The sequence below is a fragment of the Styela clava genome, chromosome 1, assembly GCF_964204865.1.
Source record: "Styela clava chromosome 1, kaStyClav1.hap1.2, whole genome shotgun sequence".
NCBI classification, from domain to species: domain Eukaryota; kingdom Metazoa; phylum Chordata; class Ascidiacea; order Stolidobranchia; family Styelidae; genus Styela; species Styela clava.
In genome coordinates, this window is record NC_135250.1 from 17,602,711 (window position 1) to 17,674,799 (window position 72,089).

Below are 72,089 nucleotides of genomic sequence, written 5' to 3' on the forward strand. Positions count from 1 at the left end.
GAATTCCCTAGTTATTAGGGATTGAATATTACGCTACAAAAAACGTCATTATAGACCCTAACCTGGTACACATACCACGTACCGGTGTCCGCCATCTTGGTCCACATACTTCTGGAGCGCCAAACATTCATACCGGTACCTTTTTTATATTTTCCCAAACCAAATCACCAAAATCAATTTTTGCTTAAGATGAATTTTAGAGCAAATAACGTTAGCGTGGCCCAGTCATGTATTTTTAACTTAGTCAGATTTTTTTTGTAAAGATGTATTTTATATTATCTTGTGGAATAAATTAAATTTTTGTTTTCCTAATCGCAGATGTGGGGAATTACGATGCTGACAGGATATCATTGAACGTATAAGTCTTTTTGAAAATCATGGAACGGGAAATTCTGCAAGCAAACCTGTGAACATTAAAAAACAGACACAAAACAAAGCGCCTTGCTTTCATTTTGAGGGTTTAATAAATGAAAGACGTTAAGAGGTTCAATATATGATTAAAGAAATATGTGCTTCCTTGTACATTATATAAGATATTTCGGAGTCTTTCAATACCATGTGGAAGGAAAGATGGTATTCGGAGAATGAAGAATTCGGTTAGGATAAGATTATAGTAAATATTGCCAGAAAAATCATATGGTTAATCAGGCCGTTGGTATGATTGGAAAGTTATTTATCAGCCAGAATTCTTGTGTAGTATAAAAGTTTATCTATTATCATTCATGAATATAAAACATTGTAAGCTGGCCTCTAAGTGAGTGTTGATTCTGAGTATGTCAACAAAACTACAATCGAAATCGGTGCGAGCCTGGTAAAATATGTTGGTGATCGACAAGAAATGTCTTTTTTCAACATCTGTATCTAATTCTCGAACTCAATACTTATCTAATCTTTTTAATGCTTTATGAGGAAGTGAATAAGCGATTGGTGTGAAACTAAAAGTAAATGAGAAACAGATTTACTCTCACATTCTCTCTTGAAGATACTCAAAATTTGGTACTCCTGAGGTATGCGCACCAAGACGTCGCACAACCTGAGTTCAGGTTGTGCGCCATCTTGGTGCGCATACTTCAGGAGGTCCCAAATTTTCTATTCTGTAAGATCGCCCATCTTTTCTAAATTTCTGATAATGCATCTTTCAATTGGTTTTTAAATTCTTCAAAATTTCGGCACGAAACACGCGCACCAATAGAATTTTTGATCCACCTATTGATTTTCCGGTATCTTAAAATGAAACTGGATTCTGAAACCCATGCCCATTTTGGCAAACGAATATAGGTTATTTTTATTCATTTTGTAAAAATTTGAATCGCTGACAACGAAATACTAGAAAAATTTTGGTGCGTGATATATTGCGGTCATAATATTAATTACATTAACTGGCGTAACTAATTTCCGACTATCAAATAAGCAAATGAGTTATAATGGCCTATACACTGTGAGCTAATTTGGACGCATCCCACTCAGATAAATATATTGCCTGAAATCGAAAATTGAACGCACAGTTGAAATTCAGATTGAAAAGATCTAATTAGCTTTGAAATCTATTAACGAACTGGAACTGTGGCATATTTAAAAGCTCATGTTATTCTTTTAGCGACAGCATTCCTAATTAAACAAATGGGGTACAACTTGTTGCTGAGACTTTGAAACACAGAAACAGTTGGAATTCAGATTAAAAAGATCTAATTAGCTCTGAAATCTATTTTAACGAACTGGAACTGTGGCATATTTAAAAGCTCATGTTATTCTTTTAGCGACAGCATCAAATGGGGTATAACTTGTTGCTGAGACTTGTGGCCACGTAGGAATTAGGACACGTTTATGTACGGCAAGTCTGAGTCGCTCCTGACGATGCCGAGTTATCTCGTTTTCCACCCCCATTCCCTTTGTTCTCCAGTTTTAATTATATAATTATGCAACTTACGGTCATCAGAACACGAAATATTGCATTTATTGGGAAAAGTTTCTGGTAATGGTAAAAGTTTTCTAGAAATGGTAGCTATATTTGAAAGACTATATTTTATTTTAAAGAACGATTAAATATTCAGGTGATGGTTCGATTTAATGGTGGGAAGTACCAAAATACTACGTGTAGTTTTAACTTGCTCATATAAATACTTTCAATTGCTATAATACAAGAAATTATCGCAAGACAACCTAATAATTATGGCGATTTCGAGACCCTCACCATCATGAATCGATATTTTCTAGTTTTTGTTTGCCTAAAAGTAATGTAAAGCACGTGTAATAAATACACTTATTATAGTCAAATATATTTGAATACAACAAAAAAACGACATCGAACGCACAAAATTGAGATAATCGATGAAACCCTATAGTAACTTCGATATGCGATAATTAGTTTTTTAGCCCCATTTATTTGCAAACTTCAAAATTCTCAATTCCTTTTCTAAGAATCTAATCTCATCAAGTATCGTTGTATGCGTCTCTAAAATACCAATTTATTGGTATTAACATCATTGGTTTTCATTAAATATATCAAAAGTGATGGCCAAAAAAACGATAAAAAAATCCATTTTTTTCGAATTTTATCGATAATAACATTTTTAGCTTTCTTATGCTGAAATCTATCCGAATATACTAAAATTGCAATCCAAATGCAATAGAACAAATTTTCCATTTTGGGGTCAAAGGTCAAATAGTTAATTGAAACCACTCCCCTAAGATATGAATACAAAATTCCCACATCGACTGATGCAAAAAAATTTTAGGTTTGACTGAAAATTCGTTGATTTATATGTGTTTAAAGTTTAACTCACGACTTCGTAACTTTCAGCAATAAGTCATTTAACAGATAATCCAATTTATGAAATTATGGAAATTTTTTCATGTGGTATTCAAAACTCCACTATAAACAACTCTCAAAATATCGCTATTAAATCTCTTTTCAGGTTCAGTCCTCAATAAAATAGCCTATTCTATTTTTTAAATTGCAATTACTTCGCAAAATATAATTTTGTAGACGATGAGAATTTAGTTCGGAACAATTCAGATTCACTGCAATACTAATAAATACTTTTCAGTATGTATACTGTCATTTTGTTATTTTTTTAATGTGTGTCATCTATTACGAGTATAACAATAATTAAATGAATAGTCTCATATTTTCATGTGCATGGTCTAATATTGTCTGTTAGACCTAGACGTGAAACTCATTTAGGATTAGGCAACCGAGAGCACTTTAGTTCGAAAGCGCAGTCGGAGTCAGACATCGTTGCGCGTCAAGAAACTTGATACAAAAGTATATTCAGGGTTTCGGGAACAAACGAACATTTTACAGGAAACTAATCCGTGCTAAACTTGGCAAGGCGATCAGGCCAAAGGAAGATGTTTTTTTTTACAAATCGGGGTTTTGCGTCTCGGATGCGAGTACCCATCAATCTAGTCACACTCGAGTGATTTCAATGTTTACTGGTCATTTAGCTCTGTTTCCGGGACAGTAAAGCGTTTTGCAGTCTATTTGGAATTTTCACAAATATATTCAACGAGATGGGCAGTGGCCCCGTGCCTTCTGTGATAAGAAAAACCATGGCAAAGTCACGCCCATTTACGTTTTCTAGGTACTTCGGGTACATTTATTGAAACACGCCCTAAACATTCCAAAACAACTGATCTTGGCTCTTTTAGGGTACAAATTGTAACCTGTGTTTAATTTACCGTACAAGCAAAGCATTTAGGGAAAGCGCGAACGTTTTTAATGATGAACAATGATTAAATAGCCAGTCTCTCTCTCTCTATATATATATATATATATTATTCCTTGTGCGATGTCGACCATATCCAATGATGTTCCTCATTCCCGCAAATAGGATAAAAAAAGTAGTCTCTCGGAATTGGGCGACGACGATTGGGCACCATCTCGACTATATTTTAAACGAACTGTATTACCTGCGTGAAATTTTGTCATACTATTTTTATTGAAAACCGCTAAAAATAACGCTGTGAGTAGCTCCCTATATGCCACAGAAAACGAGTAGTCCAACTGCAGCAAAAAATAGCATGTGACCGCAATGCAGCAAAGAGATGTATATATATATATATTTATCGGTAAAGAATTTTTAGATATTATTGCATGGACAATCTGAATGTTCCTAATAATACTGTCAATTGCTATGTATCTTCATCTACAGATTTGAAATAACCAGATAATTTGAGATGTATTGATAATCATAAGCTTTTCTAACGATTTCTGAGGCTGCTTTACATCGAAATAGTGCAACATGCATTACTAATGCATTGGCTATGAGATTCATGTTGCACAAAGACAAGATTATTAGATTAATGAAATTTCCCGTTGATAACAAAAGTGTGTAATGTCAAATCTGGAACTAGCCTGTTCCCAGATACTGTATGTATACCTGTCATATATATTTGATAATTACACTAAAATTACTTGTTCAAATTATGGGCTGCAGCCCGTGAATGCCTCCATTATCCGGATTCTCTATTATCCGGAAGTAGTGCTATCGTGAAGGGTACTCCTGAAGTATGCGTGCCATGATCGCGGACACCGAAACGTAGTATGTGTGCCATGTTAGGGTTAGGTCATAATTTTATTCCATTTTTTCTTATTTGAGTTCTATTACGAGTTCGGAGACTAGCCAAGTGACTCCCGTATTTGTACCTAAAATTATGGCCTAACCCTAACCTGGTACACATACTACGTTCCGATGTCCGCTATCTTGGTACGCATACTCCAGGAGCGCCTCGTGAAGACTATTTTTCAAAATTATAAACACTATCGAGAAAATTTCTGTCTGTCTGAATTGTTCGGGGAGTTCCAACAGATGTACGTGGTCGGTGTACGTATGTGATCTGTGATGTGTTTGTATGAATTATTTTGAAATTGCCCTACACGATGAAATTATATTATAAATTATATATATATGCCAGGCCCACCAAGCGCCCATTACATCAATAATCGTTAAAAGTGATTAATATTACAATAGTTTTGCCATAGTCTAGATTTTTCAAACATTCTCCAAAATTTGGCATTATTAGTTAAAGAAAAACGACGAGAAGTTGGATTACCTGAAATTGTCGAATTGTGTCGTCTTAATTAGACGCTCTACCCGTGCACATAGTTTTTTGTGGATCCGCGAAGAATTTTCTTATTTAGTTTGTTATTTCTTTATCAAGGTAACGGCATTGCTTGTAGGTTATTTGGATGAACATCGAAAAGGCATATATATATTAGCGTGTGAAATGTAGGCTTCGGATAACCAGAACATTCATAAATGTAACTTTCGGAATAATACAGTAACGCTGAAGCATAGTTCTGCGGATCCGATTACCGATAGTTCCGCCACGTCGATAATATGCTAACCGACAATGAACAGTTTTTTATTTTTATTTTTTCAAATAGAGGAACGCTTCACGAGTGTACGTAATGAACAGACTTATCGGATTAGATTTTATTTCGATTCATTTGCAAAAACAAAATAAATATATATACACAAAAGATTAGGGCGAAGAATCAGGAAAATGAACAAAACCTAATAAATAAAGTTTAAAACGTATTAAACGCGTTCACTTACCAAAGAAGAAAGAAAACAGGTCAAAAACACAAACAAATAAACATAAATATTGACGGCGGTCATTACTCAGGCGTTGCACTTAGTAATCAGGTTGCGTGCAATTTTTTCAAAAACAAAACAGTGAATTAAATATCCGCTGTGCGTGTGATGCGGCATGTAAACAAACAATCCAAAAAAAAATCCTAGAATAAGGTGCGAATGCATGTTTCCGTTCCAAGCTCAAACATATTTCCAGTAAAATCTACTAAAACGCTAGCGCACCAATGTAAAAGTCGATTGTGAATTTTCAAATATCAGTTCGTGCAGTTTAACTTTTGTATATCCGGTCACATATTTGAGCAGAGCATAATTTTGTCCGAACTTATCTTCACAATATCTTTAAAAATCTTCAATTTTGCACCCATGTTGCATATTTTCAGTCATTTCAAAACAATCATCATTATACATAATAGGCTAGGTAGGTAGAGAACCATTTTTTGGTCAGAAGAGAAACGTACAAAAAAGTGAAAATACAATGAGTATTTTTCTTAATACAACATTATTGTCGTCAATCAATCACTTACTTGGGCAAATCGATTTTCTTTAACGCCCTACATCCGTTAAAATCATCAATTTTTATATCAAATGCGTACAGATCATAACCTTTATTTTCTTTATTTATATAATTGAATATTTAGGAGAACTAAGTTGCTCATAATAGATGCATTCGAAAAAAATCTGGCTGGGCCAGATTAGAAACAACGGTTTTGAGTCGCATTTGTGGCACATTCAATCTTTATTTCTTATGGTTATATTTTAATTGCCTATATGTTGTTTAGCCGGAATATGCAACTAGGATTTATTACTGTATGGTCACGAAACCAACCTTAGAAGCGGAACTTCGCATAGGCTGCCTCAGTTTCTATTTCTCAATTTGCAATTGTCGATGTTAAATTTTACGACTATCGTATCAGTTGGTATATAATTACTCGGATATTCGCTGCAAAATCTATTTATCAAAACAAAGTAGCTGTTTCATTCATTTCAAAATTTTGTTTCCAGTTCCCAGAAAAGGTTGGCAACCACTGCTCAAATGATGATCTCTGACATGTGTTAAAACCGTATGGGTAAACTCCGTATTTGGGATAATTTGGATCTCAAGTCTTTACAAGACAGGTTTCGAAAATCTCTTCTTAATGTTATAATACTCATACAACGGACGTTGCTCTTAGTGCCGAAACCTATGCGTATATATATATATATATATAGGTTGTTAACACTAATCAGTTGAAATCACATACAACAGTTTAAATAGCCTCAACGTCCGTTCAAAATGTAAAAAATGTATGGTACCATACTTCAGTGATCTCTGTTTGTATTCTCATTTCTGTATTGCATGCTGTCTACCGCTATGATTATTGTGTCTCTGTATACCCATAATATACTCAAGCATCCTGTGGACAGTAATTGTGTTCATCAACAAATAAACACTAGGGTCGGATAGGGGAATCGTCAAATGAACTTTTTATACGTCCATCACGTCCGTTCGATTCATTACCATGAGGAAAATAAATTTCTGCGAAAATGCTCTTGGAACATAAAAGTGTAATTGTATATGGGTCTGTTTGTACACGTTTCGACTTTTTAATACAAAATTCAGGGATTTTCAACCAAGAGCGTTGACAGCCCAAATATTTAGGGGGGGGGGCAATTTTTTTCACGCCTATGTTTTCGACTCGAGTTTAAATCCTCGCTGCCCAACGTTCTGAGATCGTGGAGGTATTACTTTTTGCAGTACCACGTTATACACCACATCACTGGCATCTGAGTTATGCCACGCTTTTTCAAAATGATGATGGGGAAGGCGTATGAATTTATGTCTTACTGCAATTGCCGCAAAATTGCAATTAGGGATAGGATAGGATTTACATATTTATCCCGGGGGGGAGGAAAGCCGATAAGACGGCTTAATCATATGGCGAATCACGGCCTTCCGTCCGGTTACCAGTCCAGGTCGGGTACCGTATGGGATTGGTCAGCCAGTTATTTGTTTTCGGAAGCATGGACTTGATGGTAGAGGAAGCCGTAACCGACCAGCGGTTACGTAAACCTCCCTACGGCGGCGAGGAGTCCAGCAATCCTTTTCCACATGGTCATCCCCGCATGGGATTCGAACCTGCGATCGCACGTAGGGTAATCAGAGATGCGGTGGTGAGCGTATATCTAACGCTTAGCACCATGCGACCAATGACATTAAACAACATGATGCGCAACTCCGGCATTTTTGTCCGAAGATCGTATTCGATAGCACGCTCCAATGCACATACTTGACGAGACGAAAACGAGCGGATGTGTGCTGCTTTCAAGGCGTAGCACGAATGGTGTTCGTGCCTGCTTTGACAGTTGTTGTCGATTTTAATGATATTTTTGAAAGTTGGGGTAAAAAGAAATCGGTAAAAGGTAAGGTGAATACTATTGTTGTATATTACACCCGGGCATCGCACTGTTAAGTACATGTGGGAAAGCCAGCCTTTGTCAAATACTACGAAGTTATTAATTCAGTACGGTACGTAGTTGCCCATTTGCCGAAATTACATATTTACTTACTCCTTATGGTTTCAAATAGTTCATGCACCTCCAGTTAGATTTTTTTAATCAGTGAGGATATATACTCATTGTTGATTGCTGCTCATTGTAACATACTATTACGCATTCACTTTTATTTGCGTATTGAATCAAAGTGTTAACAAGTTCACCTAACATTTCACTCATACCGGTCTATATTGTATAGTCTGATTTCTCAAGTATTTGGAGCCACGAATGCTTGTAATTTTCTGACTAAACCCTTTTATTAGTTGGTTTATTTTCCAAAATTCAGTAAAATATTTTTTAAATAAAACATGAGATATTGGATTTATTAGCTTTTCCATTCTGAATCATATAGACTGCTTTATTTATTCTTAACGAAAATTAATAAATCTCCTCTCTTTCTTCAGATGTGAAAGTTGTGGACAAACCTGTCTAAGCATTGTGAGACTCTTGCAGCACAAGAGGCAATAGCAGAAATAGTAAGTATATCAATCAAGAAATTAAGCCGACATAAAGCAAAACTTCCAACTATTCGTCTAATCTCAATTTCCCATTATTTATTCACAGGACAACTATAGCAGACGGGGAGATATCAGAAGTCTGGCGACATATCAGTGACAGTGTGATTCCAAGAAATATAATGCAATTGAAAATAGAAAATTGCAATAGAAAAACAACCTATGGAGGCATGCAAAGACATTTGACCCTCCGGTAGAGTTGTGTATGGCCCCCACATCCTGCAGGGCTTGAGGAAAATAACTAAAAATTCCAAAGCGTAAGATTGCATAAGCGGTCTTATTTGTAAAAAGGCACAAAACACGCCAGACATACTTAAAACAGCTTTGGAAATGAGGATTACGGGTACCTCACTGCACCTGTGTTATATTTGGTTCATCAACTTTTGGTAGTACTATAGAAGAAATTCCGGAAGGGGTATAATCATCATTCATGATAAAATACTATCACATATTTTTTGAACAACTTCAATCTAGACCAGGGATCTCAAACTCGCGGCCCCAGAGAACTTCCAGTGCGGCCCTCAAACGCTTAACAATAATTGTAATAGTATTTTGGAAGTTTTTTTTTTATCTAAATGTAATAGATTTTTCAAACCTTCTAAAGTGAAATTGATTATTCACACAGAAAACAATTTACTGAAAGTATTTTGGAATATTAATTTTTTTTGTCCACATTTTGACCCAATTAAGAATACACATCAAGCTAGCAAAAGAATACTTGAATAAAACACTTGAGTAATTAAATTAAACGCAAAGTACACGAAGAAGGTGGCATTTTCGAAGAAAATGGGAGTTGTAACATTTCTGCTCTTCACAAAATTCTGAAGCACATTGTTTAATTTGTCATATTTCCATCAATACAATCAAAAAACACAATAAGCTCAGCAGTCAATATGACAAATTCGAAGACCAACTTCGAACAGAAAATTTCCATGTGTTTGTATATTAATATAATTATACAACGACTTAGTTACTAAAAATCAATATAATTCAAGCAATCCTATGCCACGCAATGTAGTGCGAAATGTCTTGTCGAAAAAATCTGTCATTTGTTTTTTTACTGATCTATACATGAAATGATAAAAGCAACTTTTTTGCATTACTGGAATTAATTAAACATTCGTAAAGATCCAGATAAACCCATGATCATGTGGCCTCGTTAGTTAGAGTTGGCACTATAAAATCATTTCAGACTGGCCTTAGTATGCTGGTGACACAAAAAAGATGACAAACGCCAGGACGAATGTAATTATTAAAACATTGAGTTTATACTGTAGTATTTTTGTTAATTTTAGGTTCATATATTTAGATTAAGTTATTTTTAGTGTATGTATTATTCTTTCCTTATTCAAAGCTTGTTCAAAAATGATTTTGATGGTTGTACATAGAATTTTACGATTTTTTATAATAAATACTGTAACTTGCAAATGTTGCAATAATAGTGGAATGCAAATATTAATATGTAATTGCATTTGAAATTGAAGAAAATAATAAAACTTAATCCAACTGTTTAGTTGCATCACAATATATGTCACAAACTAAAACTATCTTAAAAATATCTTTTAAGTATACATTATCAAAAACTGTTTGCGGCTCTTTTTTCCAATTTTCAAAATGCAATGCAGCTCTCGAAAACCCATGAGTTTGACACCACTGATCTATTCTAGACGATTCAAGCATTGCTTTGGGAAATTATATCACTTCAATTAAATTGAAATAATCTCGCTATAATAAATACAAAATCGTTGCTATCATAAAGGTAAACCAATTCAGCCACTCGAAATATATTGGCCTTCACAAAGCAATGGAGGCAAAATTGAGAGTTCATGAGCTATGAACATTTGTTCTTTTCTTTGTCTTGAACTTTCCATACTCCACAGCCCCTATTAATTTTTTTTAATTTTAATTACCATGTGATGGTCATACATATCTTTAACTTGTATTTTCTGTCATGATGTATTATCTCAATGTGCCAAACTATTAATTTGTGTGCATATTTTGCTTCCAGATGACATAAATGTATTGTCATGTTTATTACCTCAGCTTGGAGTATTGACAAGAAAAAGGTGCCAGTAAATTAGGTAAAAAAATTTTCAACTCATTGTTATAATCAGAATTCACAATCAATAGGAATTATAAACAGCCAACAATCAGTGAGAATTATATGCGAAATCCCTCAGAATAAATTTGTCTAAAATCGGAGGAAGGCAAAAAATATAGGTAGTTTCCATTCACACAAGCATTTCAAGAAGACTTGCTCGAGCCAAACTAAATGAGCATCGTCAGGTGATCGGTAAGGCTGCAAGTTGAATTCAGCCCTGCAACCTCCTGCATAGAAGATAATATTAATTAGTGGGCTATGAGCTAAATTCCTAAATTTAAACAAACCTATCTACGATGCATTATGTACCAGCAATGTTACCTACGATTAACTGAATATGTAATATGTCTAATAAATTCACCTACAAAAGCAAGTTCGATAGGTGCAAACTTTGTGTTATGGAATTGCATCGCAGCACAGTTTTGTATGACACCCTCTTTAAATGAAATTTCAATGATTAAGCGCAAACATTAAAGTTACTAACTTTGAACTTTGTCATTATCTGCAAAATGTTCCACACAAATCTTTCCGCTATCGCGTTTGTAATCTTCTCTGATAAAAAAAAAACGTCTATGATGTCCAGAATTGCTCTTTACAGCTTGCCTGTTATTCCAGCTTTCCAAGTAAGCAAAACTTCTTAGATATAGAGATTATTTTGTTTCGTTACAGGCGCAAAAAGGCAGGTACTACACGTAAAAAAGACGCCGAGTAGCAAAAGCGAGCGGAAAACGGACGCGAAAGGCGACGAGAAATATGTGCATTGGAGCGTATCATGAAATACAATGTTTTGCCTGTAGTCTTATGGAGTGACGTCAGAGTTGCCTATCATGTTGTTTAATGTCATTGATGCGACACACCGCCGAGCCAAAATAAAAAAAAAGTTGAATTATTCCCCTTCCCCTGATTACGTTTATGTTTTCGACTCGAGTTTAAATCCTCGTTGTGCTCTGTCCTGAGATCGTGAAAGTATTACTTTGGGCAGTGCCACGTTATGCACCACAGCATTGGCATCTGAGTTATGCCACGCCTTTTCACTCAATATGTTTTTTTATATCTCGTATCCCAGTATTCAGTTTAGTTTGCTGCCTGTTCGACCGACCGGTGTCTGATTTCCCTTTGTAATGTCATCGTCTTGTATTTTTTCTCGTGGTCTAGCATTAATCAGGCCGGTTAGGTTATATCATTATCGACTGAAATTGATCGCAAATTCCACGAGAATGTACAGCTCAGCTGGACACAGAACAGAATCTGATAGCTTTGGTGATCTCAATGTGCCGAACGATAAATATTATGGAGCCAATACCGCAAGATCAATGATGAATTTCAAAATTGGCGGACCCTCTGAACGAATGCCAATAGAGGTTATTAGAGCATTCGGTGTTCTAAAGCGAGCGGCAGCTGAAGTCAACAAGGAATATGGTTTGGATGAAAAGATCTCTGATACTATTGTTGAAGCTGCCAATGAGATTATTGATGGGAAATTAGATGATCATTTTCCGTTAGTAATATGGCAGACTGGCAGTGGTACTCAATCTAACATGAATGTTAATGAAGTGATTGCCAACAGAGCAATTGAAATAATGGGAGGAAAGCTTGGAACTAAAGACCCAGTTCATCCAAATGATCATGTAAACAAAAGTCAAAGTTCAAATGATACATATCCAACAGCTATGCATATTGCTGTAGCAAAGTCCTTGCACGAAATTTTGATTCCAGGTGTAAAACATCTTAGAGATATCTTGCAAGCAAAAGCCGGTGATTTCAAAGACATTGTCAAGATAGGAAGAACTCACACACAAGATGCAACCCCACTAACACTTGGACAAGAGTTCTCTGGTTATGTCAAGCAGCTTGATAATGCCATACATCGAGCCAATGCATGTTTACCACGAATATATGAACTTGCAGCAGGTGGGACAGCCGTAGGAACAGGACTCAACACAAGAATTGGTTTTGCAGAGAAAGTTGCTTCTAAAGTAGCTCAAATCACAGGACTACCATTCATAACAGCTGAAAATAAATTTGAGGCACTTGCAGCACATGATGCACTCGTTGAAGTCAGTGGCCAATTAAACACAATAGCCTGTTCCCTAATGAAAATTGCAAATGATATCAGATTTTTAGGATCAGGACCGAGGTGTGGACTTGGTGAGCTGTCACTTCCTGAAAATGAACCAGGAAGCAGTATCATGCCTGGGAAGGTTAATCCAACCCAGTGTGAAGCTCTAACCATGGTTTGTGCACAAGTTATGGGTAATCATGTTGCCACCACTGTTGGAGGAAGTAACGGTCATTTTGAATTAAATGTATTTAAACCCCTAATGGTATCAAATGTTCTACGATCTTCTCGGTTGATTGGTGATGCTTGTGTATCATTTGCAGACAACTGCGCCGTGGGAATTGAAGCAAATGAAAAAAGAATATCTGAATTACTCCACGAATCTTTGATGCTTGTAACAGCATTAAATCCTCATATCGGATATGACAAAGCCGCGAAAATAGCTAAACATGCTCATGCCCAAGGTTCAACTTTAAAGAAAGCTGCAATAGATTTAGGATTTTTAACCGAGCAGGAATTTGATAAATGGGTGAAACCTGAAGACATGCTGGGACCAAAGTAAAAGTACATGACGGTGATATTTCTTTATGCCAGGTTTCAAAGTTTGTTTAATTTATGTACTGTAGTGCACTGTCATCTGCAAGTTCAAACAAGAAATTTATGTTTTTGAAATGCAATTTGTTGTGTCGCTTAATTACTCCTGTGTATTTACTGACTGGAGTTTTGCTGAAGTACGTTGGAAGTACTCGCCTGGAAATTTCGTTTAGTTGTAAAAATGCCAACACAACAGTGTGTGCCATTCGCTAGTCACATATTTAAATATTAAAAACATCTACATGTGAAAACAACTCCGATTTTATCAGGATTCACAATTTATCTATAAGTAAACTTTAGATAATAAGAGTAACTGGTGATAGACATGACAAATAATGATTGCCATATAGAGGGTACAATGTTGGGGCTGGGTATAGATCAGTGCTCGTCAACCTTTTTCTCCGGATTCGTTGTAGTTACAAATTTTGAATTCTGCCTTTTGTATCTAATCTGATCGAAAGTTTACCAAAAATAATTTTCACAATCCTTACATAAATTATTCACCACACGCATATTATGCTAGGGAAATTCAAAATGACTCGAGTTACTCCAAACCATTTCGGTTAATGATGATGAATCGATGTCATGGCGAGTAGGTAACAAAAACTTGAAAAATGCTAGATATAGGTTGTGCATAAGTTCAAACACATATGTTGCTTTACTTGCGACAGGTTGCCAATTCTCAACAAATACATTTAGATAAATTTGAGTTGGGTTGCGCGAGACTAACTTCCTATCTTTTCTCTATGCCTTTATGCTAGTGGATCCGTATGCGTATACTGCAAGGATACTGTAGCTGGAATAAACATGACTATTCTATCCCATTGAAGAGTCCAGCTGCACACTAACACAAATTTGTGTTAGCGTTTGATACTGCACACTTATATAAGCTTTTCAGCTGGGCTACTCAACTGGCGGACCGCGGTCTGAATCCGAATCTTTCGACCATTTAATTTGGACCGCCTCTGCTTGTTTATTTTGGCAGCATAAGCATCGTTTGGTAGTTTTAGATGATTTTGATACAATTTAAATACACATCTATACAGTTTGTCGCACTGGTACCAATATGCGACATTTGTGAGCCATCATTTGACGTTTCGTTCATTTAATGAAAAAAATATTCTGTATCCGGACCCCAGTAATTTTAAAGTTTTCTAAACAGACTTTTGGTCAAAATAGTTGAGTAGCCCTATTCTACAGCATGTCACCAACAATGGCTATTTCTTTCTGTATCAAAATATTGCAAAACAACTCAGTCCTTCTTACATAGGGGTAGCATAAAACGACAGTCAAAATCATTGCTGCTATGCATAACAATCGAATCGCACATATTTTACAATTCGGGAGTTAATTGACAGACACCCTGGAAGTCTAACAACGATGAATTGATCTTGCTTGCTTCGTCATACAAATGAAATCATGTTTGCGAGTTGGAAGCTTTATCGCTAATTTACAGTGATCTGGCCTCACTAATCAAGTTAAATAAACAATTAGCGATCACCTGAAGAGTCATATATTACCTAATTTAAGTATTGCAACAAAATTCGGCAAATAATCACACTACATTGTCTGACGGATGAAATGGGAACTTTGATAATCTCATACCATACAAAATTATTCAACAACAAAAGCAGAGATCTTAAAACCTACTAGATACAAAATCCCAACATAATTCAACAATGACAATGGGTTCTAAAAATGTATTTATAGATTAAATTCCAAATCCGCAGGACAAATTCTATAAAGTTAGTTAGTCCATGTGAAGCTGAATTGAAATACTATTTTCTGTTCATTGGTTTCAAATTGGATTTTAACCTCTCATTGTGAAAACTTGGATTATACACCATCCAAGAATTTCCTCATCCATATTAGCATTTCAACAACAAATATATAAACTTCCTCTGCTTATTATTGTTTTATTTTGTGATTAATGTGTCATCAATATCTTCTATGATTTCTTTGGCAGCAATCAGTTTTTTGAATTTTGTTTTTTGTAGTTCTGCTAACGATGACACATCCCTGGATGGCAACGATGCTGAAACCTCCTGCAAAAATACAACATGGCATAAATATATTGATGAAACACACGACTTGTTATCTGAGCTGGCCATCATGTGTGTTCGAACTACGAACCTTCTCAAATACAGTAATGCTGAGTAACTTGTAACATGGCAGACTAGTTCTTTATGCAAAAATATTTCGCCCAGTTACGTATTAGGCAAGATGACTGGTCAAACAAAACCATATAACATCAACTACCAAATTAAAAGTGTGCGTTTCCAATGTAGGTTATGAGAAAACTCGTAATGTTTGGTCAAGAAATAGCACTATAACAAGTAACAACACATACCTTCAAAATTTCTTCCGATTGTCGAAGTGATAAGACCGTAATTATCGCATATTCAGCAGATGATCGAACGGTCGTATTTTTTTCTTTGGTTATCACGATAAGTTGACTTACGAAAAATATCAGATTTTGTATAGGAACAATAGAACCTAAATAAAATGAAAAAATTATAATGATGGTCACTGATCAACTCCATCACTGGTATAGCAATGCATACTTCCAAGATACTTGGTAATAATACACAAAGTTAAATAAAATATTAATCATTGGGAGTCTTGAGTCACCTTTTTAAACACTCTCAGTGAAGCAATTCATCCTGACCAACGATTTCTGAAGTTGAGTAAAAACGTACCTTGAGGGTGTTTATGAAAACGGTAGGCACAAATCGGGGACACGGATTACAAATCGGGCAGTTACGAGAAGCGTTATCATATTTGTGATGTTTATTACTATGACTTGTGACTCAAAAGTGCTGTGGCTCGACTCAGGGACTTTCAAAATTTGAAAGGACTACACCTACGGTCTCTGATGAAACTTGCATGTACCCAACACTGATTTTATCAGTTGTATTAACTGAACTACAGAATCCAGTCAAACAGAGTTTATATTAGGAATGAAATATAATAACACTATTATATGGAACCAATTATGTTCCAGAATGCACATAAGAGTCAGTTGAATATAACTAACTGAAAATATTTATTTCTTGCTCATAACCATACATGAAGTACTTGTTTACCACCGAAATAAAAGATATTGCCACACACTCGAATTTGCACAAGTAAACTGAGAGATTCATGGAGAAAATAAATAATAGCTAACAAAATGATTCAATAAAGTAAAAGTCGTGAAGCCTTACCACCGTGTCCATTTGTCGTGCCATCTGTTTTTCCTGATGTAATAATTTGATTGACAGCCCATGCAGCGGAAGTACAAGCCACAACTTTAACATCATTTGAGTTGTGTTGGAAAGCCTAAAAATATGTAAAATATTTCATAAAAAATTGTATAAAGAGAGGATAAGAATTTCGGCGACATGCTAATTTCAACAAAAGAGCCATGATCCTTCTGTTAACAAATAAATGGCAATCTAGTTGTGTTGCACCACTTACTAGCTTACTTACATATAGTTACCAGCGCTGTTGCACCATGGAAAATTTACAACAGACTTTGGATCCTTACTGAAAAATATTAGACTCAGGATTTCAAGTCTTCAACTAAAAAAATTTCGAACCCTACTCTAGTTGTACCAAATTTTGACCTTGACTCCTGCTCCAAACTCAGAGAAATTCAAATTTCGATATCAAAAACTAAAGCAAGCCTTCTTTAATAGATCGTTTTAGTTCAGCAGTGTGTACCCAATTTATTCCGCCCCGGGTGGGGGGATGGCATTTAACCAGAGATTTTTTGACCCCACATTGACATAGAAGACAAGGAAGTTATTAAGCTGCAAACATCTTAATGAAACTTAGTAGTAGAATACGCACCATGGAAAAAGTGAGCCATTCCTACCACTCCCCATTGCAACAATGTTGAAACAGCAATCATTCAATAATTCATTGAGATAAATGAGAATTTTTAAATTCGTACCTTCTTAAATGTTTCGTTTATTTGACTCGGAACTTTTCTGGATGACTGGACACAGTAAACGAGTGCATAAGCAGCAGCATGAACTCCGTGCGTCACAATTTGCACCTGCATAAAAAGTGATTATTTCACAATTGCTTTACAGCATTGTTTACCAAACTGCATCGAGTGTGCCATGTAATATCGATTCATTTTAAAAAAAACTCATCTGCCCTTGTTTAAAACTTAAAAACCATCAAATGATAAAATATGTCAAAAATAACGATTGGATAGAAATATAACTGGCGATATCAGACACTAAGCAGTTGTATATTAAATAGTTCAACTATCGCATTGATTAAATGTATATATGCAATAACTTCTTTCCTTGTAATAATTTGATATTAATAAGTTGACATAACGCTCCATAAATTGTATGACAGAAAATAATGGGTCAAGAACATGTCTACTTTACATGGTATATGGGGAAATAGAAGCGCATTGATAAGAGCAACCATTGAAACAGGGAATATTAAAATCTCAAACTAATGACAGAGGAAGACAGAAAATACTTAAATTAACATCTACGAAACAAGAAACACCAACCAACATTTATTATCTGGGAGTTATTTACAACGTGCAAAGTTTTGTTCGTGAGGCTACATTAATAAATAGACATCCCTAGGTAAGAGAAACGAATACACACATGACAGAAGTCAGTTTTGACAAGAGCACATATTGACCCATGATTGGTTAGCAAAATAAACAAGGTGTATACAATTTATCCACGCATATCAACAGTATCTTCACTAACAAATGGTGATAACATTCATATTAAATTTCCTACTCTGTCGAGACTAGCACAATCGAGCATCGTTGAAAGTGTTGCATCTTCCCTATCTTCTGTGAAAAATTTTTCGGGAGATTCCTTTAAAGCGACAGCGAGAAGTGCACTTCGACCTTGTCGCAGAGGCCACGATGCATCGTGAGATTTAACTAAACAAAAAAACAACTGGGTTTACTAATTTTGTTTCAATTTCCGTTTGGTGTCAGTGAAAAAAAGTCAACTGAAAATAATCAAAAATTTTGTGAACAGTGCAGTATGTCAAATAGGCTGTATGATTGACTATGGGAACAAAAATTTCGCTTCAAATGATGCAAGTCATATGGTAAATCATCAATATTTCGAGTCATTTTGCTGTTTAAAAATTTATCAGTTCTGTGCGAAGAATCACCTGTGTGTCAGCCGCACCAATTTTCACACTAATCTCGCCCCAATGACCGATAGAACTGTATGAGGCATGGGAATAAAGGTGAAAACAACATGTTAAAAAAGCAAATAGTAAATAGAGTTTCACACAATGCTATTTTATGAATACTTGAATTATTTTTACCTAAGACTTGATTCTTCAAAAGATCGTCAAGTAGATTGTCAGGAAGAGATGCACACAATGTTCCTAAGCATCCTGCTGAACATTTACTGATCATCTCTTCCTCTGAACCAAGTAATGAAGTTAATGTTGATAAAATCTGAAAAAAAAACAGATGGAAATTGAGAATTAACTGTGTAGAATCACTATGTTGTCAATTGTTACCAGAAAATTGAAACCTAGTAGACCATGTACATGAGGATTTCCCACAATGTACAGTATATATAAAAGCCTATTGTATAATGAAGCCATAAATATTTCAACTATGAATTTTTAAAGCAGTGACTGAGTAATCAAAGAATTGAAATAACATACATAGAGTAACACACACATGTACATCGTTGCAACAGAGACTTGACACAGTTCAAATTCATATTGTCATGAAACCAACTTGGCAAATCTGGGTATTCCCGAAGTATGTGAACAAAGATGGCGGACACCAGAACGTAGTATGTGTACCAGGATAGGGTTAGGCCATAATTTCAGATACAAATACGACGGGAGTATCTTGGCTAGTCACCCAACTCTTAACAGAACTAAAATAAGGAAAATTGGAAAAAGATTATGACCTAACCCGGTACACATACGACGTTCCGGTGTCCGCCATCTTGGTTCACATACTTCCGGAGAACCCAAATCTGAACTCTGCTACTGACCTATCTAACTTCTAATATGATAATTTCTCTCACATGAATATCCACCACTGACATGATGAAATCTAAACTTTAAAAAAGTCTTTAATCCTGAATAACCTTGTCTCTAGAACTCAAAGGGATTTGTATTATTTGCTTTATTGATCAGTTTAGAAAATTCAAGTTTCTTCAAATGAAAATGGACGATTTTTATTCAGACATATCTTACTTCATTCTGTATTTTGGGATTGATTTTCGCTCCAGCACCTTGAATACAACCTCTTAATGCTTGAAGCATTGTTTCTCTAAAAATAAAAAGTTGATTCGAAATTTTAACCAAAAACATGAGTGGGATAAATATAAACTTCTAAAATTGGAAAGAAATAGAGAAAAGAAGTAGAAGTTTTGTTAAAATCGCAAACTAGGAATCTTCAAATCTAGTGAAAAGGTATCAACATTCACTTACTTGATCAGAGGATCATCCTCTGTTTTTACGTTATTGTTCAAATCTGTGAACAATGGATCGAGTCTTGTATGAATCAAAACAAGATGTTTGAGTGCTTTCGACGATTGAAGTCTGACAGGTCGATTTGCATCATGAAGTGCTTTTCCAAATGTGGTTTGAAGTTGAGGCAAAAATGGCTTCAAAAACGCACCGGCCTACAATGAATCCAACGCGTTAAGTATACTATGTGTTTGGTGTAAACATTCATAAAATTGGAAAGCATTTAGTAAATAAAAAAAAATTGGGTGCTCCCGAAGTATGCGAACCAAGATGGCGGACATCGGAACGTTACATGGGTAACAGGTTAGGGTTAGGCGATAATTTTTTAAAAATATGGCCTAACCCTAACCTAGTACACATATTACATTCCGATGTCCGCCATCTTGGTTCGCATACTTCGGGAGCCCAAAAAATTGAATTGAATAATGTACATGAAAATTATAGTTGCACATAAGCAATGCTTTGGTTGCATAGTAACATGATTTGAAATAGACAATAGGACATAAAAACAGCAAATATACCATTAAGGGGACGGTCACTACTTCATCAATTACCTCCTCGGATAATGGTGTAATTTAGTATACATGGTTCAATCAGACATTGAGGATGAAAGGCAATCAAATTTTTAAAACAAAAAATAAGGTAATAGAGACCTTTTCCAGGAGAAGTGTTAAAGTTTCCAAAACAGCGACTCGTACATTTGCGTTGAATCTGTCTCCGAGAATTCGGATCAAAGGACCTGGAGTTGAAATAATGAAATTTGAAACCTCCATACACATCAAAAGCATGACAATTCAAGCAATACTATCTATGTTATGGCGTAAATATTACGTTGCATCAAAGTGAGAAAATAATAATTTTTAAATAAAAATTGAACAAAGGCTAAACGCATTTAAATATTTTGCAACTTCATGCGAAAAAAACAGTCGATGAAGTTTTTCGCTAAACAAGTTTCTCTAAAATCCATTTTAATTTGGAACATACTAAATTAAGTGGCATCTTACTTCATAAACTTTGATAGTTCCTACAAATGCCCAAAACAATTTTATAGTTGAAAATAATTTCAATAAATACATTTGTGCAAAGGAGAATGCATATACCTGTGATTGTCACCACAGACGGCTTCAATGCGATTGGAGTTAAAATTTGAATGCACTCTGTCAATGCTTTTGCTGACTGTTCCTTCATATCTGGAGCTCCATTGAGTATTCCTTCTCGAAGTATTGGAAGCACAGATGTCATTCCCTAAAGAAAAATGATTAAAAATTAAGTGTCCAAAAATGAAGCAAAAATCACTTCATTTTGATACAAATATATATTTTATTAAACAAATACAGATAGTAAGTACATGATGCTAGATTTAAATAGAAGTTATATGCATTTATCATTTCATTTGATTTCATTTTTCCCATATGGTACAAGTTTCCATAAAATAAGATAGAATTGAGACAAACAACAGCTTTGATTAAGACCACCACTACATTGTTACAAATGGAGTAATTATTCCAACACATAAGTACATACCGTTGTAGTATGCTTAACTGTCAAAAATGAGTCAATAGAAAAAAGCATACTTGTTGACCAAATTCATACTAGCCATACTGTGTGATTAATAGTTTCTGTAAGATATGATCATTCATGTATGCTAACATAATTTAATAATATATATATATATAAATTCAATAATCACCTTTTTAGGAAGACAAAATCCTGGTAGAATTCCTCCATTGGCTCGTATTTCATCAGAAATATATCGAATAGCCTGTCGGACTGAACTGACATGTTGCAATTGTTCTGCGGCATCGAGGCATTTTACAACAGCAGATAATGCAGACCAGGCTTCTTCTTGAACAGACTGATCTTCGTCTGCCATTAATTTGAAGAAAACACGAATAAAAATGGCAACATAGCTGCTGTAATCTGAATCTGTGTCCTGAAAAAATTGATAATACTTGTACCTGATAAATATTCAACAAAGATTATTCAACAACCAACTTTGGGGAACATTGAAATTTTGGAAAATTCGCCTACAGAATGATTCCTATATATCAGGTCTACTAAACTGGCGAACCGCGGTCCGAATCCAGACCATTCGAGTATTCAAATTGGTCCGCACCTAATTCTTTATTTTGGATCATTAGCCCCACTTTTAAAGTTACATTTTATAAAATGACTCTTCTTGTTTTGAATATATATGAAAAGAACTATAACATATTAATCATTCTTTATCAGCTGATAATCATTAGTCGGTCGAGCAATTAGTCGGGACACGGTAATTTTGAAGTTTTGTATGCGGATCTTCGGTAGAAATAGTTGAGTAGCCCTGCTACGGCTGCTATATATTATGATTTTACTGCAGAATTCCAAATAGATCATTCACAACTTGCTTGAGAAATTCTAAAGTCTAAAAATCTGTGAATATGGAGTTATATCCTTGAATTACATGATTAATATTTTTTAACAGATATATTAAATTACTATTACTATTAAATTACTATTTCATTACTATTAAATGATTAATAGTAGTGAAATTATTGAGACATTTTATTCCTATGATTTTTTTTATTATATTTACATGGCAAAATTAAGTTTTCTCCAGCACACAAAACAAACCTCCCAACTAACATTATACATACCTTGCAGAAAGCATGCAACATTGTGACAGCAGCTCGTCTAATTTTTTTATCATCGCTTTTTGTTGCTTCAAGAAGGTCATCCATAATAATACGAGTACCGTGTTCCCCTTCAACACTTAAAATAACACCCTCACAATCAGACAATGTTGTGGCGTACGTTTCCTCGCTGTCAGAAACTGCAACAAGTGCTGACAAAAGTGCCTATAAATATAGTTATAATTTTCATAAAAATGTATATTTTCATTACATGGAAGTTAAAGAATAATTAGTTGTTATATTGAAAAAGTATATATTCGATTTTAGGTTTCTGCAAAACTAATGCAATATAATGAGAGAAAATTTATATATTTATTTCAGAGGAGAGGAAAGTTGATAGGATCTAATATCCTAATATATCAAGTCACAGACTCTCACATGCAGGTTAGGCATGATAATTAGATAAGTAGTGCATAAGCATGGGCATAAGTAAATCCCTAACAACAGCTAAATAAACCACCCCCCTAGCACAGCAGCATTCTTTCACTTGACCAAACAACTCAAATCTGTAGCCTCATGCGATCATTGCTTCAGCGGTGAGCGGGTTACGAACAATAGGCAGAATGAGACTAATATTTTACTCCAGAAACTTGGCATAAATCATAGCGAATTTTTTTTTTAAAAATAACCAAGGTACAATTCTCAATTCCAGTAATTCATTCTCATTAAAACATACAAAACAATGATTTCAATTTAATATCAAACAACTATTTAAAAAACCTTATTAATACTAGTGAAGGAAATGATTTAATATCCCACGAACCTTTAAAATTTTAGCCAGATGTCTTGTTAAAGATTCTCCAGCTACAGCAGACAAGAAAGATAATACACGAGTGTTGATTGGTGGTTCTATCAACTGTAAAAACAAACCATTATTTAGTTGGGATGAAATATTATAATATCATTTGAGTATCGAAAGCATTTGAGCATTTGAGTAACGAAATAATTGTCATACCTCAAAAAATTTACATTGAAATTGCTTCAAATTCTATCTCTATTGCATTATCCTATCTGGGTTATTGGGCAATGTTGTCCGGCATTACTACACTTGGAGAATCAACAACGATTTTTTATATATGTTATCTTTATCAATTTATTCAGTTGATAAAGTGTATTACTATATTGGCACAATTATAAATTCAATAGAGTTCTCTCACTTTTTGCTGTGTTTTTACAACAGGGGTGTGCAACATTGTTTTGTTGGTGGGCTATATAACTAACTTCGTATAAGGAGGAGTAACTAACAGCATCCAGCTGGGCCACACAAAAGAGTTCGTAGTAAATGTTCATGAGTTAACTGACTTATACACCCCTTTTGGTAAGCTTCATTTTGGAGAAAAATTGTTCACAGCAGTAAGTTACCAAAGGGAGGTCATTCTTTTTGCATGACGGGACAAATTAGAATATTTCTCACGCACAGAGTTTGTGAAAATCTACCAAACTGTTTACAGAATATTTTCTCTTGGTTTCCATATCAGTCTGCAGTTTAATGAGTTCCATTCGGAAGTTTTGACTCAGCGACAAAAAGGAAAAAACATTAATGTGAGCGCCTTTTCAAACAAAATAAACCGGATTGGGATTTAATGGTTAATTGGAAAAAATCTGAGAGTTGACAAGGGCCACACTGAATGGCTTAATGGGCCGAGTTGTGGCTCGCGAGCCCCCTGTTGCACACCCCTGATTTACAACAACTCATTGCATTACCATGTATCTTTAATTTCAAAGGTATGATCGACATACAAGCTGAGTTTTGTTAATACAGAGTCATTCTAAATTTGCTCACCTTCGGCACAATAAAAGGCAACACAACTTTTCCTTTAACAGCAATAACTTGACGTAATCCATCCACAATATATTCTGATATTTCAGGATCACCTAAATTTTAAAAATACAGTCAAAACTCATGAAACACCAAAGTCACGAATTTATTAAAAAAAGAGCAGCAGAGCAAAACTTCAATTTTGTTTCAAGTACGACAGTACAGGCCAATTATTTGACATTTGAGATGATTTAAATCATTGGTGAGCTTTTATCAAGCCTTTTGTAAAATAACTATTAACCACATCCGGAAAACACACAATTTAACATGTATTGTAGCTTTTGAAACTTGAGGTAAAATGGCAAGTAACTAATATTTTCATGACAGTTCTGATATTAACATCTGTATCCATTAAATGTATAATGTAGAGTAAATTGAAACCTAGACCCATTACAAGTAATAGAAATAATAGATTTGAAGAAACTGATTCTAGTCAATTCTAAAATCAAATTAAAAAAAATTGTGGCGAAATAGTAATTTGGAATATCAGAAATTCTAAAGAAGTTTTTGTATGAGTCTTTCAAATTGGTTTTGGCCCAAATTTACTTCTTTTGACTGCGAAATTCAAAATACGACATTACAATAAAATAATCTGGCATTGTCTTGAAACTTCAGTTAACATACATGTAACAAAAGAATTAGATATATTACCAATTTTCTCCAGCAGATCTGGTAGAATTTCCTCAAGAGCTTGTTGTCCGATCGCTGCATGTAGATTTTCAAAAGTTGTTGCAGCAGCTGTTCGTACATCTGGATGTGAATCGCATAAACCTTTGCGAACGGTTGGTAGAAGACTATCAGAAAATGTCAAAATCTAGAAAAAAAACAATTTTAAATATTGATATCTTCATCACTGAAGAAGCATAAACAACTTCCCCAAGGGGCTGCTAAAGATTTTGAAATATTGTTCTCGCAGACAACAACCTAACTAAGCCAGGATTGGCATATTTATCCATGAACTATTCAAGTTATTATTATATGATATTGATTTTGCAAATAAGTGGAATGAACAAAGGTTGCAGGATACCCGAAACTTTCAAAAAATGATTACAAGAGTCAGAATGTTGAACAACTCTTACTGATTCATTATCTTCAAGTAACGGCAAGCATCTCATTATTCAATTAATAGACAATTCCCAAGTTTGTATCTCAAAAAAAAAAATTTATTGAAAACAAAATAATCTCCATACCGCGTCTTTGCTGCATGATTTAATAATTTCAGAAAGGCCGATGCAAACTCCTTGTCTCTGATCTTCGTCCTCAGATTCCAGTTCACTTTCAAGTATTGGAATAATTTCAGGCAACATTCTCTCACCCAGTTTTCTCACTATATCACCAAGTGTTCTTGCTGCAACCTTAACAGAGAATTCAAAATATCTAATAACTTGTAATACTTTCAAGTCTAATTTAAAGCAGATTGGCTACTCTGCCGTAAATTAGACACAAAATTATAACTAATCACAACATGAATTGCATAGAAAATATGTTTCATCTAGGGGTAGTTCGGCAGACTGTGAGCAATACAACTCAACAAGATCAGAAAAGCAACCTACTAATAGTAAATTTCACTTCTTGATTAGAACAAATTGTACTGGTTAACTATTACTGATTCTGACCTGAACAAGACATAGAATAGGATTTACATATTTATCCCGGGGGAGCGGAGAGTCAACAAGACAGCATATGGCAAACCACGGCCTCTCGTTTGGTTACCATTCCATGTCGGGTATGGGATTATGGTAGTTAGGTACTTATTTTTGGAAGCATGGACTTCATGGTCCAGAGAACCCACACACAAAGTAATCAGAGGCTTGATGGTGAGCGTATTCCTAACGCTTAGCAGTAGCACGATGGAGTCCTGTCAGGTTTGCTGTTCAAAACTAAAAGAATTAGTATTTGCTCCAAAATTCCACATATATCCTACCTGTCTTTTATCGTAACTCGAAGAAGCCAAACATCCGAGCAAAAGTTCAAACAAGACTGGTAGAATTTCACGAAGCACTCTTGGTGTATTTGGCACAACAATCTTCCAAACATGTAATGCCGATTGTCGTACTTGCAGCATAACATCTGATCTTCCAATATAAAGTCCAGAAAACACTCGTTGGCATCTTTCATCACCAAGAACCTCTCTAATAGCCTGAAATGAAACGATTAGTTTTATTATATTCGGTGGCATTTGAATGCCACTATAATTTTGCTAACTATAGTAGACATGCTGACAACACACAAGGTAATGAATGTTTAGTGATCACCCCACATAACCCAGTAGTAATGGATTGGGTATCCAAGCTCCGCCTAACCATAATAGTTCTGTACAAATGAGTCATTATTTTCTCAGACATAACATAACAAAATGTACAAATTATTTGTAATTAAATTACTATAATATTCAAAAATATCTAATTTGGAAAAGCACCGGTAAATTTTATCCAACTTAATTCTTCAGACATATCCAACACCAACAAAACCTACCTTCTGTCCCTCCATTGTACCAAAATTATCGTCCTCTTCACCATGAGTACTCATTTTACCGGTGACTCCCGATACTTGATATAAGAGTTCTCCAAGCAACTGAATTGAACTCAACCTGCAAAAACATTCATATGCTAAGTATCAAACGGTTGTCATTTTAAAACATAACAAGTAAATAAAAATCAAGGAATACCATATTTGTATACTGTTTTGGACATATCCACATTAACTATATAAGATGGAAATACGATCCCTATTAACTTACCTAAAATCAATATTTTTGATTAGATAGTCGGAAAATAACTACCGGTAGTGGATATTCAGAAAAATATTGCATGATAAAATAAGATGATTTCCGTAATCTCAAATTAGTTAAATTTTTCTCCGCCATACATAAATTTTCAGAGGTGAACTGACTAGTTAGTTATCTCCATACCCTTATCACAATGATGGCTGAAATAGGGATTTGGTTCACTACAATATTATTAAAATTTACTATATTTCGATTTTCCATGAAACAATCCACAACCATTTACCTAATCCTCCAATTATCATCCAACAGCCCACTTTCAAGTTGGGGCAGAAGTAACGCTACGGCCTGTTGAGCGTACATTCCAATAATTCTTTGTCCTGCCAACAAAGCTGTGTCTCGCAAAAACTCACATTCGTCGGCTAAAGACTTGAAAAAATAGGTAACGTGATATTAGTTATTCAAAAACATAAGTTAATTCTCCAAATCTGGAAATAATATGTTTGAAAGTCAGTCTAACTGCTCTTGATTTGCATTGGCACATCTAAATGCTTGTAGTCATGGCCTTTAGAATATGTAACTGGTTAGTTAACTATTCGTGAATCGAATCTATGAGTGAGGAATCAGACGAGAGCTAAGGTTTGTCCCAAAAATCTGAAATAACACAGGGTGTCCATAAAGTCTATTTACAGTTTCAATTTTGTTATGAAGTCAGTTCTCAATATATCTTAACTTAACCAGGTTTGTTATTTTTTAAACAGTAATTCAATCAATCAGCCAAAACAATATATGATAGCAATAAATTCCCTTTGCAATTTAAAAAATTTTTAAGATTTTATGGACACCCTATATAATATTTAAATAACTAACCAAAATTTCTCTTTAATTGGTAAAATTTAACCATGGCTAGTTTCTTTTCCAGTTAAATTGAAAAGATAAACTCGATTTCAGATATTACCAAAATGCCGAATATGGAATATTGATTTCTTTTACATTTCAATTTGACATCTTTTCCCTCTTCTCAAATAATTTGCTTTTTCATAATTTTACCTACTCATTGCTTTGAGAAATTTCTCACCACATGAGTAAATAACAATCTGTTTACCTGAAGTAATGCGGGAATAATGGCATCAATAAAAGGTGTGAAATCATCTCCAAATGTTGATGGTAAATAAATGTACAACATAATGTAGCCATCTCGAACATGAGGCAAAACATCAGCAGATCCTGCCATTCTGATTATATCAGGCATTAACTTTTCTAACTTAGAAACACCCAGTGCTCCGAGAACTTCAGACAATCCTTGTGCAGAACCAGATCTGAAATAACAGAATATTCAAATCAATCATTCCTATTCTGAGTTGATTTTTTTTTATTATTTTTGACTGTCCCCATGCATGTAGAAATTAAACTGTACCTCGGTCCTCAGAGGATTGTCAAAAACTGTATTATTATTTAAGATCCATTGAAACATGAAAAATTTGGAAAAGTTTGTTCAAAAAATTTGACAAAAATTAGCGTTTATGAAGAAAAATACCAAACAAATCCCCTCCCAACTACTACTCGCTTAATGATGTCCAAATTTTGACTTATATTAAATTCCTACCATATGTATAAAATTTCATGATTTACCTGTCCACAGAACTTTGCTCTGAAGTCAGGGTTTCCATCAACCAAGGTAATAAATCTTCAAATAAAGATTCACCAGTCCCCTTCACCATTGCTCCCAGTGCTTTTGCAGCAACCGTCCTCACTTCTGGAACTGGATCTAACAACGTATTCTTCAGTCCTGGTACCACAGCAGCAAGGTAAGGGTTGAGATCCTGAGAGAGTGGGGAAAGAATTACTAATTTAGCTCAATGGTTAGTGCATGCTTGAGTACATTGTGAGAGATTGTAGCTTTAAATCCAATGGAAGATAATTATATGCAAGTTGCCTGTGGCTGGTCAGTTAGGCCTTCCTCAACCATCAAGTACATGCATCTAAAATGGTGAACTATTTCTATACCAGACGTGGGCTATTGAGTAGACAAAAGGCTGTAGTTCGACATATGATTACAAATTGTAAGCTACCAACATGCTTATGATGAGTAAGGCTTCATGGCTCTTTACAAACAGCCAGGTAATGGGCTACTAACTATACATTGGATAGAATGAAATATTCCCGGATTGGCATTGTCCACCCAATTCAGTACACCTTGGGTGAATTAGGGCCGAGGGATTGAAACAAATTTTTTTTATCAGCGATTCCAATATACTTCCAAGTCTTTTAGAGGCTTTTGGGCACTCATGGCCCCCTGTTAGTCATTTCAGTGGTATTTATAGTGTTATTTTGATTGATAGATACCAAATCCCATCATGTTCAAACAATTAATGCTCAACAAAGTGAAATACCCTTTGAAATTACCACACCACACAACCTTATAAATATCCTTATCACAGTTAGGAATCGCAGCACTAGACCATCATGCATATCCACATATTCCAACAAGTGTATTGTAAACAAAGAAATATAAAGGTAGAAATAATAAAAGCCAAGGAAGATCTATTGTACAATTTTTTACTCACTATTATTTAATCCAGCACACAGATTCAGCTAAAAATGTATAAACATATCGCAATACAAAAGGAGGATCAACACAAACCTTTTGATCGGTTAAAGAATACATGTTTCCAATAATTTGAGCAGCCATCTTCCTGGTATCGGTTGATCTATCTTCAAAAGCTCGGTGAACAACGGGCATAATAAGAGCTAATGATGGTGCATCAATGAAGTGAACAAATCTTTAAAAATACATAGGAATATATAACAAGAGCTTATAAGTGAAAATTCCATTAAATTTATGTTCAACTTTAGGTTAATGACAAGCCTCTCATTCTTGTATATCAGTGTAGAGGCCAGTGTTCGCTATTAGCTCACTTTTTGGCCCTCCAGAAGTGTATGTACCAAGTTGGAGGAGGTAACTAATTTTGTTTGCCTTTTTTTACATCAAGTTGTATAAAGCGACTGAAACCTATGGGCAGGGGGTATATTATAAAAAATTCAAGTTGACAAGTAGTACTTGCCAATACTTTTGCTATACCAAACAAGTTTACTTTACTATACTTGTTACAGCCATTGTTTCAATGGGCAGAACACTTTTTCGAGTACATATGGCATTTAGAAGAGTTAAAACAAAAGCTTGGGAACCTAATTTGTTAAAATCTGCCAGGGCACTTTCACACTTTTTTTATCAACTGCGAGGCACCTTCGCACTCATAATTTCCTTAAAGTGAGCACTGATAGAGGCTCTAATTTCAACCACAACTTGATTGGGAAATTATTCTAAACAATTGTGGCTGCAAAACAAAAAAATAATTTAAGCAACAAGCTTACTTTGTGTCCAGTAGGGTTTGTAGGCATTTTGAAGTTTTCCTGAAGGGATCGCTCAGTGCACCTAGCAATACTGGTGCAATAGATAAAATTTCAGGATTTCGAATAACTGATCCAATTTGTTTCAAAGCTTGCTGACCTGAAATTTAAAAAGAAAATCGGTTTTATCTAATTAATATAATTCTGCAAATGGCTATCTATAGAATAATAAAAAGTGGTTGCAGACGAAACACTAACATTCCATATTTGAATTCTATATTGCATAAAGAAAAATCCATCCACTCCAGATGTATGTGTACCAATATGGAGGTAACTAATTTTGTTCGCCTACGTTACATCAAATTGTGTAAAGGAACGGAAGTCTATTGGCAGGGCAGGAGTATATCCACTTGGCTAACACAAACAGTCCCCGAACTGGGAAATAGAACTAAAATAAGGAAAATCGGGAAAAATTATGGCCTAATCCTAACCTGGTACACATACTACGGGAGTACCGTTTTATGTAACTCATGCACCTCATATATCGTTTTTATGATACAATGTGTCAAAAAATAGCAGAATTCCATTTTGTCCATTAATGAAGATAATTTGAAAGGGTTCAATTATAATAATTTTCTAAACATATTCCAGTGAAAGATAAGAATCCAATGGAATAAATAGCAATCCGATTCAATTTAAAAAAAGCAAATTGCCTACCTGCTTTCTGAACTTTGGGATGTGAGTCGGTAATGATGTCACATAATCTTGGTACAACACTTGGTAAACAAGATGAGAGTTGCTTAGGAGCACAATATGCCATGGCACCGAGCAGTTCAACTGATCCAGTTTTAGTTCTCCATGAATCTTCTTCGAGTGCACTTAGGAGCGAAGGAAGTACAAGTTTGACTCCGTGAGCACTTAAATTTTTCATTACAGCCCGCGCAGTGTCATCCGCAGCCTATAGAAATTTATAAGAATTAGAGTATTGGAACCTCAATTCAAAAATTTCCTCACTTTTGGCCCCAACCTTAGTGTGAGTCAGCTTACCAAAACAGTAATACAACAAAATAGCATATTGGTAGATATCAGTGGATGCTCTGAAAGAGCCTAATTTAAAGTGAAAAGCGTCAAAACGCTTTTCCTCGAATCATTCCTTATTACTTTATAAGAAATTTAATACCTCTCTAACGTACTGATTCCCATCACCAAAACAAAGCAGTAAATATGGAAGTACATGAACAACATAAGGTTCAAATAATCGTCCCAACATTGTACAAAACATTTCAAATGCAAACAATGCACCTTCTCTGTGCCTGAAATAAGAATAAACCAAATTAAATTTAATCCTGTAAAAATCCGGCAATATGCATAGTGAGGTCATCTAATTGGTGAATACTAATCTGTCATTTTCTTTTGAAGTAATAACCAAGACCTGATATGGAGATAAGTTATGGAGATAGTTATTCAAAGATTCGATTCCAAATTTAAAGCAATTAGTAAAATATTTTGCCCCCAACTCCCGATTGACTAACATTTTGACAAAACCTCCTAACTGCAAGAAAACCAAAGTTTAGCAATGAAAACTTTTATTAGTATGTGCAAGCCTACTTTATTTCCCTCCTGTAAATGCTTAGTCAAACATTCCGGTTGGCCTGTTGGCCATTTTTGATTTATCAGAAATTTTGACAAGGAGATTGAAACTACGACTTCAACTACTATTCTAATATCAATATATGCCAAACTCCAAACCTACAGCCCTGCAGATAGGTCAAAGGCAATATAACAAAGATACAGAAACCAGCAGTTTTGATTTTTGAAATTGTTTAATTATTTTCGCACAATCATACCATCATTTTTTTCTATATCATTATCTAATAAATCATTTGTACAATGTTTTTTTTTTCTAAATCAAATAAAAAACGGGTGATAATATTAAATATATTAATTTTCAATCAATAATTTTATTCTCCTTTTACATGTGGGGATTAGATCCCTGCTTGGGATAAATATGCGCAATATAGATTGCTGGACTCGTTGTTGCAAGGTGTTTTACCTGACCACTGGTCGGTTACAGATTTCTCCACAATCAAGTCCACGCATCAGAAATGACTAACTGGTCAACTATTTTCATATCCAACAGGACAGGTAACCAAGTCAGAGGTTGTGATTCGACATATGACTAAATTGTCATTGACTCGATGGACTTCATATCCTCCTTTTTCTCCCACAGAATAAATGGAAACTAACAAATCCATTTTGAATAATGAATATCGATTCGACTTTGAAATGCAAAACTGAATACTGCTTGTGAAAATTCAAACAATAGTTAGCTCTATGATAAGTAAACGCACAACTGACATTCAACCTTCTACAGAATTTTAGAATATCGTATCAACAACGTTCTCAACCTATTATAAATACTAATTCCCTATTACTTTAATAATATGTCTGTTTAAATAAAACTATAATTTAATCAAACATATTACTTGCCTATAGTTTTTCTTGTCTTGTATTGCCTCAGTTAATGTGCTCATAATATCCAATTGTTTGAATGCAATGATACCCAGACCCTTTATCATTCCTGCAAGTCCATATGCTGCTCCTAGAAATTACGGTAAATGGAATTCTTAAAGCAATATTCCAATATTGACCAGAACTGAATGTTGAAGTTTATTATCAGTTGGCCTGCCGAAATGCTATTAATTTCACATCAATTGATATCTGATAACATTCTTAATGAATACTAATACAAACAAAGAAATTTTGATGTCAAAATTATTTCTCTAGCAACTTCATGTTATGTGAAATTCACTAGCCCACATCCAGATTGTATTGACATGAACTGATTTGAGTTTCTCATGTTTATTGACATTTATAGGCATGTAATGCAGTAGCTCTTGAAAATTCAGTGGTCATCCTCAAATTGCCTCAAGGGCGAGTCTTCTTCTATTCTGAGTGAGTGTGCATAAATATGCTTTCGAGCAAATTTCCTTTAGGAAAATTTTTATGTCTGGCATATTAGGTGGTCGTTTCTAAATTCCTTTTCAGGTGAATTATTCTCCCTTTGACTGGGTTCATGTTCTGAGAAACTGTTTTAAAAATTAACCGCCAGTAGTGTTTGAAATAATGAGGTTATGTTAAGATTAGAATAACTTCATCTTTGTCTACTTCAGATATATAACATTAGAAATGCCATACTTGAATTCGATTAAACTTCGAATTAATTCCTGTAAAAATGGACATTTTGATTTTGAAGATGGGCACATAAATGAAACATTTACAGTAATTTCAAATGTGCCAATTTCAAGAAACAGATTAGCAGAATAAAAAATAAGAAACTTTTTGCAACATCTATTAAGAATGTTGCAATACCAAATAAATTTGACGTTAACCATTATTCAAGAAAGACATCAAATATTTCCACCAATAACATATAAAACTATATTCACTACCTTTTCTTTCACCATAGTTTTCAGATTCCAATAAAATCACCAACATTTTCTTTACAATATCAGGAGCGTCGGATTTTATTGCAGGCACGAGTGGTGGAAGACACTTTGCAACAGCTTCTTGAACCTAAAATTAAAATATAAGTAAGAAACTCAATTTGAATCAATTTCAATTTAAGTCATTTTGATCATCATCAAATACCTCCAGAGACAATTTTAGTACAATGATCAATGAGTGTTAATAAGCAGTACCACTCGAACCTAACATAATCAAATTCAACTCAAATAAATGCCAAATAGGAAACGTTTTGGTTATCCAGAGAATTGTAGCTCCTTGGGTGCCAGTGTCTGCTTATACTCAGCCTTGTGCAGGAGGAAGACTTAAAAACTCTGCAAAAAATTTCCACGGTACTCAAGCCAATAACTTTAAATTGAGATTAGAATTCAACTCAAACCTTCCGTATGATTTAAAGACATTGGGAGAAATTCCCAATACTTGTAACTAATAACAATATCCAAAAATATTCAATGCCATACTGGTTGTGATGGGGTTGACAATGCTTCTGTGAGTTTTGCAACAATAGGTTTCACTCTAGGATTATCTTTGTCTAAATGCCGAGCCAGAGTTCCCATAAGAATAACGACACTTTGACGAACAATATCAAAACTTTCAGAATTAGGAGCCTGAAAAATAATAAAGAGTTGATTAACATTGTTACTTGTCGCATCAAGCATAGAATCAAGGATTTAGCACTGGTCCGTTCATCGCAGGGTGGCCCATGTCCATAAAATGGATAGTTTTTGCCACATTTTAGGTGAACTAGTAGATGGCAAGAATAGTTTATTACTAACAATTATACACAATTTTCGAGCATTTGAATATATGTTACAGACTAAATTGGGTATCGATCAAGAATAATACATTGGTACATTTCATTTGGCGAATCGGACATAATATATGATTTCAAGTGTCAGCTCAACTTTGTCTTAACAGTGAACATAATTAAAAAAGCGAATATTGAGTGTTACTTACCAGTCCTACCAAAAAAATAGGGACAAAATGAATAATTAGTTGACTTCAATTGGTCAACAAACATATTGCAGGCATAAAATTGAATAATATGTCTACTTTTATAATACCATGTCAGAACCATACCTGTTTTAAGAAATCTTCAAATACTTGCATCAATGTATTGGTACAACTTTTTCCATGTTCGTTCACTGACTTCAATGCAGCTTCAAGCATGTTAGCTCGAACCTATGAAAAAATAACATCAATTTTTAATACAGAAAACTGCATCAAAAGTTGACATATTAAACTTGACATTGAGCAGTAAACCTGTGATGCAGCACAAAATGACTTAAACGGTAACCACACAATAATACAAATATGAAAAAAGATAATTTTTTAAAAATACTTGGACAATTTGGTGCATGTAAAATAAAACACTGAAAATAAATCTAGGATATTAAATATATAGAAACATTTTGGAATACTATTTCATAAATCTTACACAACACAAATTTCATTAGTAATATCTTTTCCACAGATCTTTATATAATCTAGTTGAAAAGTGTGCTTAAATATCATGTAGTTGTTGGAACAACTACCATAATCGAAATTCCCAATAAATTGTTATATATTTATCTACAATAAATCTATTAGCCGACATAATTAAGCTATAACCATTACATTATATTATACTGTTATATTTTACACCAGAAAAAATTCTGTTGAGGTTGTAAATACGAATGCAAATGCATACAAAACTCTTACTTCTTCGTGTCTATCTTTCAATGCATCAGGCACAAAAAAAGAGAATAATGGTTGCATTTGATCGTCTGACAACACTGGTGAAATGCTGCATAGAGCTTTGGCAATTCCAACACGAGATTGATAATCATCTGGTGATGATTCCGAAATGACTCTTCCCAAATCATCCAGAACAGGAGGTGGTCGCTAAAAATGATTTAAAAGAACTGAATTTTTTTTGCAAAAACACTATTGTTCATTCCAAGTGGTGTATGGGCGGGCGTAAGTGTCGGAGATTGTTAAACAAGCTAGAAGCAAAGTGAGTTCAGGTTTTCTTGAAAACACACAATTATTGAGGGTTAACAAAGTATCTTTATAATCATATACACCTGGGGGGAGAGCACTATTGAATGAGAATTGAGACCTCTATTTAATTTAAATGTGCATTCTCATTGTCTAATTGCGCAAATCATTGCAATTCTATAATATTTTGTGTTTAATATATTGATTGTTTTTTCATTATTTTTGCGCAGCGTTGATAAGTTATTAATACACCACGTTTCTATGAATTTCGACAATTTGAAAAAAAGCTGAGACTTTTCAATACTACTGGATCAACCCATCATGATCGAATGAATATCAGTTAGTCCCGAAATCTTAATGAAATTTCTTCTGGAATGCATAATTGGATATACCTTATTCCAGGCAGTCAAACTAAAAGACAGTATTGCCAGATAACTATGAGAGATAAATTTCTAGCATACATGTGATTTTTCTGTGTAGAGGTTTATCAAAGATTGCAAAACTGCACCACATGACTCCGTATTTTCCTCGAGAGCTGAAAAAAGAGCTTCTGCCGCAGATTGTTGAATGTTAGGTTCATGATATGTGATATCATCCTGAAAAAAGTGAAAATTTACTATTAACTATACAAAACCCTTCTATTCTATCTCAAATTATCCCACGATCTAAATCACACCCAATGTACAAAAAACTAAGCAGGCTAAACCAAACATGACAGATCCCTTTCATACACAGCAATATAGTTTTATGTAGGGCTGTCCAAGCGAACCAAATATTCGAAATCGAATCGAATCGCAAATTATTCGAATCGTTCTTCAGCTAATTTTCGAATCGCTTAAAGTAGTTACATAAATCGGAAACCACCTTTGCAGGACGGTTTTCATTGGGCAAGCGGCGGCGCTTCAAGCTCAGACTACTATCGCTCCCGACTTAATTGGTTTCCCGATATTTCTCTAGTCTTCATTTTGTGATAAACATGTCATTCCTAATGCCCGCCCGGTGGCACGTGCTTAAAAGTTATAATCGGTAATGACGTTTTTGACAGAGAGGAGAAAAAGGCAATTTAGAAAACGATAGTTCTATAAATAGAATCGATTTGAAGCTGTTGAGTTAGTTATCATAGGAACATAGTACAGGCGACTCAAAGCTGAAACAGGTATTGTGGGATCCTTATCATGGCAATACCTTCTTTCAATGGAATTTGTAATTTCTTATAATGGCAATACTTTATTATCCATTTATATACCAAGACAAATAATTAAATTCTTGAATTTTGATGGCTGTTGTACACTAACAATATTATAGTCATCAAATAATATTATCATCAAACTAGCTTCAAATTTGTTAAATGCAATTTTGAATTTGAGCAACAGTTTTATCTATATTAATGGTTGTTATCATTTTGCTAATAATTACACGAAAAAACCTAAGGCTAGTGAATAGGATTAAAATAGCATCTACAGGCTTTACATGTCCTGTTAAAACGGAATTCATTAGCATTGAGATTGCAATTTTTGAATTGTGCAATTCTTACTCATAACACTTAACAGTTTTCGAGACCCAAATTTTGGAGTTCTCCAATTTTTTTGACCAGTTCATACAAGTGTGTGATACAAGCGTGTGATCTCCTTTCATAAAACTGAAAGTAAGTCAGATGTGACTGCACATACGTTACCACAACATCGAAGGGCAGGCATTTATTGTATAATATAGACAAGATTTGGGATTGCGCAATAATATTCGGTTATTCGGTTCGATTCGGCGAAAATATTCGATTCGAATCAGAAAATTATTCGATTTTGGATAGTCCTAATTTTATGAAATCTTGATTATCAAACTATTTAGTTACAGCCTTACAGACCAATATATATTTTTTTTAAAAATCTTGCGGATCTTCAAAAACAACCAAAAATGTCAAGCATGGAAGTGTGAACAATTCAATTTAATGACAAATTTGCAGTTGCCCATATACCATCCTTAGATATCACAACTTTTAAAATTGTTAAATTGCAATATATTGGTGGAACAGCAAGAGAGTAGGAAGTTAGGAACATACCAGCATCAGCCTGCGACTTGGCGGCCAAGAAACCTTAGGTATAGGAAGGCGAACTACTGACTCCACCGTAATATACCAGTAAGCATTCAAATCATGCATCTAAAACCAATAACTAGTTAACTATCCCATAACTATAATGGGCTGGTAAATCGGTGTCCGCTATATGATCAAGCCCTCTTATATCTTTCCTCTATTCCTGGATAAAAATGAAAATCCTATTTCTCAAATAGACATGCATATATTCTTCTTAACTTAAGATGATAGCAGGCAGGTAAAAAAAAAATTTCCCAGTACATGAAAGATAAGGCTTACTTACTATTAAGGACAGACACAATGATGCATTGGTGGAATACAGTAATTTAGTCCATAATGAATCTGCTAATGCTTTACATTCTTCATCGGTATCATGTCTTGCAACCCATATTCGTTGCGATAATTTGGAAACCAAATCATTCCTCACAGCACCAGTAGGTAGAACACCTACAAGACTGGAGAGACCCTAAATATACATAACTAATGTTAGATATTATAGAATATATAAAGAATACACAAGAAAATGTTAGGTGTCATATGTATGTTTTTATCAGGAATGTGACAAATATTAAATTTTAATTCACAAAAAACTGATTTGATCCATTTTATTCAAAAGCATTAAGATGTCTGCAAATGAGGACAATCATCAACTTTGAGTGCAAAATTTAGAGGTGAAATGGCTACAACTGGAATAAATAATGCTTTAAACTTTACCTGTAGAGAAGTCCTTCGCAGAGTAAAAACAGGTGAAAGCAAGCACTGCAGAAGTGATTCTATCTCTGGTACCAGTTCTGATGACCTGTTGGTGAGAATCTAGGGTTTACTCCCATCTATGCAAGGAGGGTGTATAAGTGTTCTAGTGGGATGTTCGTTAGTGAGAGAGCATTTATAAAAACATTTATTTTGATTAATTTTGAGGAATTGCAAACAAATATAAATTCAATCCTGTATTACAACCGATATATTATGATTTTCCAATCTAAAAAACTTTGATTATAACATCTTGAATGAGCATACTCCTTGCCCATAGAAGCTATCGCTTCACAGGTTGAAATGAATGCATCACAGGCTAAATTCTGTATTGTAACAGTTGTTGTTCCTATTAATTTCTGCATTGAATCCAGCATTCTTTGCCGAGGTAAAAATTCTGGCCCATCATCTAAAAATAGAGCATTTTATTGAAATAATATAATAAATCAGAATAAATCACAAAAGACCTTTTCAGATCAATATATTGTGACAAGTTGGACACCCAATCAAGATTAGGCAAAGGCTCGATGCAGGCAAAATAATATTTGTGACTTAGTTGTAGGAACCAAAGGTAAAGTCTTGTTTTCGTTTACCACCGATCCAAATACTACCTGAAATTAAATGTGATAGATTCTGAATTTTTAGGCAATTTCCACTCTAAAAAAACAACAATATTACCATCAATTGCAACTTATAAGTCAGAAATTTGTTCTTCAATTCCACCCAAAAATAGTAAAATCTCTTCTAAAGTAGTGTTTTATGATTAAGCAAAACCCCAGGCAGAGCACAAGTGGTTATGTGCTTCACCCACCGCTTTTGTAAACATTATTTCGAACATTGAAGTGAAATTGCTACAGTAGAAGTCTAACGAAATACTTCAAACCCACCAATTTACAATTAAACATAATATATTACAATATTGAACCTTGCGTTGAAGACACTTTTGCATGTTTGATGATGATTTGCAAAGCATCTGTCATCATTTTCTCATCTCCCTCAATTTTTGCTCCAGCATCTTTCAAAACCATCGTGAGAAAAGGAAAAATGTAGCAGAAACAAGGAGTTGTTAGTGGCGCTAAGAAAAATGAAAAATAAAAAATTTTTGTATAAATTTGCACAAAAATGAAAATTTTAAAATATAATCAAATTTGGAATAACATATGGCCGTAAAGCTATACTTTGGAATTATTAGTTGACATCAGTTAGGCGGGGTTCCAATTCTATCAAATGATCAAAATTGGTATTTTACACAAACTGGCTTTTGAAATTGACGAAAATTATGTCCTATCCTATATTTGGCTCGTGTCATTCTGCTAAATCATGATTAAATATATTAAAATATTAAAAATATTAAAGGCTTAACATATTATTCAGAAATCCAGATATAAAAAGTTATTGTTCTTACTTTTTGTAACCAAGTGAAGCATATGTGTCAGCCTTTTGGTGCATAACACCAAATCTTCTTCGGACCATTCTTGTTCAACTGCTTGAATTGGGTCATATAGTCTTAATGTTGCATACGCTATTTGGATGCCTGAAAAAATAGAAAATGTCAAATAACTTTGCTGGCAGCAGGATTTGATAAATATACGGGGAAATACATTAAGAAAACTCTGATCACTAAACTAGAACTACCCAAATGAAGGATCCCATTTCAAAACTTGGAAGTTAGTGAAAGTACAACATTTTCAAACCTATTTGATATATTCAGTTGAAGACCTCAGGTTGAAGGTCAAATTTATTCAGCAAAACGAATCTTGGCCCACAATAATGACCTCGACCGTAAAATAATGAGCTGGAAAAGTGTAAAATACAGTTGTTTCTAAACCCAAACCATTATACAAGGATGGGAATAAATATTTTAATTTCTTCACATCCTTGAATTATTCACAATTTCTTACTGTCTTGGGTTCACACCCTTACCAGGCAACTTACCAAGTTGATTGAGGGCCTCACATGACACAATTTTCTCTGCAGTCAAGAACAGGTTTTGAGCTAATGTTGATGCAAGTAAAGATTGTAGTAGTGGAATAGCTAGTTCTATAATTTGAGGAATGTAATGTGAAAGTTCCACAGCATTTTGTTGTTGAATGCATGCATCGAGAAACAGAAAAGTTGCTTGGACAACTTCGTTCAACTGCAAAATATTGAATACTTAGTGAATATTGTCGTTATAAAAAAGTAATCGTCACCAGAAGGCATGAATTGAAGCGAAGATGGGTGAAAAAAAAAATTTTGTATGGTCGGATTGTATACTGTGGTTTGTAGCCAAATCATTGGACTACTGACATAGAAATTTCAAGTCTTTACATTATTATTGGACATATGGAAAAATGGGGCTCCCCCCCATAGTGTGTAAACCAAGATGGCAGACACCTGAACATAGTATGTGTACCAGGTTCGGGTCCGGCCATAATTCTATTGCAATTTTTCTTATTTTAGTTCTATCCTGAGTTCAGGGACTAGCCAAGTGACTCCTGTAGTATTTGTACCTGAAATCATGGGCTAACCTTAACCTGGTACACATACTACGTTCATATACTACGGGAGTACCGGAAAATTTTATAAAAAAGTATCAAAGGTATTACGATTTTGTAAGTGAAATTTGCTACACAAAACAAAAACACAAAGTTCAAAGAACTACAGATCCTTCTAACCTGCATAAGTTTCTTTCTAATTCCAGATTCTCTTTGTAATTCAGCTTCCATCATTTCTCTCTGCTTCTTTGACAGAGACTGGAGAACCCCACCTTTGGATCCCCCAGAGCCCTTCACCCTGACAAATAGGGGGAAAAAAATTCTGTAAGACTTGCTATTTTTAAATTAAATACCATAACTTGTTCATATTTAAACCCATAGGGACCCATTTAAAGTAATCCTGTATAGCTGTATAAAATATGGTATACAAACAATTAGGCTTGCACGTAATTGACAAAAATCAATGCCGTAATTACGGCCAAATCGATTACGTAAAGACCCCATAATTGCGATATTTTTTTCACACATTTAAACCTATCATAACAACAAATTTAATCCACTTCTATTCCGAATGGGACATCAAAGTTTGGTTTTCATATTCCCGGCAGTACTACACGCCGGCGACAGATGTTAAAGACAAATATCAAGGAGTGAATTCAAAATAATTTTATTCTGATTTTTATCTTTTGTATTAGCTTTGATTTTCCTTTATCAACTTTATCACCGAATTTTATGCGATCAATTTTATCAATACCAACACTGGTAATATATTTATGAAACGATAGTTGACTCTTTTAAAATCGTATTAACGTATTAATACGACTTTCGTATTAAATAAAAATTCTGCCTTCTCCGAAAATACAAAGTTATATCGCAAAACAATGCATTTTGTGACATTTATTTTGCACTCATGAAAATATTAATTTTTTTTTATAAGTCAAGTCGACAATCCTATTTGCCAAGATTGACACAAGTTTGATCGAGTGCCGGTGGTATTCGAGTCGACGTTAAATCAAAATAAGTTGCCGCATTTGGTAAAGACAGGTAATCATATTTGGCCGACATATTGCGACTGCGAGGCATTGTGAAAAACATATTGAGCAATGCCAAGTCCGGACAGATATATAACGATAAAATCGGTAACAGAACATCAAGATAGTAATAGAAAATGGATCTGGCGCAGAATAAACACGGGAAATCGTGTCGTATTGTTGTTTCTCTGCCGTGTCAATCGCTTTACCAATGCCGAAAAGACTAAGTTGCGTTGGTTCATACCGCAATTTCTCTTCTGCCTTTATATTGCTGTTTGATAAGCGCGACATTAATTATCACGGCATTTACAAATAGACCATGTTTTATAAGTTGATCTCTTACATTCTTTAGTCATTTCACCCGGAGAAGTTGAAACCAGGTGTGTTGGCGTCCATCGGTCTCAACACAATTCTATCCCTTATCTACGGTTAATATGTACATTGGCCATGCTAGATAAGTTGATAATAGGTTAGTAAATGAGGCGGTATGCCTTCCCCATCTGCGTAACAAGAGAGAGGAAAACGGCTGCGAATACCGGAACTCTAACTTCTTCTACTTAAACGTTTAATTTTTTACAATCGACGGAATTGACTGCTTTGAAGTAAGCTCGTTTCAATCGCGAAAGCGCGTTACGTAATTCGTAACTTCGCTCCCGTAACTCGAAATAATTCCGGAATTCCGTAAATTCGTAAGTTACGTACAAGCCTACAAACAATCTTATACATACCCTCCCCCGCCACCTTTTGCTAATTTTTTTGCTTCCATCTCTTTTTCCAATTGACGAAATTCCATTTGTTCTTTGTATGAATAAGCTTTGTTTTCCCTTCTGATGTTTTTATTTTCGGCTACTTTCGGGCCACTGAAAAGTAAAAGAAAATTAGTAAAAATACATTGATCCAAATCCAATCATCAGCACTGCAGGCGACATTTTTAGGGCTTCAGCCCTAAAAAAAATGTCAGCGAAAATAAAAATAAAAATATTTTCAAGGTTTAAACTCCCATAAATTTGAGAGATATTTTTGCGAATATCACTTTGATTAGTAAACCAGCTAAAAAGCATTTATTTCTTTGTAATATTTTCAAATGAATTTTCTTCAAAATTTTAACACCCCCCCTGATGTCTTGAAACCCTGGATTAGAAAAAAACATATTTAAAAACTCATATGCTACAATGTAGCCAATGATGTGTGTGGAGCTATTATTTTGTACTATTTTTTGAAAAAACAGGAATATTTTTGGTTCAGCATAGTCTATCAGTCAGCAATCAGCAATTTATTTTTCAAGTATATTGAAAAAACTGGTTATCGAGCAGCAACACCGTTTCAACTCATTACATGCTGCATATAAGTTGAGATGATCTTTCACACAAACCTGTCAATGATTGATTTATTCCAGAGTTCTCCTTCTGGAGTATTCATGATTCCGTATTCATTCCTAGTTATTTGCAATAAGGTTGGATCTTGTAATATAGGAGTAGCATACTTCAGTAACTCTGGCATAATTGTATGCGGTGCGATACGAGTTAAATCCGAAAGCACTTTCAAGCTGGACTGTATTACACGAAAAAAATAGGAAATAGACTTTGAAGATATACCAAAAGCTTAACGGAAAGATGATAATTTTCATGCCACAATGCATTGAGATTCAGTAATGTTCTGTTCTACAATATGAAAGCTATGGATGGCCACTGAATTAAAAGTTTGTAACGCATTCAAGAATAATCATATACGATATAGTGAACTTAGGTAAAATTTATGAATTTTGGCATTTAAGAAATATACTTCCAAATTCTGTTTTTACATGATTTATCAAATTAATTTGACTTGACCAAGGGATACAACATATATATGCGATCAACTATCAATTGTGGCATATTTATCAATTTTATCAACAAGTGTTAAACCCGCAACAAAAAATTAACGAAACATGATAAAACCTGTGAATGAGTTGTTGTTGTAGCGTATTCCTTCATAATAATATCAATGTTATTGGCAATAAATTCAGCAGCATCCAAATTTGCTTGATACAAAAAGTCAGTCAACATGTCTTCATTAACAGATTCTGAATAGCAAATAAAGCAAACAAGTGCGAGGATATTATGATGAAAGAGAAAAATGAGATGTGTTATTCCAATCGACCACACATGAGAATGTCTCACAAGTTCACAACGCTGGAAGATAAAGTTTATATACCCTAGAAAGTAGAGGTGTGGTTAGTTACAATTACAATTAGACTTTCCCGCATGCTATGGAAGTAAAGCAATATAAGACATCTCTGTTAAAATGTCACGCCTCAATTTGTGTCAGATATTAAGTTTTGCAGAATAATAATGTTCAAATGCATGAATTAGAATGTTGGAGGAAGTTCAGTATGACATGAAAAATCTACTTTAAATTTATGTTAATAAAGCCCATCGTTAGACGAGTGATCTTCTAAAACATATTAGGATGATAAACGTACAATGGGAGAGAGCAATAAAATGTATAATGTAGGATATAAAGAAACACAAACAATATGGTCCACTTGAAGACATGAACACTATATATCCAAGATCAAAGGATGTGTATAAGTGCCTTTTTCAGAGTGACCAGGTGAAACCAACCCTCACCAAAAAACTTGTCTCTACTGTATAGTGATGGAAAGTCTCGTCATTAGCACAAATCTAAATGCATATGTTAGTCGTTGTTCAAGACTTATAAAAAAATAAAACCAGAATAGCATTATTAACTATTTTTCCAACGATATATTTTTATTTAAATTTATCTTAAAATAATAATCATTTCAATATGAAAATCTCCAATCTGAAAACTCACGAATGCAAGGGTGATGACAATCCAGTAATATCTCCAAAGCTATCAAAGTTGCTTTCCCTTTGTCAGAATCAATACCAGGAATATTCAAAATACTTTTCAATGCCATTTCAAATCTTTTAGGATGGATGTACGTTTTTAGAATTTCAGCAGTATCGTCAAGTGACTCTAAATCAATTACTTTAGTTGGACGTAAAATAGAACTGAATCCCGCAAGCATAACCATGCACAAGTTGTCGCCTGAAAAAAAATTGCAGTTGAATAAATTATAAAGTTGTATGCACCACGCCATCAGCAAAATAAATATCACTCCAACTAACATGAAAATCTCGCAATTGGTATCAATATGTAAAAATCAAAAAAATCTGAGTGGTTCAAAAATCAACGCAACTGTGACTGACATAAGAATGATAAACAATCACTTCACCTGAAAGGCTACTTAAAAGCTTTTTAACAGTTCTTTGTGCACAACTACGAATCTTCCAGTCTTTATGAAGCAGCAACTTCACAATGGCTGAGGCATATATCCTAAAAAGAATATATAAATCAATAAATAAAATAACGAGCAACAACTATTTTGTTCAATAAGTCACCCGCGGGCATTACAAAAAGCCCCACTTTAAAATTTTTACCCTGTTTATTTAAATACAATTCTAGTGATTTAGTCTTCTATTTACTGATATCTAAAAGGAAAGAAAGAAGGTTAGTCTAAAAATTAGTTTGAATGTAATTTAGAGACATAGGTAATATTGGAATGTACCTTGTCACGTCATCATCTAACCGTGCCATTTGTTCCAAGAATAAGGTTTCGGAGAATAAAATTAGCCTAATCAGACTGGTATCAGAAGCTTGCTGTAGAAATTTATCAGAGGTGAAAATTGATTTTTGTGAATCCAATACAACGTTCCAGAACGAAGATAATTTGGATTCGACTGCAAAATAAATTATTAACATAGGTTTTCAACTTGAGCCAAGTTGAGTCCAATTTGGTATAGTGATCTAAATAAATTTACGGTTGTATGACGAATTGCCTATCCTTCATTCCACATTTCTTGTACTGCTGAATATTTAAGTGATTATCACACAAGAATGCTTGAATGAGGGGAAGGAAAAAAAAAGAATTTTCTGGAAACGAAAGAGTATAATCTCATTCTATATAGTACATCTACATGTATTCTATATAATACTTCTATTATGTGAAATGTAATTAGTACCACATTCGAAATTGATTAGTGTATGGAGGCCTTTGGCTTCAGCAGAAACCAAAAACCATACATCAGTTTAGCATGGTGCAAGAAAATTCTGTATTACATAGTGTCCATATAAATGCTGGGTATTTATGGATTTATAGACTATATGTTATCGTTGATTGATTGCGACACCATCCTTGCTTCATATCTTTGTACCTGGGTAACTGTCATGTATCAAACTTGACGAATAACCGAATATGAAATTGTATGTCATCCTAGCGCATTTTCACTTTTCAAAAATGAATATACTATCCTATTTTTATTCAGAGATAAACACTAACACAATTTTAATCAGGTATAAATTACTGCGAATACATGTAGCCTACATACCAATCTTATGTTCGATAGCAGATATTTTAGCGATCAAATGAGAGGCGGATAATGCTTCAGATACTATTGGGATTTGCATAGCTTGTCCACTCGCTTTTTCAACAGTTGCTAAAAGAGATGCACTAAACTCATTAGCCTGTAAAAAAAGCATAGTTTATTATACATAATCAGTTCAATTGGAGATTATGTCATTGCCTTTTTAGCATAATTAGAACAAGACGGATTGCAAGGTATCCAAACTCGCCAAGAAAGTAGGCTGGAACCCAGAACAAATATTTTGACCTGATTTTCAGGGGTTGTCTTGTTGTGTAACTAGGCCTATTTTGTTTTTTCTGGGCTCAGCTTATTTTTTGGTAATCCTGCTCAAGCATAATCATCTCTGGGATGATATATTTTATAATGTTTCCGACACCAATCACAGCATCTATTCATGTCAATTATTTGCCTTTTTTTAAACTAAGTGACAATCGTAACGTAGCATGAATCCTAATTGCGATGGGGCCCTAATGATGGCCAATATCAGTACTTCAAAAAGAGAGCAGCAAGCAACCAAGATAGTCGTCAGATAAACTTATTAGCTGGAAGATACGGCAGTTATTATAAAATACTGAAAATACAATATACCTGGCTTAATGTATCTCTGGTGAAGGAACATATCATGCATTCTATATAAGCACATCTCACTGCAGCGGTTGATGCTTTTAAAGTAGGACCCTTCTTGAACATCTCAATAAGAGATTTTGGAATATCAGTCGATAACTTCCCACACCATGCTGACATGCATGAAAGGGCTTTGACGAGAGCTCCCTCATAGTTTTCCTTTAAAGAAATTAACAACAACATATTGTCAAATATACAGTTAAGAAATTAGCAACTTAAATTTGAAATTCAGTACTATCTAACTTTCCAAAATATATTCAGATGAATTCATACATTAGCATTTATCAAATAATATCCATATAAAAATCCACACTTTCTGAATTACTGTATATGAATTTCTAAATAACAACCAGCATGAGTATCGGGGGACTCAAGTAGTAAAAACAACTCGGTATGCCAGATCTCTGCAACACAGATAGTGGTCATCTGTATAGCCAGCTTTTGCTGTAATATATTTTTTTTGTTTAATGAATCTTCCACACTTACCTGCAGCATAAATGTTTGGAAGTTGTCAGAGACAGTTGCCAGTAAAACATTAGTTGATTCTCCCTTACTAACTGGACAACAACTCAATTTACCAATTGATTCCAAAACATCTACCTTCTGGCCAGCAATCGCCAATTTACCTTGAAATGAAAGTCTAAATTTCATGGTTTATTACAGGTTTCAATTTTAAATACCGATCTGATTTGCAAAATAATTGTATAGCATATTTGAACGAATTGAGTTCACAAAATTAAAAAATCAAGATATTTAAAAATTACAACATTTTTTAAATTTCATCTAATATTTTTCAATGCCAATCTTGGAATATGCTCTTTAAATTTAAAAATTTCCAATGCAAAGCTTGGGGTACTCCCGTAGTATGTGTACCAGCAGTGGTGCAACCAGGGGCATATTCTGAAAACTGAAAAAGTCGCCAATACCGTGTGAAATCTCATGAATGTGTGAATGCGTGAAAGGCCGTAAACGCCTTTACGTTGGTGTTTATTCTCTCTAAATCACAAATTTGTGCCACAATATTGATGATAATTATTTTATTTATGTACTCCCACAGTCGCACGAAATTGTGAATCCGTCAAAAGTTATTATACGTACTTCGGCGGAGAGATGCTGAAGACAAATGAAGGAGTAAACCGGCGACGCAAATGTTTTGATTGAAAAGCGGCAATATAAAAAACTGAAATAAAACCGTGAACAATAAAAATTTTGTTGAGGCCCGCGACAGTTAAAAACGCTTTTCTAGGCATTGGAAATCCCGAAATTTCGTGTACCTATGGTCTTTCTTGGGTAGTAATGAGGAACATATCGTCCTTAAAACGGGAACGCAGTTAATTATGGCCGAGATTGGACTTTTTATTCATTAATTTGAATTACCGTCGAAAATTTTCGTGTTAACATTATACAAGGTTGGCAACCTGATTTTTCCCAGGTTGAGGATATATATAAGATAATTAATCTAAAATATATTCAATCAATTTTATTGTAATGACACCGCACACATTATCTTGGGTCCGCGTTCAGAAACATATCGTCAGTCAAATCAAAACACAGTTAACTGTGGATGGGATTTGCCTTTTCATCCGTTACTTTAAATTGCCGTCAAAAATTTTCGTGTTAACATTATACAAGGTTGGCAAGGCGACTTTTTTCCGGGTTGTGATGATATATAAGATAATTAATCTAAAGTATATTCAATCAAATTTTATTGTAATTTGTAATGAAATAAATTTTACTCCGTGAGATCATACAGCAGATTTACAAATTTTTCGAAAGATTTTATCTAAAAAATGATCGGAGTGGCAGCATTGCGATTGGGCGGAGTCAGTGTTACAAGTACATCTCAAATTTGTCGAATTTTCAAAATAGCAAAAATGCGGATCAAAACAATATATAATCGGGCAGTTTACCATACATTTTTGTGTCCGCTGATTGCCGTGGTATTTTAGAGAGGTAATGCTTTTGTTTCGACGACGCAACTGCAGGATGAATTGAAGACAATTAATAAAGCAAGACATTTTAAATATGCCTGTATTGGTCATGGATTGAATACTTTGCACAACAGAAAAATCATTATTCGTTGAAAAAGTCGGCCCTTTTCATAAGTGGCGTAATCGCGGCAACTGTTTCCCGTGGGTTTCGAGGCAATGAATATGTATTTTTGATTTACTGATATACTTTATATATATTTTCATTGTATGAAGAAAAATTGTACTTTACAGGATTTTATATCAGATATTGAGATTTTTCTAACAGCGATTACGAGATCGCAAGTTCGCAAAAATATATATTAAAATTAAATACATCAGGCAGTTTATCTCATATTTTTATGTCCACAGATCGTCGTGGTAATATAGGGTAAACATGTTTACCTATTTTGATGTAAGAAAACGCAACCTCGAGTTACGTTGGACACAATTAAATTAATATATAAATATAAGGACATTTTAGAATCTCATAGTTGTCATGGATTGAATATTTCAGGCTACAGAAAAATCAATATACCTTGAAAAGGCGCCTCTTTTAACGAGGGCGTAATATCGGTGACTATTACAAATGGTAATGGGTAGTTCCGATTTTGAAACCCCACTTTTGAAAATCCTTGCGAGCCTGTGTACTAGGTTAGGATTAGGCCATAATTTTATTCCAATTTTCCTTATTTTAGTTCTAATATGAGTTCGGGGACTGTTTGTGTTAGCCAAGTGAATATATCCCCTGACCATAGGCTTTCATCCCTTAACACAACTTGGTGTGAAGTAGGCAAACAAAATTAGTAACGATACCTCCATATTGGTACACATACTTCTGGAGCGCCAAACTTGGTATATAACAAAATAAATCATTTAAAAAATCCAATCACCAACTCCATATGTTTATTACCTTTCAAAACTCCAAAAAAGAGCTTTACCACATCTTGCATAATGCCTGCATCACTTATCTGTTTTGCCATAGCATGGACCACTTCCACAGTCTCCTCTCGTATCTTATCATTCTTCGATATCAATTGGGCAGTTAGACATTTGCTAATGTCCATTGCATGTTGACTTAAATCAATTGACATTTGAGAGAGAACACTGCTGACAGCTAAAATGGCAAGTAAAATAATAAGCATACTGTGGTGTCAGAAGAGTAGTTTGTTGGAAGGACCTTATCACCACCTGGCCGATAAATTTTACGTCATGTGTTGGAAATAATGCAGATTGGAAAAAATGCTCCTAATAATTGTTAGCCGTCATTTTCACCTCAAAAATTAATCTTACTTTGTAAAACATTTTCAGGACTTCTAAGTGTTGCTTTCTGAATAGCTGGGAACAAAAATGAATTGAAATCATCGTGAGTGACAAACTTCAATGCAGGACCGCATGAATCCTGTAAGTCGAAAAAAAAGGTTATTTTCTTGATAGAGTAGAGTACAATGTACAATTTGAAAAAATATAAATGCAGTAAATATTAAATTAATTGAATGGCATGTTTTAAAATATCTTACAAAAATGTATAAGCAAATCCTTGTAACTGAAACATTTTAGGATTAATCTTGAAAATTTCTAGATATCATTTAAATGCGATATTCTTTTAGCTTGTATAGCTGAATATTGGAATAGCCTTATTCTAGATATAGCCTACTCATTAATAAGCTAACGCAAAACTTACGGTACATAAGATAACACCTCTGATTACATCTGTAAAATATCACTAAAAATGATAGATAGATATGAATTTATGATAGATATGAATGAAGATATTTCTGGTTGAAGGTGTAAAATGACCAAATCGAAAATTGTATTATATTCAAGAATATGCACTAAGCAATACAGGTGGAACGTTGGCTGGTACCATCATATATTTAATATCTTTAATTGGGCCAAAGTCTGTCAACTTCTTGGTGAAAAACATCATTAAAAACATATTATACATGAAATAACATACCAGGACAGACTTCAATGGTTTGGTCTTGCTCATTATTATTAATTTCACAAAAAGATCCAGAAAGTCTGTTTTTCTTTTTTGAATTGCGCTTGGGTCATATGATGCAATCGCGCCAAGCAATCCACAGCAAGGAATTGACGGTGATCCCTTTTTTAAGCAATCAATGTAAACATCTGGTGCTTTTTTTCCAATCTGTTGAATAAAAGAATGTAATAAAAGCATTAAGCTACAAATATATATATTTTTGTTCAAAATGAATAAATGACAACATGTTGTTGGTGTAATATTTTATTTTAAGTTATTGTTGATCACTGGCAACACCGACACTTTCTTTCTTTACATTGTTATTGATTTATGCCTCACTGGCTTTGGTGCGGGAGGCTCTTTGACCAGATGCCTTAGCCCCTTTTGGTAATTACCAATATAACAATTATTCATTTGAATCATTTTGAATTGTCTACTATAAACCACAAAGAACCCTAATACCAGATCAAAATTACCTATCAAGTTAATTACCTTTTTGCCAAATGCTCATAATGACACACTGAACTAGACATTTCAATTTGATTCAATTGTTCTTACCATTTTCCATACTTTTTTCAACTTTCTGAAAGCACTTTGTTTTATAGGTCGATACCCAGCAGCGCATGCACCATAATGTAATGATGCTTGTACATTGACAAGTTGACACCATGCATCATTTTTGGAGCTCAGAATAAATTCTCCAGTCTCTTTGCCAACAAACGAAACTTCAGCCAAAAGACAAGACCACGACAATGCAAGCAGAGCACGGGCAGACTCACTGCGACTATTGAAATAAAAAAATTCAAAAGTGAGGATGGGTAATTTAGATTGATCAAGAAAGAATGAGCCAACTATATTTATATTAATAGTATTCCACCATAAAAAGAAAGTTGATAGATTAAAGTTATAATAAAAAATCAACCTCACTAAAAAAAAACAATACAATTTGTGAACAGCAACAGAAAGATCACTCCAACATCGAAAATGCCCATTTCTGATAACCAGTACTTTTTTAAAATATTGTTAATAAAATTGAATAATTTATTTGTAATCATTTTTCTTAAACAAATTCACTGATGATGTCATAGATCAGGGATGGCGAACCTTTTTCAATGAATGGGTCATAAATTATACTTTTATCGCGGAACAGAAGAGAGTCACAGATATCTAATCAATGCTTGAATCTATAAGAAACTTCTGAAATCTTACAAGCATCTGTTGGTGTCGGTATCGTTTTGTGCTTTACCTATGCAGCACTTCCATCAGGAATTTTTTATGGCACTCGGTTTTATGAAATTAGAATACGAAAACACGCATATGAATTACCAAAAACGTTTAGGATGATGCGGCACATTATTTTACGGTTCCCAAGAGTTTGAAGGGAATTCCACTCTGATAGTGTTATATTTTTCGATCAGCTTTCAACCACATTAGGGCACTTTTACACTGCCCCATTGTTATTTCAGTTATCTAGGTTTTTATTTCAAGTCCGAAAGATTTTGTTTTCTCAACAGCATTGTAGGCAAGAAACTAATAAAATACAAAGTAGCATCTAGTTTTCGTATAACCCCTAAAACTGTCTGCAGATGCACTTCCTAAAGAGACAAGACGTTGCGAGAAATGAACAGATCAATTGCATTGTTATGTCATAAACGATGCCAGAGCCAATAGATGTATAACGGTACACAGCAGACATGCGACCAACATTGGGGGTTTTGAAAATTACCATTACCAAATTAACAATTTGAATATGAGCGATCGTAGACCTGACGGTACATGACAATAGTTCAGTTATTGTTAGATCAATTTAAGGCCTGTTTTATCATTTGTTATCACTGACATCTATGTTAGCATTTATTTCTATTTTATTCGTGCCTTGGCGGGTCACGGATAAAACGCGGGGGGTCACCTTGTGACCCACGGGTCAGGGGTTCACCATCCCTGTTATAGATATTTGTAATAACTAATTGAAATACAACAAACCTTGGTGTGGTATTGTTCAATTGATACTGAGCTATTTTATCCAATGATTGAGTAATTGCTGTATTTGCCGCAGTAGGAAACAGTTTCAACATGGTTCGAAGAACATCAAGAACCTTACGCTGAACCACAGTACATTGGTAGTAGTTTAGACCAGAAGCCAGAGCATGCACAACAATATTTATGACTGGCGCAGGACAACCTGTATTGATAAAGTGAAATGTAAATATTGGGACTGAACAACATACATGGTGTCTCAAAAGTGAGAATGCACTTTCAATCTCGATTTCCTTTTCACGTATTCATCATAGAGCGATCATTACTTTAGAAAACATAGTATGGATAAGTAGTAAAATTTAGGTATTGTTTGCATTTTTCATCAACCCACAGAATGACAAGACGATTAAACCAAAGAAGAGGTGCAAAATTGCTGTTTGGCAAGAATCATATAAATCAACAAGGCAAACTCAGCGCCTCTTTAACGGAGAATTTGAAATTTATTTGGCTCCTACACAACGAACAGTTTATGCAATTCATCGAAAAATTATGAAAACTGGATCTGTAGTTGATGCATAAAGATAAGGAAGACCAAGGAGCGATGCTCTGTGGAAAACATTCAGAGCTAAATTAATTTCAAATTTTCTGTTGAAGATGTGCTGATTTTGCCCTACTGATTCATAAGCTTCGTGCCAAACAGCAATTTTGCACCTCATTTTTAGTTTTATCTTCTTGTCATTCTGTGGGTTAATAAAAAAAATGCAAACAATACCAAAATTTTACTATTTATCCATACCGTGGTTTCTGAAGAAATGAACGCTCTATAATGCGTACCTAAAAAGCAAATCAAATTTAAAAGTGTATACTTACTTTCGAGGCACGCGTATGATACTTTTTGATTCAATAACTAAATTCATTTTTTAATTCACTTAAATTTTCGGTTTGGTAAAATTGAATAGGATGTGTTTATAGGGAAATGGAATCTGAAATTTTTTGGAAGGAATAAATTTTTATACAATTTACACCTGATTTCAATGTTTTTTCCTTTGCATTTAGACAATTTAGATTTCCTGTGATACTTCATATTACAAAACAGCTTGGCAGAATTGTTATAGCCATAGTCAATTATTCAGTTTAGGTGTTCATGACAACGGGAACGTGAAAGTTTATTTGGCAATTCCCTGTCTAGATAATATAGGCTATACCTTATAGTGGATGAAAATTCCCATTTTTAGAGATAACAAGTCAAGCAGAGACACCCAAGGTTGCAATATAAGTCACCAATGATTTGAGAATGCTCATATCCGAACAGAATTTAGTAAAAATTTAAAGTGAATGGCAACACACTCGGATAATTCAACGTGTTCACCAAAGATATTTTTAGGTGATAGAGAGATAGGGACCAGTAGGCAAATTAAGTATCTAATTTATATTACCTGGATCTTCCATAACAGTTATAATTGAGTCTATTTTCTCTAGATATTCAGATTTTTTGACAACATCGTTTCCAAACATTAAATTTTTCACCACTTGTTGCATCTGTAGCAATAAAAAGGATAGCATTACCAGTGACGGAATTATAAGATAAATCATAATGCTATTTCATATTGTTTGTCTATAAGCTGTCGATTATGTACCCAAGTTCTGATGTATGTTCAATTTCATTCACTTTATCCCTGATTTCGTGTACAGTGAGGGTTTATGACCGAAAAAATAGCTAAGCTGACAGAGCCATCAATAGGCCTCTGAGCAGGAGAGAATTCTCTATCAAAACAAATTGATTCCTATTAATGTTTAGTGCAGGAATTTAAAAACTTGATGAAGATTTGAACTTATGCAGATCCCTGTCACTGAGAGCACATGTACCTAAACCCAAGTCTCGAACTCAGTGTGTTTTTATATCTCTTACAGGTAAGAGGCAATCCCATAAGATGGCTAAGTTGTACATACGAAACCTAGGCCTCTGATCAAATTCAGGCATAAATTGGATAGCCAAGTAATCTTTCAAAATGGGTAGACTGGGATGGTGAAGGAAACCTTACCTGGACAGCAGTAACATAAATCACCTTGAGATGACAGAGTAAGCAATCTACTCGCATGACACACTAATACCCTTCATTGAATTATGCCCACCAACATGAAATAAGCAATGTAAAGCAAATTTGAAAAGCGTAGCATGATGCATCAACTGTTACTACAATGATATTCACAAACTGTTTTTCTCTTGAATTAACAAATCATGGAAAGTTGTATTGGGACAAAGCTCGATATTTCACACACCCTCAGCTAAGACTTAAACACCCTGTTCCTAAGACCCCTGGGTATTCTTATGCCAGAGCCCCCAATTCAAATCTTGTGAAATCACAAGCAAAACGAAACTTGCTTCAACAATCAATGGTTATGGCTTTTAGCAACGAATTAGATTCCGACTATGGAATAATTCACCGAGTTTTTTTCCAATTAAGAGTCAACAACTCTTGTATATTTTGCATTTACTTTAGATATAGCAGAGTTATTTTTTCAACTTGGTGCAGATATTATTGAGCGACTATTAAACATATTGAAAAGTGTTATTTTTTATGTGTTTGCCATGAAAATTAAATTTGGGTATAAGATGCATTTAGTGGATCATGTTTGCTCAGTTTTAGATGGTTGTCTTCATTGTTCACGCATATTGTGTTATTTCAATACACAGAAACCATATACCTGGCAAATCCAGGGTTTCAAAAAAGGTTAACTAATAGGCAAATGTGTTCTTTACTAATTCGACTATAACTGTACCTTGTTGTTGCTTAATTGTTGTTGTTAATTTGCAAAATATTGATAAGATATATTCAGCACAATATACTAATCGACTAATGCAGGAGTTCTCAACCTGGGGTTCGCGAACCCCCCAGGGATACTTGAATGGCAGTTGAGTTTTCATTTGTTGCTATTTTTAATATTATTTACTCATTTACCACCTAAGAATGCTGGCTGATTGAAACTCAGCGTATATTTTCCTTAATCTTGCGCTGTTGTGACGCAACAATGTGTAATACAGGGCTTTGCAATAAATTGTTGTTGCAGCAAATTGTTAGTCAATATATCACAACTTTGTTTAGTGTCTGATTAGGGGGGTTCGGGTTGATTGTTTCCGGACTCAGGGGTACCTAACAAGAAAAAGGTTGAGAACCCCTGGGCTAACGTATAACAAGAAAAATTAGTTGCAATATGCATACCTCTTCTTTAGAAAGACCCATGTTGAAATTTTCCCAGAAATTTAAACCGAAGATGTCCAATGGTGCTAATCAAGCTAATTACTTTACTGGAACAATCAATTCAAAAAGTAAATAAGTGAATATTGACCACACATTACTCCATACAAAATAATTTATTGATGCAGATCTAAATATTACACAAATGCAAATATTTCAGGTCAAAAACCAAGCTAGTCTGTGGCCTTTGTTATTATGCATTTCACATGGGGTTGTGCAATGAAAGGTTGGGGCATCTTTGCTGTTTATAACATTTGTGGTATAAATTTGGAAACTGAAGTCAAATTTCTTAAATCAGGGTCAATGTTCAAAATTTTCATTAGTGACAAAACACTATTTGCTTTTTCAAATCTATGACTGCATTCAACATTTTTCAACCCTCGACTGGGAAAAGAAATGGCTAAGTCAACAGATGGAGTTTTCGCATCGCTATTGAGCTTAGAATATACTGTTCTCTCTACATCAGTATTGTAGATCTGCTTCTGAGCATAAGATGAGTAGACAAAATTTTAAAATGTAAAATTCAGGGATCCACAGCTGTTACCGTATGTTCACATAAATTGACTGAACCAATGTTGAAAATTTGATATTATCGCTTCTGTCTGAATATCTTTCTCAATGGTCAGATTTAAAAACAACAAGGAGTAAGGGGGAATTTGCTCATTGAATGATTAGTCAACTTCCCTCAAGACAAACTGCGATTTTTACAAATAAGTTGATAAAAAGATAATAGAAATGATATCTTAGGATGCATTTTGTGATAATTACTTTATTTTATACTTTCTGCGAATAATCCATTGGAATAGTGCAAGTGGTACAAAAGTGGACGAGATTCATATTACATTTATCAAATTTCAACAAGAAATATGTGCCACTATAATGCGAGGTCTGCTCCCTTCCCGGGGGCTACAGAGTTAAGATCAGATCCATGCCATAATTTGCTAAATTAAAGTATAGAAAAAAGTGTTTTTCTTTTTGGGTGGAAAACGCAGTCGTAGACCTGCTATATAGACATAGTCCTAGCTTAATGTGGACCAACTTTCAAGTTAGAGGAAAGCATTCAGAATGAATTCTCATTTTGTGTCACCATCGGATATATCTTCAGCTTATGTAATTACATTACCAATAATATAATACATTGTAGTGTAATCGCATTCAAAAAAAAAGTAGAGATGACTTGTGTTTTCTATCAGCTGATCACTAATATGGTGTAACTGAGGGAAATATCAAGTGAGTCACTAAAGGATAAATCAAGGGTTAGAATGAAAACTGTGCGAAGGATGGTAAAAACTAGTACTAATTGATCAACTAAACTAAACTAATTGATCACTTCTCAATAGTTTTCTCCATATAATTGCTTATAACATCGTATATAATGTCTCGACCCCAAAAGCGTTAATAGAAGAGGAGTCATTCACCATAATTAATCACAAACAAAACATAACATTGAAAAGTGGATAAATAATTTCAAACAGAAATATAGCATTGTCCATTAAGGCCCCAAAACATGTTCCATGAAGAGCTTTGTATTGGAAAATTGTTTTTTTCAATAAGATTGTCCTTCATCCCCAAAACAATGCCATAAAAGATGGTTCAGCCATTCCAGGATCTGCTCCATAATTTAATCCAAGCATTACTATAAGCGGAATCCATCCCCATCTGAATATATGTCGACAAACTCCCCAAATACTTGAAATTCTTCTTTTCATTACGTCCTTCATGTTTTGGGGAAAATAAAATAATTGACTACGATTAACTTGCATAAAGACACTGAAATAAAATACAAATGTTGTAAATAAATTATATTAAAAAGGTTTGGATGACTAGTACAAGGTAACAGTTATTAAATCACTGTAAGACTGATCTAACCATACTTCACAGGGGTCAGTCGACATAGTTGACCTTGCAGTCTTGCCCGCCACCTCCCGATTATATTCTATAATTGTTCTTTTCCATTTATTGTAATTTTACATTTTTTGATATATTCGGAAAATAACTCATTACCTCTCTCTCACTTCTTAACAAGATTGAATGACTTGGGTCAAATGTTTAAGTTTTCGCAATGGCCCACAAAACTGCAAAAGTACCGCAGGTACCGGTACTACAGTACTAGGATCGTAATGCACTTTTTGACTTTCTCAAGTCTTTGACGAGACTGCAAGACTGAATCACTACGGTTACATTCCAAGTTTTCAAGGTGGTCCACAAAGTCTGAAAGTTGGTACAAGAATAGTAAAGCACTTTTTGGCTTTCTCTCAATAGTTTGGTATTGCAGTATTGGAGCACTATTACTCCAGTACTCATGTCACCGTACAGGGTACAGCAGTAGTACAAGCAGACAAGTGCAGAAGTGTATGACTAAATAATCGAGGCTTGACTGTTCAGAATAACTGAATAATTTCACCATACTGCCATACCACTGTACCACGATTTTTGGGGTCTGGTATAGTTTAGTACCACATCCACTTCTAGGGGTCTGGTATAGTTTAGTACCACATGCACTTCTAGTTGGCCTGGCTCAACAATTTTTGCATATGTTAATCCTAACCCCCACCTGACTACGTCGCCGAAAAATTACGTCATTTCGACGTCACAGTGGCGTAATAAGACCCACCAAAGTATGCGGATGGTCGTCCAAAACGCGCAAACGATCACCCGAGATCGAGCAAGCTATTTCTCTCGTTTTCTCGTCACAACGAACACGATCGGAGAGAGATCATCGGCGTTAGTGACTCGTTATCGGCGGCGCAGATGCCATTTCGGGCGATCGTAATTATACTTTTGTAAGCCTATGACGTGATGGTGACGTCGCGGTGACGTAATTTTTGGATGGCATATTCAGGTGGGGGTTAGGAATAACATATGTAAAATTCGTTATGCTACGCCCACCGTAAGTACTTGTGGTACTGAACTATACTAGACCCCACTTCTAGTTGGCCTGGCTCAACAATTTTTGCATATGTCAATTCTAACCCCCACCTGACTACGTCACCGAAAAATTACGTCATTTCGACCTCACAGTGGCGTAATAAGACCCACCAAAGTATGCGGATGGTGACGTCACAGTGACGTTATTTTTGGATGGCATAGTCAGGTAAGGGTTAGGAATAACATATGCAAAAATCGTTATGCTACGCCCACTGGAAGTACTTGTGGTACTAAACTATACTAGACCCGATTTTTGCTACATTCTTGACCCCCTAACTTACATCGATCAGATCAAAGATTTTTAGCTTTACCGCAGTAGCGTAACCAGGGGGTGGTTTTGCGGGTCGACCCCCCCCCCCCCCCCCCCTTTGAAATTTAAAAAAAAAAAAAAATCAATCTCCTGTATTATAGATAGTAATTTTCGGTAGCTTGAAATGCTTTGTTGTTTTTGGACCCCAAGACTACTAAAAACAAACTTATTCCTGTATTCCAGCGTTCGATCGGACCCGCTAGCTATTTCAATCTAACTCAGCAAAAAAAAATTCAGAACCCCGTATGCTTTTGTTTTCAGCTGTTTAGAATCAGACATTTCAGCATTTAAAATTTTAGATAAATTAACTAGGCTATAACTTATTTCTGTATTTCAAACTCCCAACTGTTTGCGGGTTTATATTGGACCAAACCTTTTGTAAATATGTTGGCGGTACACGACTGTATTTACAAAAGGTTTTATATATAGATTTATATAATAGACGCAATCGCGAATGCGCATATCAGTACATGTGGCATGCGATCAGAGATGCCAGATTTGCCCCTATAACTGGAAAATAATTGGGATTGCAAATGTAATCACAAGCTGTTCTGGTTGTACTTACCGGTATTTAGGGCAGTATCGATCGAGAGATTTTAAGGTCATGGCACGTCATATTTATTTTACTATATTGCAGTTAAATACAACACCACAACGATACAATACGTAGAGAAAAAATGTACAAAAAGGTACACTTGTGCATCAGAAGCAAGTGAGTATTTCCATACGGGTTCATTTAATAACCGGATTGGACCCTAAATTACGGGGAAATGGATGAATTTCCAGTGGATCAGCGAACTTGGCAAAAGCGACACGGCTTATACAGGTAGTTTACTGTTACACAATGCTTCCCAGCCGGGGCCGGTGGCCACAGAGCGGTTGCAATGCTAGGCGCAGAACTGATTTTGCATTTCCTTCACAAGAATATACCCGTTCTTATTTTTCTTTACTTGATAAGGCTATTTCTCAGGGTGTTTTCACTTTGTTGAGCATAAATTGTTTGAACATAAATGGGATTTGAAATCTACCAATCATAATAACAATTTGAATAGCACTGGAATGATAAACAAGAGGGACATGAGTACTGAACGCCTCCAAAAGGGGGCCAAGAGACACAAAAGTTTGGGAACCGCTGTAGTGTAAGAGATTCCAAATAGTTGTGCATCGCATCCCTAATGTTGAGCTTACTGGTCTATGTAATATCAGTCTTACCAATAAGACTGCCCAACAATTTTGTAACAGAAGTAAATAAGATATGCTATGAATTTTTACGGGGTTCAAAGTGGGAGAGAATTAAACGCAATACATTGATTGCATCCATAATGGGAGGGGGGGATCTATAGAAATGATTTTCTTAAATTTGTATGGCGGAGTAACTTTATTTTATGGGAATGTATATCCAGATGGAATGTTTGTTAAGAACATTTATTCGAGATGTTTGAGAGATACCCTTTACTATTGGTATGTTTTCAAAACCAAAGTTATTAGTAATGTGAATCATTTGCATGAACCACTGTGGTTTAAGAGGAAGATATCATGTATCGAGGAAAACTTTTTTGTATGGATATTTGTATTAGAAAAATATCAACATCAAATTGCAATGTTTCCAAGTTTTTTTCATCATTATTGCTTTTCTGATTTTTATAATGACATGCAATCGTATTTAAAAATTTTATTATGTATACCCCAACCTTGAAAGAAAATTTATTAAAAACACCTCAAGCCAATCCTCATCGTAGTCTAATCGAAGATATTAAGAGCATTGATAAACCTTCCCGATTTATATATATATGATAAGCTCCGTAAGGTAAAAATTTTGATTCCTAATGAGAAAATAGAAAAATGGTCAAATGAATTGTGCAAGAACTTGGGTAATTGGTTGACGCAGTATGAAAATGTCTTTTATTGCACTATTGAATCGCGACTTCGATCTTTCCATGTAAAATTTGCTCTGAGAGCAGTGCCTACAAATGACCTTTTATTTAGAATAAATAAGACATCAAGTCCAAAATGTAGGCTACATTTTGTGAGATTCATGTCGAAACAGTGTTACATTTATTTTATTTCTGTGAATTTTTGCAACAATTTTGGGAAATAGTGAATGCATGGCTAACTGTTGAATATCGGTTAAATCTTAATCTGACATATAAAGAAATTTTATTGGGGGTAGGGCAAAACCAAGGTATAAACTGTGTTTTACTAAGTGCAAGATATTATATTTAGAAATGTAAATAACGTAATGAGAGGCCTCAATTTGACTAATTTTTATATATGATAAAAAGTATTTTCAACTGTAAAAAATTATTGCAACTAAAAATGTATGTAAACTGTCGAATCATGTAAAAAAGTGGAAAATTATCATGAACTCATTTTTTTAAGTGCAATTTTATTTATATATTATCGTGTGTGTAAAAAGTGATGTTTTTAATAAATAAAATAAAAAAAATAATAATATTTGTGCATCGCTCTCTTGTGTAAAACATTTTATGCACAAAAACAATGTAACAGATGACGGTATGAATGAAATATATTCACCCTAAACTGAATGGCGATAAAATATCATCATTCAAGAAAAAAATAACGGACGTAACAAGTGTGTACACGAGTTGAAAAGTAAGAAGTGCAAATATTACAAAAAATATGAATGGTTACTGTAGCGAAATAGTACCGATATGAGTTTGAAAATATTAGTATTGGTAATCAATTAATTGTAAAAAGTGATTAACAGCACGAAACAAAACTTTTCTGAATGAGTAGTTCGCCGTTGCTAGAGAAGGGTAATTAGTATTTTTATTGGTGAACCCTGGGGGAGGGGCGAAGGGGGTCAAACAAACGGTCAATAGTTACAGATATTACAACTGTTTTTTTTACAATAATGTACACGAGAGCGTCTTCGGAGCACCTTACGTTATTGTCAAACATGCGCGAATGCATCGATAATACACCGTCTTCAAACGAACCGCCGATCACGCGCCTCGGTTTTGCTCGCCCTTCCACATTGCGCCCCTATTAGTATTACAGGTGTTCTCACTTTTGCACAATCTAATTCATTTTTGTTACAATTTAAAATGTTTTAACATTGTCAAAATCATCTAATAGTGTTATTGTCGGCACTTGTGAAAAAAAATAAAATAGGCTAACAAACTATTTCATTACCACAATTAATTATTATCGCTAAAACATTTAATAAACAATTTCACCACTGGACGTATCTATTCATTTTAAGATTTCGTGCAAGGCCCGGGCATTATTTGCTGGCAAAGATCAGATTCAGATATTTTATTTTTAACAAGCAAGCAAAAATGTATAACGGAATTAGATAAAATAAAATTGAAATATAAACATGAGAAATAGCATTCACTATGTCAAAACGCTTATTATTCTTTTCAGACCGCAGAAACTATCCAAAAAAGATGACTGTTTTTGTGCTCGAGACATGGAATATTCGTTAATTCCACCACGCTATCGTGAAGTAGTGCAATTTACTGAATTTAATGAGGGCTTTATTAAGTTTAATTGCAGCAGCGTTTAAAGTAGCACGCGTTTCGCCAGATTACTGGCGCGAAAACCGATCGCAATGTTGGGTAAAATAGAATATTTCCATCGAATATTTTCAACGAATTTTTGAGTATTGTGTATTTTTATTAAATTTTATTAAATATACAACGGGCATTCATAACGCTAGGCATTCAAATGTTTGTGAGCTACATTTCCGCCCGTCCTCTTTTTTTAAAAGGACCAATACTTACGCAACGGCGAGCGTCAAAGTTTGGTTTTAAATTGCTGGGAAAACTATGCATTCATATCGACGACATATGTTAAAGACAGCTATTAAGAAGTGAATTCGGTATTTTATTCTGAATTTTATCTTTTGCTTCGGCATTGATCTTTTTAGTCACCGTTTGCAAATTAACTGTCCCAATTTAAGTAAACAATGTTATAAATCCCGACACCGGAATGCGGATATTTATGAAGAATATATACCTTCTTATGATTTTATTTTTCAATTGTGCCTTTTTATTTTCGTATTAAATAATAATAAATAAAAACCCTTTAAAGTCATTGCGTGAATCCTGAATGTTATTTTGAGTTCAAATGATCATTTAATAAATCGGCAATAATGGCAATTCTACTAGTAAACTAATAATTTGTTACGTTGTTTTGAATTTCTAATTTTACGAAACGGCGTTGGTGCGCTTCATGTAAAACTAAGAATTGAAACAAAACCAAAATACGACTCCTCAATTTTTGTCGTTTCTGTTTCTTAGCAAGAGTCCCTTTTTCATCTTGTATTAGTGTAAGAGGCTTTGCGTTAGGATCATAATATTTCATTTTCTTTTCTTGTCTATTCTTCCTCTTTTAATCAATATTTGTTTGAATGTTGCAGATGAGCTATGTTTGCAACATTGGTAGACGAGTTCTGGTTCTGCGGTTAAACATTAATTGAACTGGAGAAGCATTGATATCTGTAAGAGCTGTATCTCTACATTCCAATAAAACAAAGTTTGGGTCTGAATCTAATCTATCCAATTTGCATTTCTCGACAAGGTTTTGGCAATTTTCATTGTGGATTCTGCTCTTTCGTTGCACTGCTGGTGGAATGGCGAAGAAGTTGCAAGTTGAAAATCTCATTTGTTGTTGTTTTCACAAATGCCAATTAATGTGTCCTTCATGTAAACCTTTTAAGAGTTTCTTTTTGCATTAAAGTGGAAATTACCAAGCTTTCTGACCTAAATATCAATTTTCGTATAGTGCATATTTCATTATTCGCAGATTTATGTTCTGGTGGTAGTTTATTTTTCTTTATGTACTTTGTGAGAACTGAAGCGTTTGCAGTATTTTTGGCAAGTTTTTGGAATGTCTGTGGTATGACCGCCATCTCACCTTTTAGTTTTGTGTTTTTTCAATTTTCACACCTGAGACGCTGCAATCTTGTGTTTGTTGGAACAATCGACTGAGCAGGTCGGCGATCCACTTATCTTTATCTGGTTTGTAGCGCACTTTGAAATTATATTTTTACAAACGAAGTCTCATTCTTTGAAGATGACGTGGAACATCTGAAATGGCTTTTGGAAATATTTCTTGCAGTGGCTTATGATCAGATTCCACAATCACTTCGGGTACACCAAATATATAATACTCGTAGGTAAATTTTTACATGCATGGACTACAGCATTCATTTTATTTAAATTTGTCCATATCGCTTCTCAGTTTGTTTCGGTTTGTTTCAAGCTTCTACTATTTAATGCATGGGCGTGGTCATTTTAAATAATTCTGCACCCAATCCGAATTGTTAAGCATCGAATTGAATTGTGTCTGGTTTTGACACAGCAAAGTAGGCCAGAGCTGAAGTCTCAGTAACTACGTATTTGCTGTTATGTTCTTCCTCTGTGCTTTCCGTGATATGCCATTAGCAATAACAAAGACTTCTTCGATATCCTCAAGTATTTGGTTGGTTGGAAGATTTCAGAAGATGACCTTAAACTAGGGGTCGGCAACCTACCGCCCGCGGAATAAAATAATCCGCCCGAGCCGCTTCACTGAATTATAGTAACAAAACGGCTGTTTTGACGAATATATTCTTTACGTAACAGGACTTATTGTGAGACACGTGTAGACTAAATTCTATTATGACCTTATAACAAGTATATAATTCGCAATTACTCGTTTAATGAGCCTATAATTTAAATATAATTATTAGACAAATGGCAACAAAACGCAGAAAAGTTGATGCCATGTGTAAAAGGTTCAATGGCGCAGAAAATATTCAAGGAAATAAATCTATATTCTATTCGAGAGATGAATCACTGCTTGATTTTTATAAAAAAATATATCTTCTTGAATGAAAACTCTATCTAAATTTTTATCTATTTAAAATTCACAACGATGTTTGGACGTACATAAATATGCGTGCGAAAATTATTTGCCAAGATGAACATTACGAAGAACAAGCTGAGAACTGGGATTAGGGATTTTCATTTAGAAAACGTTTCAATCTCTTGACATCATTCAGTGTGCCGCCTGATGTCAAAAACGTATCAAGTGTGATGCAACAAAAAGTTTCACATTAAATGTCATTTGTAATTTTATTTTTTAAGTAAGACGACTGAGTTGAGTTCACGGGTTGTCGCAGTCTTCTCGCGCTGCTTGAAATTTCAACTTGTGATATGTGTAAAATAATTGTGATTCATCGGCCATCCGTTCGGTTTTTAACTTTCTGGAAATATGTGCGGCCCGCTAAGACACCCCTAGTTTTGGCCCGTGGGCGACAAAAGGTTGCCGACCCCTGCTTTGAACCTAAGGGAAGTCTCAGAATTCTGTATCTGTGCTGAATGTTGCGCGAAAAGATGATTCTTCACGCAAGCGAATCTGGTGGTAACCATGTTTAGCATCTACCTTCGTGAAATATCTAGCATCATTTAGACTGAAATCCGTTTAACATCTACGGAGAAGACCCGGCCAATGTCTGGGCAAGTTTCTTCATCCAACAGTGGTGGTAAATAGATAGTTGAATCTAACTTGTATTATGGACAGGGGCGCAGCCATGCAGGCTTTTTTAACGGGGGGAGGGGGGTTAGCAATGGGGGGTACGGTAAAATTAAAACAGTGCGTCAAAAGTGCAATTCACGACGCCGTACATTTATGAATGTACATATATCGCCGGATGAGAACAGAACAGGCCTAAGTAACAATTTTGAGTTTTGATAAAAACGCAAAAAAATAATTTGAATTTCTAAGTATTCACAATTAGTAAAGACCTGAGTTCTGGTTATTTTAATGTGGTTGAGAATATCTTCGGAATCAATATATTTTGGAAATTCCTTTCTGATTTTTTTATCCCGCATTTAAAAATGAAACGATAGAAATAATGAAAATGAATTTTGGATTAAAAGTACAAAAAAACAATTTTGAATTTTGATATTTTTTAATTTCTAGATATCACACTTAGTAAAGACCTGAGCTTTGGTTATTTTCATGTGGTTGAGAATATATTCGTAATCAATATATTTTGACACTTGTTTTCTGTTTTTTTTTTCACATTATGACGTTATTTGATAAATTCAAAGGTTGTATGGTGGCAAGAGAGTGAGAGAGACAATTTCGTCAGGTGCAATGTCAAATCATGATTATACAGTTTATTTTTGAAAATCATGATCATTCTTGGATTTGATTTGACCCATTTTCTACCAAATATAACGTTAAAAATGAAAGAATCAACAGTTCTAAGTCAAAATTGCCAGATGACTCGCGCTAACTATGTTTATATTTCCAGTACATTTACGGGGGTAACCAGTCGTCGCGATTACGCCATTCGTTAAAATTGCCGACTTTTTCAGCGATGATGATTTTTCTGTAGCGCAAAATATTCAATCCATAGTTGATACGTGCATTAAAATTGTCTCGCCATATCAATTCAATTTCGCCTGCGCCGAGTTACAATAAATGAAAGTATTACTATTCTGAAATACCACATCTGCGTGCGTAAAAATACGCGGTATACTGCCTGATTTTAATGAAAGATGATTTGAATTTTTGCGATTTAGGTTTAAAATATCACCGTTTGCAAAATCCCAATGTCAGCCTTAAATCATATGAGTACAATGTGTTACAATAAAGTAAAAGCATTACAATTCTAAACTGATGCGATAATCTGGCTCCACACAAACAAAATGTTTGGGAACTGCTGTACTCTACTCAGCTATAGTTTCCGATCGAAAATTCCGAGGTAATATAGTTTACCGACATAATTCCGATGTTTCCGGCAAACAATCGGCGATTTCAACTTTATATTCCTCCCCGAGAATGCGCAATTGCCTCTGTCGCCCGTGTTTTATCTCTTTTGGTCCCACTTTGAGAATTGCTGTACTTGAACTAGACAAAAGAAAAGAACAAATGTTGGGGCATTCACGAACGCACGAAAAAATTTGCAGGGTCAAATGCTGATATAGCTAGAGTTTTTGAATGCCATAAATAATTCGGATTGATGTTTTTGCTTATTATATTCAGGTGCTTATAAAATGTGAGGAATTACGGTATTCACTTTAGCCGACGATCCATTATCGATATTTTCAATGGAATTCCTATTTATGTCATCGATATTTTTAATGGAAATTTATATTCATGAAAACTATAGTCATAATTTCGGCAGGCACAAGTGGGTCGGACGGTCGGCCGAAACACTCAGGGGGGCCGGATTCGACCCGCGGGCTATAATTTGCCCAACTCTGGAATAGATCATGTAATTTCATTCCACTGGTTCCTGTTTGTATACAATGCTATGTTATCCGTCGCCAAGTGGCGTACTAGGGCCATAATATTACTATGACCGTACATTTAATGCATGAAAATCATTTCTGGACCACGCTTGCCAGAGCATACCGGTAGTATGTGGATCGGATGCTTTGCAGACGTTGCGTAATTGCAGACTGAGGTGTACTCCGTTTTTGCGTGACAATTTTGTTGTTTAGGATTTGGCCGCTCATTAGGTGAAAAAGGGAGGATTCATGACTTTTAAATATTGAATTCATGTGCGTGAATAGGCACATAGTCTAGTTTAAATATTGGGTGATTTACAGTGCGGAGGATTGCAATCAGTTCAAACATCAATGAATATGCAGAAAGTTAATCCTCATCTGATTCCTATTAAGGGGTTATACTTTTTGTATTATGCAGGTAAGTTGGTTTAAGTTTTGTTGGTCATCTACTCATAATATCTCTGTGAACGAGGATTTGTAATGTACAATTTCTGAATGCATCTTATGGCAATGCAAACTTGTAAAAATTCATTTGCAAACAAAAAAAAAACTCTGGCAATGCTGGATTGAAGCGATCAGGGAAAAATGAAATAAGGCATTAGGTGATTTCACTTAGCCTAAAATTTGAGTGTGTGCACTTGTGCTGCTTTGTATAAATATTTTGCAGTGCCTTTGTACAGTTGTAGGAAATTAGAAAGGATAAAATGTATACCAAACTGATAAGTCATATATTTTGCAATTTCTTCTATCACAAGTACCAATTGTTTTACAGGTTTATCCAGCTTCATTCCATACAAGTCAATATATCAGAAACAGCTTGGAATGTCATCTGGCCAAAATGGCTTTATACAAGCAACAATACAACTCGTGATATGTGTAAAATAATTGTGATTCATCGGCCATCCGTTCGGTTTTTAACTTTCTGGAAATATGTGCGGCCCGCTAAGACACCCCTAGTTTTGGCCCGCGGGCGACAAAAGGTTGCCGACCCCTGCTTTGAACCTAAGGGAAGTCTCATAATTCTGTATCTTTGAGAAGGTGTGCTGAATGTTGCGCGAAAAGATGATTCTTCACGCAAGTGAATCTGGTGGTAACCATGTTTAGCATCTACCTTCGTGAAATATCTAGCATCATTTAGACTGAAATCCGTTTAACATCTACGGAGAAGACCCGGCCAATGTCTGGGCAAGTTTCTTCATCCAACAGTGGTGGTAAATAGATAGTTGAATTTAACTTGTATTATGGACAGGGGCGCAGCCATGCAGGCTTTTTTAACGGGGGGAGGGGGTTAGCAATGGGGGGTACGGTAAAATTAAAACAGTGCGTCAAAAGTGCAATTCACGACGCCGTACATTTATGAATGTACATATATCGCCGGATGAGAACAGAACAGGCCTAAGTAACAATTTTGAGTTTTGAGAAAAACGCAAAAAAATAATTTGAATTTCTAAGTATTCACAATTAGTAAAGACCTGAGTTCTGGTTATTTTAATGTGGTTGAGAATATCTTCGGAATCAATATATTTTGGAAATTCCTTTCTGATTTTTTTATCCCGCATTTAAAAATGAAACGATAGAAATAATGAAAATGAATTTTGGATTAAAAGTACAAAAAAACAATTTTGAATTTTGATATTTTTTAATTTCTAGATATCACACTTAGTAAAGACCTGAGCTTTGGTTATTTTCATGTGGTTGAGAATATATTCGTAATCAATATATTTTGACACTTGTTTTCTGTTTTTTTTTTCACATTATGACGTTATTTGATAAATTCAAAGGTTGTATGGTGGCAAGAGAGTGAGAGAGACAATTTCGTCAGGTCAGGTCATCAATCACGAAAAAATTTGCAGGGTCAAATGCTGATATAGCTAGAGTTTTTGAATGCCATAAATAATTCGGATTGATGTTTTTGCATATTATATTCAGGTGCTTATAAAATGTGAGGAATTACGGTATTCACTTTAGCCGACGATCCATTATCGATATTTTCAATGGAATTCCTATTTATGTCATCGATATTTTCAATGGAAATTTATATTCATGAAAACTATAGTCATAATTTCGGCAGGCACAAGTGGGTCGGACGGTCGGCCGAAACACTCAGGGGGGCCGGATTCGACCCGCGGGCTATAATTTGCCCAACTCTGGAATAGATCATGTAATTTCATTCCACTGGTTCCTGTTTGTATACAATGCTATGTTATCCGTCGCCAAGTGGCGTACTAGGGCCATAATATTACTATGACCGTACATTTAATGCGTGAAAATCATTTCTGGACCACGCTTGCCAGAGCATACCGGTAGTATGTGGATCGGATGCTTTGCAGACGTTGCGTAATTGCAGACTGAGGTGTACTCCGTTTTTGCGTGACAATTTTGTTGTTTAGGATTTGGCCGCTCATTAGGTGAAAAAGGGAGGATTCATGACTTTTAAATATTGAATTCATGTGCGTGAATAGGCACATAGTCTAGTTTAAATATTGGGTGATTTACAGTGCCGAGGATTGCAATCAGTTCAAACATCAATGAATATGCAGAAAGTTAATCCTCATCTGATTCCTATTAAGGGGTTATACTTTTTGTATTATGCAGGTAAGTTGGTTTAAGTTTTGTTGGTCATCTACTCATAATATCTCTGTGAACGAGGATTTGTAATGTACAATTTCTGAATGCATCTTATGGCAATGCAATCTTGTAAAAATTCATTTGCAAACAATAAAAAAAACTCTGGCAATGCTGGATTGAAGCGATCAGGGAAAAATGAAATTTGAGTGTGTGCACTTGTGCTGCTTTGTATAAATATTTTGCAGTGCCTTTGTACAGTTGTAGGAAATTAGAAAGGATAAAATGTATACCAAACTGATAAGTCATATATTTTGCAATTTCTTCTATCACAAGTACCAATTGTTTTACAGGTTTATCCAGCTTCATTCCATACAAGTCAATATATCAGAAACAGCTTGGAATGTCATCTGGCCAAAATGGCTTTATACAAGCAACAATGCAACTCGTTTCTTTGTTTTCTCCCCCAATCGCTGGTTTTATTACAGACAAAACAAAGGCATATAAAGTGATGATGACTGTCTGCATGTTTTTCTCAATCGCCTTCACCATTCCATTTTATTTCGTGCCACCAATAGAGCGTGAGGTATTATCAACAAAGATCCTGTGCTGTGAAGAAGAAGTTAATAGTCTTCTCCACTGTTTGCCAATTGACAATGCATCCAATGTTGAAAGTTGCTTAAATGATGTAAATGCACCATTTGATGTTAACTTTACACATCAGCCAGATTGTCTTAGTCCAAATGTCACTTTAAACTGCAAATATAGTGATTCTACCGATGTATATGGATCAACATTTGCAATATTAATTGCGTTAACAATGCTAATGTCTTTCTTCTTAGCACCAGTTACACCACTAGTTGATTCTTCTGCAATGGACACTCTTGGTATCGAAAATGTAAAATATTTTGGAATTCAACGACTTTGGGGTGCTGTTGGGTTTGGCATTGTTGGACTAGCCGTCAGTTATTTCACAGATGTTATAAGCCCTGTGGAAGTTTATGGACTCGAAGCGAAGAACTATATTCTTGCTGTTGTAAGTGCAGGATTATTCTGGGGGGCAACCATTGTTCTTATCATTACATCTATCAAAATCACTGCCCCAAAAGCAAAAGCTGTTCTTCGTGGTGTTGGGAAACTCCTTATTAAACCACAAGTCCTGGCTTTTATATTCGTTGTTCTTGTGAGTGGTTTCTGCACCGGCGTCCAGTATTCATACCTATTTTGGTACATGACAGAGCTCAATGGATTCAAACAATATATTCTTGGTCTCTCTCTAATTGTAACTTGTGCTTCAGAGATTCCAATGTTTTGGTTTTCTGGATGGATATGTCAGAAGTTTGGATATGTATCTGTTCTAGCACTTGGCCTCATTGCTGCTAGTGTAAGTATACATTTCCCTTCAAAAAAAAATTTTGTGTTTATGCTAAAGCATGCTTTCATACAGAAATTATTGTTTTGTTTGTAACATAGCTATTGGATATTAAAATTTGAA

At 34.7% G+C, this 72,089-nt stretch overlaps 3 protein-coding genes across 3 annotated transcripts in view; 2 read left to right on the forward strand and 1 right to left on the reverse strand.

The window, feature by feature from the left end:
* Positions 1 to 11,779: 11,779 nt before the first annotated feature.
* Positions 11,780 to 13,484, forward strand: LOC120348381 (fumarate hydratase, mitochondrial-like). The gene has a single exon (XM_039418495.2). It carries the CDS (start codon positions 11,870 to 11,872, stop codon positions 13,367 to 13,369), a length of 1,500 nt encoding a protein of 499 aa, XP_039274429.2. The 5' UTR covers positions 11,780 to 11,869; the 3' UTR covers positions 13,370 to 13,484.
* A 1,414-nt stretch (positions 13,485 to 14,898) lies between these two features.
* Positions 14,899 to 58,100, reverse strand: LOC120348380 (stalled ribosome sensor GCN1-like). The gene is made up of 54 exons (XM_039418494.2): positions 56,501 to 58,100; positions 54,716 to 54,818; positions 53,286 to 53,484; positions 51,861 to 52,086; positions 51,279 to 51,470; positions 50,612 to 50,720; positions 50,232 to 50,435; positions 47,838 to 47,977; positions 47,316 to 47,510; positions 46,692 to 46,827; positions 45,872 to 46,043; positions 45,539 to 45,639; positions 45,115 to 45,351; positions 44,238 to 44,362; positions 43,673 to 43,851; positions 43,029 to 43,160; positions 41,450 to 41,567; positions 40,728 to 40,929; positions 40,198 to 40,326; positions 39,718 to 39,867; positions 39,060 to 39,201; positions 38,757 to 38,841; positions 38,326 to 38,508; positions 36,415 to 36,549; positions 35,675 to 35,857; positions 35,054 to 35,155; positions 34,435 to 34,581; positions 33,901 to 34,024; positions 32,939 to 33,050; positions 31,629 to 31,761; positions 31,166 to 31,406; positions 30,473 to 30,608; positions 29,742 to 29,880; positions 28,730 to 28,920; positions 28,203 to 28,416; positions 27,384 to 27,526; positions 26,848 to 26,962; positions 26,297 to 26,512; positions 25,563 to 25,727; positions 25,024 to 25,186; positions 24,337 to 24,428; positions 23,317 to 23,409; positions 22,518 to 22,718; positions 21,572 to 21,814; positions 20,982 to 21,126; positions 20,535 to 20,620; positions 19,843 to 20,036; positions 19,606 to 19,681; positions 18,709 to 18,844; positions 18,162 to 18,310; positions 17,339 to 17,443; positions 16,608 to 16,722; positions 15,752 to 15,897; positions 14,899 to 15,446 (listed from the first exon to the last, which is right to left on the reverse strand). Exons 1-54 carry the CDS (start codon positions 56,519 to 56,521, stop codon positions 15,318 to 15,320), a joined length of 8,049 nt encoding a protein of 2,682 aa, XP_039274428.2. The 5' UTR covers positions 56,522 to 58,100; the 3' UTR covers positions 14,899 to 15,317.
* A 12,023-nt stretch (positions 58,101 to 70,123) lies between these two features.
* Positions 70,124 to 72,089, forward strand: part of LOC120343474 (major facilitator superfamily domain-containing protein 6-like) — a 6,733-nt gene continuing 4,767 nt past the window's right edge. Inside the window, exons 1-2 of the mRNA XM_078111000.1 lie at positions 70,124 to 70,624; positions 70,948 to 71,978. Coding sequence (XP_077967126.1) covers positions 70,558 to 70,624; positions 70,948 to 71,978 — 1,098 coding nt within the window. The 5' untranslated portion in view covers positions 70,124 to 70,557. The remainder of the gene's footprint in view (positions 70,625 to 70,947; positions 71,979 to 72,089) is intronic.

Coding starts and splice junctions, on each gene's coding strand:
- LOC120348380 (XM_039418494.2), bottom strand. CDS start 56,521: ATGGGTCTTTCTAAAGAAGAG. Junction 21,815..22,517: donor TGTTGCATGCTTTCTGCAAG/GTATGTATAATG, acceptor CAATTTTTTCAG/GACACAGATTCAGATTACAG. Junction 19,682..19,842: donor GAGGATGATCCTCTGATCAA/GTAAGTGAATGT, acceptor TTTTATTTTTAG/AGAAACAATGCTTCAAGCAT.
- LOC120348381 (XM_039418495.2), top strand. CDS start 11,870: ATGTCATCGTCTTGTATTTTTTCTCGTGGTCTAGCATTAATCAGGCCG.